The sequence below is a fragment of the Lolium rigidum genome, chromosome 6, assembly GCF_022539505.1.
Source record: "Lolium rigidum isolate FL_2022 chromosome 6, APGP_CSIRO_Lrig_0.1, whole genome shotgun sequence".
NCBI classification, from domain to species: domain Eukaryota; kingdom Viridiplantae; phylum Streptophyta; class Magnoliopsida; order Poales; family Poaceae; genus Lolium; species Lolium rigidum.
This window is the reverse complement of record NC_061513.1, coordinates 342,423,513-342,494,521: the sequence shown is the minus strand read 5'-3', so window position 1 is coordinate 342,494,521 and position 71,009 is coordinate 342,423,513. Positions and strand designations below refer to the sequence as shown.

At 46.2% G+C, this 71,009-nt stretch overlaps 1 protein-coding gene, 1 long non-coding RNA gene and 1 pseudogene across 5 annotated transcripts; 1 reads left to right on the top strand and 2 right to left on the bottom strand.

Annotated features, from left to right (window-relative positions):
* Positions 1-18,521: 18,521 nt before the first annotated feature.
* Positions 18,522-24,712, top strand: LOC124661420. Of its 4 annotated transcripts, none has more exons than XR_006990190.1 (7): positions 18,522-18,613; positions 18,712-18,843; positions 19,218-19,373; positions 20,342-20,607; positions 20,862-22,828; positions 23,060-24,179; positions 24,273-24,712. It is a non-coding gene; the product is annotated as an uncharacterized LOC124661420 (long non-coding RNA). The 4 variants fall into 4 exon arrangements; XR_006990189.1 differs by having other exon boundaries at positions 19,218-20,607; positions 20,862-22,144; positions 22,785-22,828; XR_006990188.1 differs by having other exon boundaries at positions 19,218-20,607; positions 24,134-24,179.
* A 9,184-nt stretch (positions 24,713-33,896) lies between these two features.
* On the bottom strand, positions 33,897-36,272 carry LOC124666929 (annotated as a pseudogene).
* Positions 36,273-49,710: 13,438 nt separating this feature from the next.
* Positions 49,711-56,260, bottom strand: LOC124661113. Its single transcript, XM_047198968.1, has 9 exons — positions 56,110-56,260; positions 54,298-54,354; positions 53,673-53,837; positions 53,459-53,564; positions 52,482-52,664; positions 51,826-51,991; positions 50,885-51,180; positions 50,367-50,456; positions 49,711-50,268 (listed from the first exon to the last, which is right to left on the bottom strand). Exons 2-9 carry the CDS (start codon positions 54,310-54,312, stop codon positions 50,216-50,218), a joined length of 1,074 nt encoding a protein of 357 aa, XP_047054924.1. The 5' UTR covers positions 54,313-54,354; positions 56,110-56,260; the 3' UTR covers positions 49,711-50,215.
* Positions 56,261-71,009: the final 14,749 nt, after the last annotated feature.

Below are 71,009 nucleotides of genomic sequence, written 5' to 3'. Positions count from 1 at the left end.
AAGACAGTGCTTTGGAGGATGAGATGACTGTGGGGATTAATTTAGTAGCAAGGACAGGGGCACAACTCCCACCTTCCATGCTGCCCGGCCCCTTCGATGTCCAAGTTGTCGCAGCTGCTGCCGACGCTTTGGTCGTGGCCTAAACAATGTCTTGGTCCTCTTGTGATGTCGAGCAGTCGTTGACATGGTAGTAATATGCATGCAGTCTTGTGATGCTCCAGGTTGAGGAGATCGTAATAGCAGTAGCACTAGATGTTGTTTCCTTCACTGCAGCGGTTTGGTTTTCCTACATGGCCATGCACACTTTATCTTTTGATGTGCTCTAGAATGTCCGAAAAAGATTGAAACTCTTGGCCAAAATTTCTGTGACCGCTAGTGTCATCATGACTGCTGCTAGCTTTCGCTGTGTGATAAAAACATCTGAAAACCAGTGCCCGAATTTCGAGGACACCCAAATTTAGGTGCAGTAGTACTGTCTATATGGAGCTATCTTGGTTTACTAATTGGATTAATGAATTGACTGAGAGCGCTCTGAAATCTTAACTTTATTCTTCCGTATACAACATAGAAAGGAAGGGCAGCTATTTCCATCCGTCGGTCTGATCGATGCTAGGGTACCTTGCCACAACCCGGTCTGCGATGAAGTCAGATAGTGACTCCATTGAGCCCAAGAGCGAACGACCCTTGTCTCCTATTTTGGTACAAATTCAGCCCAGCGCCTTCATTTCTTATTTTGAAACATCCACAGGCTCCATATAGGCAGTACTACTGCACCTAAAAAAACAAAAGTACCCACAAACTGAGCTGGCCTATTCATTAACTTAATAACGTACCTGGCAACTATGAGAGCTACATGAGATTTCAGATTCGATAACACAAACATTCGTATGTTGATGTGTTTTATTTAACTGGATTTGCATTGCTAGTTTACATCAGCATTCGGTGATGTTTGTTGTTTTTGGTGCCGCGGAAACTTTCGTTCATGTTTGGGTTGTGCTGGCTGCACTAGTATAGCACTAGTAATACTGTGTGAACTGAAACATATATATGTTTGCTGTGCAGGTTGAATGTCCAAAAAAAAGGGGCAAAGGTCATTATCTGCCTGCAGGTTGTATTCTCATTATTTGCTATTTTCTTGGTTGGTATTATCGGTCCTGATTATTAGACGTTGAACAAACTTTGTTGCTCTGGTGATGTGCAGGGGGAGATGACCAACACAGTGTGGATCAACGAGTGGCTGGAGCTGGGTAAGGTAGCACGACACTGGTCCCAAGGCAGGTTTTCTCTATCTCCTCCATGCTTTTGTGTTCCATGTGAATTTTACGAGTGGCTGAACTCTGTTGTAGTTCCAAGCAGTAGATATATACTGGGATGCTAAGTTTAGGGACATGGTTCTTAAGCAATTCGAAGTAATGCCTTGTGGCTGGGCTTGCTGTGCAAATTCAAATTTCCTAGCGTTTTTGGGCATCATCTTGGTTTAGTTGGATTCCAACGTGAAAATTGTATCCAAAATGCTGCATTGCTTTAATCTGGGGCTTAGTTGATGAGCTAGGCTGCTGGTTTGAATGTCTCTAGAGGTTTGCCTGGATGCATTTGAATGTCTCTAGAGGTATTCTCTGGTTTGATCTTCCATGCTACTGTGGTACAGGTAACTTGGATGAAGTCGGTGCTTTGGAGGACAGGGGTGCAACTCCCTCCCCGCACCCCTTCTATGTTGTCGCAACTGCTGCCACCGCTTTGGCCATGGCCTAAAAAATGACTTGGTCCTCTTGTGATGTCGAGAAGTCATTGACATGATAGTAACATGCATGCATTCTTGTGATGCTCCAGGTTGATTAGCTTGTAATAGCAGTAGCACCAAGTGTCGTTTCCTTGGATGCAGCTTTGATTTTCTTACTTGGCCTTGTGCACTACTTGTATATTTTTTACCCTGTGCTCTGGAACATCTGGAAAGATTAAAGGTCATGACCAAATTTTCTGTCATTGCTTGTGTCATCTCTTAATGGACTGCTGCTGTTAGCTTTTAGATCTGTTTGCTGTGTCCCAAATTTCGATGACACATGGAGCTATCTTGGCTGATTTATTTGGTTACACGAATTGACTGTTTTCTTCCTTGATGAGCTAGGCTGCTAGTTTGAATGTCTCTAGAGGTTTGCTTGGATGCATTTTGAGGTTTGATCTGTCATGCTACCATGTTACAGGTACCTTGGATCAAAGACAGTGCTTTGGAGGATGAGATGACTATGGGGATTAATCAAACAGCAAGGACAGGGGTGGAACTCGCACCTTCTATGCTGTCTGGCCTCTTCGGTGTAATCTGGAGCTTATTTGATTAACTAGGATGCTAGTTTGTATTTCTCTAGAGTTTTGCTGGGATGCATTTGAATGTCCCTAGAGATTTTTGAGGTTTGATCTGCCATGCCACTGTGTTACAGGTAGGTTGGTTCAAGTCGGTTCTTTGGAGGAGTTGATGACTGCGAGGATTTATTAAGCAGCGGGGACAGGGGCAACTCCCTGCCTGGGCCGCTTTGGTGCCCAAGCTGTCGCAGCTACTGCTGCTTTGGCGGCGTCCTAGAAAATGTCTTGTAATGCTCCAAGTTGAGGAGCTTGTAATAGCAGTAGCACTAAGTGTCGTTTCCTTGGCTACACTTGTATATTGTTTGCTCTATGCTCTTGAAGGGTCAGAAAAGTTTAAAGGTCATGGCCAATATTCTTTGACTGCTAATGTCATCTCATAGTTGACTACTGCTTGCTGCTTTTAGCTTTCAGATCTGTTTGTTGTGCGATGAAAAGTCTGAAAACTAGTGCCAAAATTTTGAGTACACTTGGAGCTATGTTGGCTTATTTTTTGGGTTTAATGAATTGACTGTTTTCTGCATTGAGACAGCGCCCTGAAATCTGCTACTTATTCTTCCTTATACGGCAGTCGATTGAAACGGATGCCCAGCTATCTTCTATTCTATCCATTGGTCAGGTCGATGATGGGTTTTTCCTTCCGCTCCTCGGTCTGCAACAAAGTCCGGCTGAGTTACACCATCCAGCCCAGGAGCAAACGACAGCATATTTTGGACCAAATTTAGCCCCGAGCCTTCTCCTATTTTGAAACATCGGCTCAGTACCGGTAGTACTAGTACACCTATAAAATGTACCACTACTGACGTACGTACAAACTGAGCTGGCCAATTCATTACATCAAGTTAATAACGTCCCTGGCAACTATGAGAGCTACATGAAATTGAAAGTGATGCATCATATGACCCGACAACATGGCGAGTGGAAAAGCATGACGTAGCACACTCGTCGCCCCTTATCAAGCCTAGAAATCTTGTGAAAAAAAATCTTGCCACTTAGTGCAAATGAAATCCTCGGGACGTTAATCGTGAAAATCCCGTAAATCGCCGCCAATCTTCATGGACACGACTACGCGCCGCGTCACATGAAGGACACATTGAATGGGAGGTAATGTCAGAAATGGTGGGACGAGAGGGTGCACGGAACGGCGTGCTGTAGCATACTTGTGGGGACGTAAAAAGGCTCGAAAATCTCGAGGTACAAATCAGGCCACTTTTTTCGCGTGGCCCACCGGGTACGCAAATTCGGGCGTGAATATCCCCGGATCCTGACGGCGGCGTCGTGGCTTCCCCATGGCACGGGCGCGGAGAGCGTGGGTAATCTCCGGACAGCCCGAGGCCGGCCGCGAGACGAGTGGCGTTAGGTAGTAGCGCATAAATCGAACCGGAAAGGAACGCGGCGTGTAGGCACCTCCGGACGCCGGTAAATGGCGCGCGCCCCGAAGCTAGCGCGTGGAGCGATCTGTAGTCATATTCTCCACGCGGTGAGGATGGTCTCGAAGGAGGCCTCGTGGAGAGGCGGCGCGTGGAATGTCGGGCGTCACGCCGCCAATCTTCATGCACACGACTACACGCCGCGTCACATGAAGGACACGTGGAATGGGAGGTGATGGTAGAAACAATGGGACGAGAGAGCGCGTGGAACGGTGTGCCGTGGCGTACTCGTGGGGACGTAAAAAGGCTCGAAATTCTCGAGGTAAAAATCCAGCCACTTTTTCCGCGTAGCCCAACTTGCGGGGCAGTTTCGGAGGCCGAGAGGCCAGAGACGGCCTCTTTTGGGCCGGGAGATTTTTTCGACGTGCCCTGGGGTCTGGCATCGCCGTAGTGCTTAGAGAATCTCCCGAAGTGTTAACTCGTGGAGTTCCCTAAAATCGCAAGCCCGGTCACCCGAGAAAACCCAACTTCTCGAGGCGGTTCCGACGCCTGGTCACACGCCCGATTCGGAGCTCGTACGCAACGGGCACGGCCTCGCCAAAGGGATGGGCACTTGCCTTCCCCACGAACGGAATAAGGTTCCTGAGGAGATGCGGCGCGCGGAATGACGGGTTTCACGTAAGGCACCGCATATTGTACATGCCCTAAATGCCACGCGCGTGCATGGAGAGCTGGAGCTTGATGGTGTGACGATGGCCAGTCAGTTCATTTGATCATCATGACAAGACAGGATGAGCGCCTTCAGGATCGCGAGAAACAGCGGCGAATGCACTAAATGCGTCACGCCCAAGCATGCATGCAGAGCTGCCGATGGCACGCACCTGAAGCGGCATTCGCCATAGGTTGTGCAGCATCATGTCGGAGAGCTGCTGCACGTCGACGGCCAGGTAGTTGACGATGACGCCGAGGCCGTGCCTGTGCTGCGACGCGCACGACGGCCCTTGCGGACGGTAGAGCGCCGTGATGAGCGCGCCCCGGACCTGCATCCCCAGCTTCTGGCACTGGAAGTTGTACTGGTAGCTGCACACCGCCTCCGCCGCTAGCACCAGCCTCATGAAGCCCACAACACGCGGAGGCGGCGGCGAGTTCCTCGAACATCCGACTATGATCGATGTCGTGACAGCCGCCGCGCGTCTCGGTGCCTTCCTCCTTCACCTCGATGACGGCCTCGTGCATCACGCTCTGCAGCGCGAGCCTCCTCCTTCCTTCAGCGGCGTCGTCCTCCGCCATGTCCGACAACTCGGCCTTGGCTAGGTCGAACGCCTCCTCGCGGTCCTCGGATGTGGCGGACACAAGTATCGTATATCCTAACTCCTAAGGAGGACGTGAAGCAGGTGAAGGAGAAGTCGGCGTAGGAGCGCTTGTGCATAAGACGACACGTGTGTTCTTGCCGAAAAATAAACATGAGTACTGGTTCAGTATTTCTACAGTGTGTCTTGCCTTTGTATACTGTATACATATCTTAGGAAGAAGGTGAAGAAGGTGAAGGAGAAGTTGGCGCGCTTCAAGCTTAGTAAACTAGAATTAGTTTGCTAGTACTTTTGTAGGGAGGAGGTGGCATAGTCACCAGCATCATCCAGACAGAGGAGGGAGACATCTATGCCAGTGTAGCCTCATGTCGTCCAATGTTGATCTCGTGGTCCCCGGATGTGGCAAACAGTGAACGAGAGGTCGGCGGAAGAGTGTGTGTATATAAAGTATATGATCCTCATATGTGATACATGGAGAACCAAAGTATGAGGATGCGTGTTCTTGCCGGAAAATAAAGGGGAGTAGTGTATTTGGTACTGGTTCTGTATTCGTACGGTGTGTTTGTATAAACGAGGTAGTCCTTGTAGATACTTTCATGGTCACGTGAAGTAGCATGTCTTACGAGATCTATATTCTACCTGTCATGCAAACACCAGCCCACCATTCGAAATTGCTGTGGCCCAACTGAACAAGATGCAGTCCAATAGTGAAACGAGGGGACAGCTTTGGTTGTGTGGTTGGTGAAGCATTGCAATATTTAGTCCCACCTTGCTAAGCTAGATAGGATGAGAGCACCTTATAAGGGGGCATTTTGTTGTCTTCTAGGTAGTAGTATAAGATGAGCTATATAGCTATATGGCGCGTGCGCTCGCGTGAATTTTCGCGACTTAAGACTTTGGACGCTTGGCGCGACGGCGCTACTAGCCAATCAGATTTAATTTTTTTAGTAGGCTGACTGAGTTCTTGCGCTGATAGTTTAGCCACGTTTAAGCAAGTGTCAATACTAATCTTGGTTCTCGACGGATATAGGAATGATCTAGGTTCACGACGGGGTAAAGGCTTAGTAAAGGAAATAGAATAGAGGTGTACTTGTTGTCTTGTTCATCGCAAACCACAAATGCACCTCTGTGTAAGCCTGAAGACTGAAGAAGTTTTTCGAGATTGATACAAAGGAAAAAAACCTAGGATTGGGTAGGCAAGTGTTACGAGCGGACGGTATGGGCGGGGCTTGCCCGTACCGATAACCTTTATTACTCTTGGAACCGACCTTTCGATCCTGGTTGACTTCGCTACATTTGTGATGAGATTATCATCGGTATTTGCTAGTTCCATTTTCCTTAAAACGTTATTTTCTGCATATCACACAAAAATAGAAGAGATTGCAAATCTTTACAATAATTAGTCATTAGTGGCACAAACAGTAAAGGTTTTCATAATTGAAGAGAAGATCTCTCCATAATGACTTATAGCAGCAGGCAGAAATAAAATCAGCACAAACAGTAAAGGTTTTCCTTACCAATTCCACTTACCAATAGCGCTTCACTCCCCGACAAAGGCGCCAGAAAATAGTCTTGATGACCCACAAGTATAGGGGGGGTATCGTAGTACTTTCGATAAATAAGAGTGTCGAACCCAACGAGGAGCAGAAGGTGTTGACAAGCAGTTTCGATGAAGGATTCACTGTAAATGCTCACAGACAAGTATTCAGGGGGTTTTGATGTAACAGATGAAGTTTACACCAGTATCCCGAGATCATGTCCGGGGACGTGATCTTGAAGTAGGTTTTTGTGGATTGCCACTAGAGCAGTTAACTAGTACCTGATCCGTCAGATGAACTAGCCCCAATTACCATTATCCCTGTACAATATAGAAATTCATATGAAGAAATATAGAGAAGTTTAAAGCTGTCGAGTAAATATAAAGGTGGAGATTTTCCCTGACTCTGCGATTCAAGCAAAATCTCGGGGGCTACTGACATAGGCATACCCAATGGGCCTGCCAAAGAAGGTACCCGGGGTTTACTGAAGGCCCATTACCCGAAGAATAAGAAGATTCGGAAGCCCAAGATACTACTAAGGAAAGCTAGAGTTGTAATAGGAGTCATCGTTTGTAATCTTGCGGGATGGGTTGGAAACCCTCCCGGACTCTGTAAACTTGTGTATTACGAATCCCTTGGCTCCGCCTCCTATATAAGGGGGAGTCGAGGGACAAAGAGAGGATCGAATTTACTGTCAACACAACCCTAGTTTTATATTCGTCGAGTACTTTTCGGCTGAAACCTTCGAGATCTACTTGCCCTCTACATCTAACTAAACCCTAGTCTACAATCCGTAGGCATTGACAAGTTAATACCTTGTCAACCACATCACCGGCAACCTCGACAAACTGGTGATACGTGATAGTTACCATGGTAATGACAAGATCCACACAGCAAATGTTGGAGGTGTGCATATTAGTCATATTGGTCATTCATCCATTCAAACCCCTAATTGTAATCTTCATCTTAAAAATAATCTGCATGTCCCTAGTGCGACTAAAAATCTTGTTTCCATTCATACACTTGCTATGATAATGATGCCTTCCTTGAGTTTCAACCTTGGTACTTTTTTTTATTAAGCATCAAGTCACGAAAAAAAATTTATCCACAAAATATGTCTAGATACATCCAAACCAGTAACAACTAATATATAAGAGCATCTCCACTCGTCTCCCCTACGAGGCCCCCGAGCGACGTTTTTACCATCCGGACGGCGAAATTCGGCCCAGTCGCGCCCCCGGTTCCTCGTTTTCGTCCGGATTTGGCCCTTCATCCATCCGGCGAGCCCACGCCATCCCCGGTCCCCTGGGGCGCGCTCGGGGACTCTGGACGAAAGAATTTGGCACGAAACGTCGTGTGGACCCTCGTAGTCGGCGACAGGAAAGCCTAATCCTGTCGATTTCCCTCCAATTTGCTTGCATATCCCCAAACTCTCCCGCCGAATTTGGCCATTCTCCTCCTCGTCTTCCAGTTCCAGTTCCCGTCCTCGTCTTCTCGTCCACCATCGTTCTCCTCCTCGTCTTCTCGTCCACCACCATGCCGCCGAAGGAGAGGAAGCCGCGGGCGAAGAAGGTGCGGCCACCGGGTATGTCGAACGCAGAGTGGGCGACGGACGAGATCCGGCGCGAGATCGAAACAAGCGGCAGGGTGGAGAGGGTGAAAAAATCTGCCGCCAAGAGGGCGGCGGCAGCCCAGGACGAACAAGAGAGGAAGATCAGCATGGCCATGAGCATGGGCCATGCTCACGGCGGCGGCGCCATGTTCCCCGGCCAATGGCTGACGCAAGGTACAAGCAGTTCCCCGTCGACTTTCTCCCCTTCGATCTATTCGCCGTCGCCGCCTGCCATGTTCCAAGAGGGCGCCTACGTCCAACCGTCCAGGTTCATGCCGTCGCCGCCCGAGCTCGACGTCGGCAGCGGGAACCAGTACGAGGGCACCTCGCCGGCCCTGCGACGTGGGCCGCCCCCGTTCGGTGCGATGGCGGCGCCGAACGACGAGGAGATCCACGAGATGATCACCTCCGGCTCCATGGCCGCCGCTGCGAGCCCGGGGTTCTTCATGGCCGCCGCCGCTGCGAGCCCGGGGTTCTTCACGCAAGAGGAGGCGAGGGCGACGGCAGCTGTCGTGGCGCGCAACGAGTATGTGGAGGATGTGGCCGACGGAAGCCAAGCCGTCGAAGAAGAAGACGAAGAAGAAGAACAGCCAACTAAAGCCGCCGCCAACCTCGTCGAAGGGAAAGAAGAAGAGGAAGAAGGACTCGCCGCCCGCCGAACCGCGTATCAAATGGACGCCGAAGGAAGAGGAGTGCCTCGCCGAAGCTTGGATGACCGTGTCCATGAACGGCATAACCGGGGCCAATCAGTCGTTCGACACATATTGGCTTCGAGTGAAGCAGGCGTTCGACGAACGCAAACTCGTCGATCCCTACTTCAGGAAAACTATCATGAACCGGGGAGACAAGGCAATGGCCACCCATTGGGGGATCATACAGACGGCGTGGAGCAAATGGCACGGCATACAGGAGGAGGTCGAAGAATGGCCGATAAGCGGCCATGACTTGGAGCAAAAGGTATGCTCCGTCGACCCTGCATCACCGAGGTTAGCTGTGCACCGTGAAGATCGTCGTGAGCTGACCCGTATCGCCGTGCTTTTTTTCCCCAGCTGCGCCGTGCTTTGGACATGTACATGGACGACACCGGCATGCAGTTCAAGTTCCTGAACGTCTACGCCCGCATCGAGAAGTGCGAGAAGTGGGCGGAAACCCGCAAGACCCTCTCGAAGAGCAAGACCGAGCAGTACAACCCCGACGCTCCGGCGGCTGGCTCGGCGGATGGGCGCCCGGAACTCGACCAGAAGAAGCTCAAAGAGCTCAAAAAGACGGGCAATCCCGCCGACAGGCTGTAGGCGTCGTTCGATAAGTGTTGGGCCGACGCGAGGACGCACGCCGCCGGGAGGGACGACAAGTTCGACGGCAGGTGGCGGGAGATGCTCGCCAACCAAGGCGCCCGGATCGCCATGCTGAAGACGACGACGGCGGCGAAGAAGAGGAACACTGACTTGGCGTTTCTGATGGGCGGGAACACGGATCTGATGGACGAGTAGACGAGGATTTGGTACCAGGGCCACCGCAGCGACATTCTCCGACCCACTCCGGCCAGTTCTTCATCGTCTCCGCCGGCTCCTACCTCGTCTTCCTCACCGTCTACGCCGTCGACTGCCGCTGCTTCGATGCCGGCTGCCGCTGCTTCGACGCCGGCTGCCGCTGCTTCGACGTCGACTGCCGCTGCTTCGTCGTCGACTGCCGCCGCTTTGACCACGGCGTGTGAGGAAACTGGTCCGTCGGACACCGCCATGCCAGCCGGGACTGCCGATGAGACTGTTTCCGTGTAATTTCCCTCCTTTCGCCGATCTGTGGCTGATCCTTTTGCTGGTCTTTTTGCCGATCAACTGGCTGTATTTGTAGCGCGGGACGACGGTTTGTTTGAATTTAAACTATGTCCGCCGAACTCCGGGTGGACGACTGGAAATACGGTACTCCCCACAACTTTATTTCGTCCAATCCAGCGATTGTTTCGTTCGGATTTCGTCGTGGGCAGGCGAGTGGAGATGCTCTAATGGATGGAGTACTTGTTACTTCCTGGTAGATTACTGGAAATCTGATGGTGCTTTATTTATTTTGTTACCTTTATTTCAGTTATCACCACTTACTCCCATCGTGGAAAATATAAATGAGAGTAAAATACTTTCTAACAAAGACTGGAACGATCTCCTATATGGTGTCTTGGCGCGTTAGACCAAGTGCTGAGCATAAAACCTCAAAAGACGGATGCTAGCTGATGATATTCGTGGTATAATTCGGACAGAAGGAGGAATTGTGGTGCTGCCGTGATTTGATGATGAACTAAAAATGAGACAAGTACCTTTTGCAAATATATCTCAGACGAGCTAGCTTCCCCTTTTGTAACCTGACAAATCAACTATACTGCAATCCATCTCAGACGAGCTTGTAACCGGTGACCCAGACGTTCGCCGGCGGCGCCGCGTGGACGTACACGAACACCACGCTCCCGCCGGCGGCCACCGACGGAGCGGCGCCTGGGAGCACGTACCCGTACCGCGCCTTGTCGAGCCCCCACACTGGGCCGTAGAGCTTGGCGATGCCGATGTGCAGCTCGTGCGCAGTCTTGTTCGGGGACCTGTTGGTCACCGTCGCCACGTACCGGCGGAACGTCCGGCCCTTCTCCGTCCATGACCTCGTCGCCTTCTGCTCGATCGCCATCGGCGACGCGTGCTTATCTTCTACATCGGCGGCTGCAAGGTGCAACAAGAATCAGTCTCTCGGATTATGTAGTACTGAAATAACAAGAATCTCTGTAACTGAACCGAATCAAGAATGTCAGAATGTTTAGTACCAGCAAGTATGGAGGTCTGGTTGTCACGCTCGACTGCTGCGGTAGCAAGCTATGCACGAAAAGATCGAGACACAAATCAAACGATGCGGCTTGCTAGATAACCTCTGAAAACCTGTGTGCACACGAGGGCGTGAATATGCATGGGCGCAGGCGCATGCATCGAGCCTGCCAGCCTGGCTCTACTTGCGTTACACCCGCCGCGACGCATGCATGCATGTTCCACCACTTGATCGCGCGGTGGTTGTAGTAGAGGAAGGAGGCGGCTTCTGCTGGACCTGGACGGGGCGCGGAAGAAGCGCACTCTCGTACGTCTCGTACCTCCTCATCGCGGAAGGAGGGTCCACATCACGAATCGCCGCCTAGAGCTCGATCGTGTGATGGATACACACGTGACGGCCGGCCGGTTACGTCTCCTCGTCTCTTGAACCAAATAAACGTTACGACCGATTGATCCATAGTAGTAGTAGTACTATAGTACTACTCCTTACTATAGTAAATACACGTGTACGCGAGGGAGTATGTATTTGCTAGTCTACCATTTGATCGTCGTGGATCAAATACCAGTAAACGTAGTAAATAGTACTGTATAGTCTCCCATTTGATCTGATGACACCATGACCGATTGTCCATCGCCTACCAGGTCAAACCTCTTTTTTTCCTCCTTTCCTTTCTCTTCCAAAACAAAATAACGTGGGTTGGGTTGCCTCTGTTTCTCACGCGCGGCGATCCACCCGGGAATGCACACTCGTTGACTGACGGTCAAAAACACGTAGGAATTAATGGGCTCTTCTGCGGATGTGTCGCCGTCAAAAAGGATAGATCGAGACGTGACGGCCGGTTAATTCGCATCTCCTCGTCTTGAAACAAACAAACGCTCTCGTTTGCAGCAATAGAGGGGCGCACCTCGTCATCGCGCGCGCCCCGCAGCAATGGAGGAGTTCGGGAGTCGGTTGTTTTTCCTTTTCCCTTTTCCACGTGGTTTTTTTTTTTCTTTAAAAGAGGATGCATGGATTCACCCGAAAGGCAGAAGACGAGCACGCGGATGGCTGCTGCTCCGTACAAAAGGATGTCCCCTCGTTGACTCGTGTGATGGCTGCTGCTCCGTCAAAAAGGATCGATCTATCGATCGATCGATACAAACGTGACGGCCGATTGCTCCTGTGCATATATACGTCCATCTCTTCCAACACAAAATAATTAATTTCTTCGAACAAAAGTACGTGCGCATGCACTAGGGAATAAATCACCCCTCCCGGCCGGCCTAGCTCCTTTAACCCAAACAAAAAACAAACGTGACGACGGCCGGCATGCAAAGAGTAAATACACGCCACCAAAATAATATACTACTAGTAATACTAATACTACTGAGTATTTGTCAGGTCGTACGTACGGCGCGCGCCGGCCGCGGAAATTAATCTTAACCACACTCTACAAAATCGGGATCAAATACTAGCTACTCCACGTCGCTTTTACTTTTCTTCTTCGCTACTAGCTAGGAGTACGTAGTATGCTACTAGTACTACACTAGAACTATTCCCTCTCTCCGTCCCACCAAGTTGTCGGAGATTTCTAAAATTTTCTTTTATTTAGATATTATCCATATGCTATTCCTAAATAGTACATCTAAATTTTGGCAAATCTTCATGGGGGTGTTCACTGAAACCGGAGGGCGGTCTTCGGCATCAACGTAGGCAACTGATTGGTTGGCGATGTTGACGGTGACAGAACGGCACCGGCGACTTGCGGGGCGATGGCCTGCAATGTCGATTGAGCACTAGGATCCCTACAGGGAAATGGTGTGGTGTCGACGGTGTGGATCTATGTCGATGGCCAAAGGTTGGGGCCGTCAGCGTAGTCCACGGACGCCGAGGGTTGTAAGAACACCATCGGCACAACTACACCATCGGCATAGCTCCCGATATGCCGAGGGTCACTGGAGGTAATATTGAGATATGGTTTAATTGGGCACATCATTTTATGTGACCTAGTACCTACAAAAGGCCATTTGGTCAACTATATATCATTTTATGTGATCTAGTACCTACAAAAAGCCATTTGGTCAACTATATATCATTTTATGTGACCTAGTACCTACAAATGGCCATTTGGTCAACTATATATCAACCGAGGCCGGTCAAAGGGGTTGATCTGTAGGGCTCCCGGATTAGGGAATCGTCTACCAGGGGGAATATTGATGTATGATGGGCTAATTATTGGTACTACATATTCCAATGACCTAACACAAGACAAAAAAAAATGGAAAATTCCATGGGCCAACTAACATTGGAGGTCGATGAAAGGGGTAGATCTGCAGGGCTCCCGGATTAGAGTTTCGTCTACCATACGGAATACTGAGGTAGGATGGGCTAATTATTGGTACTACATGTTCCTATGACCTAACACAATACAAAGGAATAGAAAAGTCCATGAGTCAACTATCACTTGAGGCCGGTCAAAGGGGTAGATCTGCAGAGCTCCCAGATTAGGGTTTCATCTACAGGAGGTAATACTGAGGTATGATGTGCTAATTAGTGGTACTAAATGTCCGTTTGTGTTGTGTTATGTCATAGGGACATGTGGTCGCAAAGATGGATCCATACTATCTCAATATTCCCTGTGGTTCACCCCACCAGGGAGTTGCACCCTATACGTCATGGAACTGCCTAAGTGCCGTCAGCACATGTGCGTGAAACCGGACGCACCCAAGGATACAACATTGGATAAAACAACACCCCACCATGATATTGTACACACCATGTGTTCACACACAATTTTCTTGGGTCATTCCCACCCTCCAAGCTCGATTTTCAGGGAAAAACCCTAATCCGTTGACTGTGCGGTCTACAATATTGACTACACCCTAGCGGCGATGTCGTGGTGGCATTGTGCCTTAGTTTGTGTTGTGTTGTGTTAGGTCATAGGGACATATGGTGGAAATAATGGATCCATACTATCTCAAGATTCCCTCTAGTTCACCACACTCGGGAGTTACACCTTATACGTCCTAGAACATGCCTAAGTGTCATTAGCGCATGTGCGTGTAGCCGGACACACCCGGGGGTACAACATTGGATCAAAAAACACCCAACCATGCTAGTGTACACACCATGTGTTCACACACAATTTTTTTGGGTTATTCCCACCCTCCGAGGGTCGATTTCCAAGGAAACCCTAATCCGTTGACTGCGCGGTGTACAACATTGACTACACACCAGCGGCGATTCTGTGGTGGCATTGTGCCTTCGTTTGTGTTGTGTTAGGTTATAGGTACATGTGGTGGCAAGGATGGATCCATACTATCTCAAGATTCCCTCGGTTCACTTTAATGGGGAGTTCCACCCTATACGTCCTGAAACTGCCTAAGTGCCATAAGAACATGGGCGTGAAGCCGGACGCACCCGGGGGTACAACATGTTCCAATGACGTAGCATGTGCATTGTGGCGATGTCGTGGTGGCATTGTGCCTTAGTTTGTGTTGTCTTATGTCATAGGGAATATTGATGGGCTAATTATTGGTACTACATGTTCCAATGACCTAACACAACACAAAGAAATAGAAAATTTCATGGGTCAACTATCATCGGAGGCTGGTCAAAGGGGTAGATCTGCAAGGCTCCCGGATTAGGGTTTCATCTACCAGAGGGAATGTTGAGGTAGGATGGGCTAATTATTCATATGACCGCGCGGTCAACAGATTAGGGTTTCCATACAAATCGAGCCTCAGAGGGTGGGAATGACCCAAAACATTGTGTGTGAACACATGGTGTATACAGTAGCATGGTGGGGTGTTGTTTGATCCAATGCTGTACCCCCGAGTGCGCCCGACTTCATGCACATGCGCTGACGGCACTTAGGCACTTCCATGACGTATAGGGTGGAACTCCATGGTGGGGTGAACGAGAGGGAATATTGAGATAGTATGGATCCATTCTTGCTACCACATGTCCCTATTACCTAACACAACACAAACTAACATGTAGTACCAATAATTAGCCCATCATACCTCAGTATTCCATCCGGTAGACGAAACCCTAATCCGGGAGCCCTGCAGATCTACCCCTTTGACCGGTCTCCAATGATAGTTGACCCATGGACTTTTCTATTCCTTTGTATTGTGTTAAGTCATAAGAACATGCAGTACCAATAATTAGCCCATCCTACCTCAATATTCCCTCTGGTAGATGAAACCCTAATCCGGGAGCCTTGTAGATCTACCCCTTTGACCGGCCTCCAATGATAGTTGACCCATGGAATTTTCTATTTCTTTGTGTTGTGTTAGGTCATTGGAACATGCATGTAGTACCAATAATTATCCCATCCTACGTCAATATTCCCTATGACCTAACACAACACAACACAAACTAAGGCACAGTGCCACCACGACATCGCAGCTAGGGTGTAGTCAATGTTGTAGACCGCATGTTGTTTGGGTCATTTCCATCCTCTGAGGCTCGATTTTTAGGTAAATCCTAATCTGTTGACCGCGCGGTCTACAACATTCACTACACCCCAGCAGCGGCGCCGCGGTGGCACTGTGCCTTCGTTTGAGCTTGGTTAGGTCATGGATAATGTGGTGGCAAGTATGGATCCATACTATCTCAACATTGCCTCCGGTTAGCCCCTCCCGGAAGTTCCACCGTATACGTCCAGTAACATGCCTAAGTGTCGTTGGTGCATGTGCGTGTAGTCGGACGCACCCGGGGTAAAACATTGGATCAAACAACACCCCCACCATGCTAGTGTACACACCATGTGTTCACACACAATTGTTTGGGTCATTCCCACCCTAGGAGGCTCGATTTCCAGGGAAACACTAATCCATTCACCGCGCGGTCTACATCATTGAATACACCCCAGCGGCGGTGCCGCAGTGGCATTGTGCCTCTGTTTGTGTTGTGTTAGGTCATAGGGACACGTGGTGGAAATAATGGATCCATACCATCTCAAGATTCCCTCTGGTTCACCCCGCCTGGGAGTTCCACCCTATACGTCGTGGAACATGCCTAAATGCCATCAGCGCATGTGCATGTAGTCGGACGCAACCGGGGGTACAATATTATGTCAAACAACACCCTAACATGCTATTGTACACACCATGTGTTCACACACAATTTTTGGGGCCATTTCCACCCTACGAGGCTCGATTTCCAAGGAAACCCTAATCCGTTGGCCGTGGTCTACAACATTGACTACACCCAAGCGGCGGTGCTGTGGTGGCATTGTGCCTTTGTTTGTGTTGTGTTAGGTCATAGGGACATGTAGTGGTAAAGATGGATCAGTACTATCTCAAGATTCCCTACGGTTCACCCCACCGGGGAGTTCGACCCTATACGTCCTAGAACTGCCTAAGTGCCGTCAGCGCATGTGCGTGGAATGACTAGTGTCACGGCAGCAATTCATGTAGTTGATAACGCCCCTTTCAACGTGAGGGGCACATGAAATCTGGGTGATGCATAAAATGATTCGACAAGAGGGCACGTGGAATGGCGTGATGCAACGTAGTCATCAACCCTACTAAGGGAGGAGCGGTTGAGAGAACAGGAGGGATGGAGGCTTTAACGGCAACACGAGAATTAAGTGTGGCATTTACTTTATGCCACCATACTTTTGGGAACCCTTAATTATTACCATATTGTATTGTGCATTGTGATCATATCTTTCCATATGGTCCGAAATTCCATGCATCTTGGGATACCAATTATCTCATGCGCGCCAACTCATAAAATTAAATTCTTGTGCCACACGAGAGCTAGAGGTACATGATGTGTTGGCAACTTGTGTGACGACACCAAATAAGGTCCTCGAGGAAGCACAGAGGAGATGCGACGCGTGGAATGACTAGTGTCACGCCACCAATTCATGTAGTTGATAATGCCCCTTTCAAGGTGAGAGGCACATGAAATCATAGGTGATGCATAAAATGATCCGACAAGAGGGAGCGTGGAACCCTTATTACTGTATTGTAATGTGTATTGTGATCATCTCTACCCATCGGGTCCAAAATTCCATGCATCGATCTTGGGATACCAATTATCTCATGTGCGCCAACTCATAAAATTAAATTCTTGTGCCACACGAGAACTAAGGTACGTTAATCCATTCACGAGAAATAAAGCGTTTAATTTCCTTTTCCTTTTTCTCTTCCAACATAAAAAGCTTTTGACTTTCCTCTCCTTGCGCGCAGGAAATCACGCCACCTTGTTCCCCTTTCTTTCTACTCCTCCATCACATGAAAGTTGTCTCACATTTGTCTAAATTTTAAACATATGTAGATGCCAAATAGTATTTAGACACATCCAAATTTTGACAAACATCTGACATGTTTCTACGGGATGGACAGACTATATATGTCTTGCTCGGAAAAAGGTGCCCCTGGAGGGAATACATTGATCGGTAACATTTTTCTCTGTCTCACCAAACGGCACAACGCAATGGTGTAGATCCAACCCATTTTTTTAGAATCTAAAGTACATTCCCTGGATCCGACCAATGATTTCTTATATTTGCAAAAAAAAAAAAAACAGAACGACTATCTAAATTTAAATAAATCTAAGACAAACCTTGTCGGACCCGGAGAATATTTTGTTTTACCCAATTTTATCCATCAGCGCATAGCTGACGATTTCAACAGCTAGTTGCTCCTTCTTCGGCAAGTCGATTCATTCAACCTTTTGACATCTCTAATTTCTTTCCCAATCAAACAACAAAGAAATCTCCCGGTACTACGTACTAATCTACATACAAAATTCGTTTTCCAAGCTGATGCCAAACGCATGAAGATCTTGAAGCATTCTCCTTTTAGTTTTCAACGAGAGGCCTAAATTTGGCTCAAACCAAACCGGCCAGCCCTTGGAAAAGAGAGATGTGAGGAGCGTGGTGTGTGTCGTTGGATGTTAGGAGAATGGACGGACAAGATAGGAATCCATGGGATGTTGGCATGGATTGATGACATGGCAGGAAGAATCTCACCCACCGCGAAATATTTGGCGCGTCAAACTGAGCGGGACCCCAAATTTTGGGCTCAGCGGCCGCGCGATGAAATCCAAAAAATTCCCCACCCATACTAAATTGAGGTGCAGACCAGAACCAGAGGAGAGCACAAGACCCGTTCGCCTCGCCTCGCTCTCTCCCCAATCCCCATCCCTTTCTCCGGCCGCCACCGCGCCGCCTTTCTCCGGCCGCCCAACCCTCTCCCCCGTCTCCGCTGCTCATGGCGACCTCCACCCACCACGACGGCGCGTCCCCGCGCCTGCATCCACGCATTTGCGTTCCATCTAAATCCCCACCTCCTCCCTCTGCGACCGCGCCGCCGCTCGGTCTTGACGCCGTTCGCCGGCCGCCCACCACTGTCCCACCCGAATCCCGCCACGACGGAGCATCCGCGCATCCGGGAAGGGCCAGAAGCTCGACTCCCGGCTGGCCTCGCCGGATGCTGGCCCCTAACTCGCGCCGCCCCCAGCAAACCCTGTCCTCAAGCAGGAGTCGAACAAGCAACATGTGAAGGGGACGGCGCCGCCGCGTCTGCTGCAGCGCCGCCGTCCGACTGGCCGCCCCGCCAACAGAAGCCCGCCTCCGTCCTCCCTCTACCGACGGCCCTAAAGCTTTTCCTCCGCCTCCTCTTTGACAAGGTAGAACCTATTCATCGATTTACCTCGTTCATGACCTGCTTGCGTCGGATCCGCCCTACCCAAACTGAATCATGTTTTCTTTGATTTCGATTTTGCAGAGGCTACGTTTCTGTTCCGGTGGTGGTGCCCTTCGATGGTCGTGCTATGGTGCTGGTGCCCTCCACGTCGTCAGGATGCTACTGCTGGTGTCCACCACGACTCGCTGCACCCTGGCGTCCACCCCTGGGAAGGTCTATTTCCACCCTTCCCTATTTTCCTAGGACTGCGCTCTTATGTACATATACAGAGATGTGACTGACGAGCGAATCGTGCTACTATACCTAAAGAATGCATTTTCTGTTTGCTTGTTCTAGTTAGGTGCATATCTTGTACGTTGGATCGTCCTATGCTGGTTTCTTCATATAGCAATCAGATGTTTAGATCCTCAATCTGCTATGTGATCAGTTTACTGCTCCTTGTCTGCATTTCCGCATATCCGTCACTATCACGAATACCACAAATATGTTGATGCATTAGTTTGTCAAAATATTGACCCATATAGGTGAAATCGCAGAACCAGATAAACACCTTCTCATGCTTTCTTTGCTTTGATTCGATTTTGCAGAGGCTATGTTGTGGTGTTGTTGCGGTGGTGGTGCCCTCCGACGGTGGTGCTCTGGTGGTGGTGCCCTCCTCCAGAGCTCCAGCCACCGTCCACGTCGCCAGGATGCTGCTGCCGGTGTCCATGACCTGCTGCACCATGGCGTCGCCCCCTTGGAAGGTCTATGTTGACCCTGCCCTGCCCTATTTTCCTAGGACCGCCCTCTTATGTATGTTTGCAGAGATGTGACCGACGAGTGAATCGTGCTCCTGCACCTAAAGAACTTTCCTATGAATGAGTGCAAGTGCTGTAGATTGCTTAATTGGAATCAATGAAAGAAAGAGATCTGGTAGATCTCAATCACCAAGAATATTTTCTTTGTGGCTTTTTATGCTGGGACTGAACTTTGAACATAGTTTGTTTGGAGCATTCAGTGCGAATTTCGCAAATGCGGCTAAGACAGCCTTCACTGTATTATTTGTTGCTGTTTGTCATTTCTCAGGTTTTAGTTCAGCCCCAAATGGATGTACTCTTCTTGGTATCTAGGCCTAAAATATATGTGAAGTTTGAATTGCTTTATTTGATATAGTGGTGTACATGCTTCTCTGGTCCTGCTGGATCACATTTCGTTTGTTTTAACTTCTGTTTTGTGGATTGTTTCAAGTTACTTGTGTTTTAGAGCTTTGCTTCACTCGTCTTATACACCCACCAAAAGAGAAGAGAATGGAAAATACATAGTAGATATAGATGATTCAATCACCGCTAAACATATGTTAGATCTTGAGAGTTCTTTCAACCTTGTATGCAACGATTTTTATTTTGATATCTGAACTTTTAAAATATATTGAAACACAATGATGACAAGTGTGTGATTTCAGAACTTGCAGTGCCTGTGCTTTCAGAACTGCTGCTGCGTGTGTCTCGTTTTGTGTTTGATGTTTCAAAGCGACGTGTGGCTGCTTGAAGGACCCTCCTTTGTTTTGCAATTACACACATAGTTGGTACTAGTTGATGATTTGTACTTCATGCCTGTACACTTGTGTCAACTGAGGATTAACAGTTAATCTGATTTTAATGGGATCTTTCTCTTAGTAGTAGTTTCTCCTTATGAAGCTATCTATTCATGCAGAAATTGTTGTCCATTGCAGAGATGCTAGAGTGCAAAGAAACCTTTGACCTGCTTCTCCCTTGTCTCCTCATGTGTTCTGCATCTAATAGGAATGGCCCTGTTTCTACTAATATTCTCAGTGTCCAAATACATGCTGTTTTCCTTAGTTTGATCTTCTGCAATTTGTTCTTTTATAAAGTTAACTAACCATTGTTTTTGTTCTTGCTGAGGAAAACAAGGAGGACAGCGAGCTGAAGCTTGCAGGCTGATGCATCTATGACTTGGAAGGAGACTACGAGACACCAGGTGCTCGCAATCAATATATCTCTAATATATGTATGGTGACAGTGCATTGAGACTCCAGATCTGATAACACAAACATTTGTCTATTGATGTGTTTTATTTAACTGTCTTGGGATGAATTTGTGTTGCTGGTTTGCATCAGCACTCGTTGTTTTTGTGCGGCGGAAACTTTCGTTGATGTTTTGGGTTGTGCTGGCTGCACTAGTATAATAGTATTACTGTGTGAACTGAAGCATATATATATGTTTGCGGTGCAGGTGTGAATGTACATAAAAGGAGCAAAATCATGCCGACATTTTCCATGACATGCAGGTTGTATTCTCATTATTTGCTATTTCTGTTGTGGTTCCAAGTAGTAGATATATACTGTCATGCTGCGTTTAGGGACATGATTCTTGAGCCGAAAAATGTTTTTCTTGTGCCTTTTTATGTTGGGACTGAACTTTGAGCATAGTTTGTTTGGAGACTGCAGCTAAGGTAGCCTTCACTGTATTAGTTGTTGTTTGTCATTTCTCAGGTTTTTCTTCTTCTTTTGAGCTGTCATTTCTCAGGTTTTAGTTCAGCCCCAAATGGATGTACTCTTCTCGGTATCTAGGCCTCAATATATGTGAAGGCTTCTTTGGTCCTGCTGAATCACAGTTCATATGGTTTAAACTTCTGTTTTGTGGATGGTTTCAAGTTACTTGTATTTTACAGCTTTGCTTCACTCGTCCATCAACAAGAGAAGAGAGTCGAAAATACATAGTAGATATAGATGATTCAACCATCACAAATCACTAGATGAGTTGAAAATGTTAGATCTGAGCAGTTTTTTCAACCTGCAATACAAAAAGATTTTTATTTGATATCTGAACTTTTTAAATATGTGGAAGTACAACGATGACAAGTGCTTGTGATTTCGACTTGCAGCAGCTCTGCTTTCAGACCTGCTGCATGCATGTCTCGATTTTTTGTTTGATGTTTCAAATCTGATGTGTGGCTTCTTGAAGGATCCTCCTTTGTTATGAAATTACACACATAGTTGATACTAGGTGATGATTTGTAGTTCATACCTGTACACTTGTGTCAGTGAGGATTACCAGGTCATCTGATTTGAATGGCACCTTTCTCTTAGTAGTAGTTTCTACCCATGAAGCTATCTTAAAGTGTTTTGCACTTGCATTTGTACTATGCATGAGTGAGGTATGTATTTGCAATTCAACATGATGTTCTGTCCATCTCTGGTTTTCTTGTTACCTAATGATGCTAGCTGTACCTTGTGTTGCGATGCAAGTTGTTTTCTTATTTACTGTCATATTTTAATCAGTTCCAACAAAGAAAATAAAATAAACACACGCTGGGTATTGACACTGCTAGGGCTGGCCCTGTTTCTACTAATATTCTCAGTGTCCAAATACACGCTGTTTTCCTTAAAGTTTGGTCTTTTATGAAGTTAACTAACCATTGTTTTTTGTTCTTGCTGAGGTTAACAAGGAGGATAGCGAGCTGAATCATGCAGGCTGATGCATCAATGACTTGGAAGGATACTAGGAGACACCAGGTGCTCGCTATCAATCTATCTGATATATATATGGTGTGAATGCATCGAGATTTTAGATCCGATAACTCAAGCATTCATCTGTTGATGGTTTTTATTGAACTTTCTTTGAATGGATTTGTGTTGCTGGTTTGCATCAGCATTCGGTGATGTTGGTTGTTTTTGGTGCTGTGGAAACTTTTGTTGATGTTTTGGGTTGTCCTGGATGCACTAGTATAGTAGTATTAGTGTGTGAACCGTAGCATATATATGTTTGCTGCGTAGGTTTGGATGTCCAAAAATTCAGTGGCATCATTTCCTCGGTCGTTCTTGTGTTATTTAGCGGGTTAATTTCCTACTGCGGGTTGTTGGATTCAGCTTGAACCTTATTTAACTTTGCTGCTGCTATCTAGCTTTGTTTGACCTGATGAAATGAATGATGTATGGGATGGGAGTCTCTTAGAAGTGACAATTTGGTCACTGATTTATTCCTGATGTTGCTATGATGAAAAGCGTCTATTTTCTCTTGGATTTGTATCTCACTTCGTGCATTGTTTTCTCTCTCAAGTATCCATGAACATTCTGGCTTTTTTGCCCAGTATTATGTTTCTTAACTCTGTCAAATTGATGACTGTACCTTACTCATTATTTTGTCAAATGGAAGCTACATGGAAGAAGGAACGAGGACAAGTTGAAGCAATCTTGTTGGTATGTTACTTTCTTGCTTTGGTCTACATGGAACTGTGTTGCTGATGGTTTGTTTCTTTGGTCTATATTATTCTGTCATTCTGGGCTTGTGGCTGGGCTTGCTGTGCAAATTCGAATTTTTCTAGTATTTTTGGGCATTATCTTGGTTTAGTTGGATTCCCGTGATGCCTTGATGTAATCTGGAGCTTGGATGCATTTTGAGGTTTGATCTGTCATGCTACCGTGTTATAGGTACTTTGGATCAAGACAGTGCTTTGGAGGATGAGATGACTGTGGGGATTAATTTAGTAGCAAGGACAGGGGCACAACTCCCACCTTCCATGCTGCCCGGCCCCTTCGATGTCCAAGTTGTCGCAGCTGCTGCCGACGCTTTGGTCGTGGCCTAAACAATGTCTTGGTCCTCTTGTGATGTCGAGCAGTCGTTGACATGGTAGTAATATGCATGCAGTCTTGTGATGCTCCAGGTTGAGGAGATCGTAATAGCAGTAGCACTAGATGTTGTTTCCTTCACTGCAGCGGTTTGGTTTTCCTACATGGCCATGCACACTTTATCTTTTGATGTGCTCTAGAATGTCCGAAAAAGATTGAAACTCTTGGCCAAAATTTCTGTGACCGCTAGTGTCATCATGACTGCTGCTAGCTTTCGCTGTGTGATAAAAACATCTGAAAACCAGTGCCCGAATTTCGAGGACACCCAAATTTAGGTGCAGTAGTACTGTCTATATGGAGCTATCTTGGTTTACTAATTGGATTAATGAATTGACTGAGAGCGCTCTGAAATCTTAACTTTATTCTTCCGTATACAACATAGAAAGGAAGGGCAGCTATTTCCATCCGTCGGTCTGATCGATGCTAGGGTACCTTGCCACAACCCGGTCTGCGATGAAGTCAGATAGTGACTCCATTGAGCCCAAGAGCGAACGACCCTTGTCTCCTATTTTGGTACAAATTCAGCCCAGCGCCTTCATTTCTTATTTTGAAACATCCACAGGCTCCATATAGGCAGTACTACTGCACCTAAAAAAACAAAAGTACCCACAAACTGAGCTGGCCTATTCATTAACTTAATAACGTACCTGGCAACTATGAGAGCTACATGAGATTTCAGATTCGATAACACAAACATTCGTATGTTGATGTGTTTTATTTAACTGGATTTGCATTGCTAGTTTACATCAGCATTCGGTGATGTTTGTTGTTTTTGGTGCCGCGGAAACTTTCGTTCATGTTTGGGTTGTGCTGGCTGCACTAGTATAGCACTAGTAATACTGTGTGAACTGAAACATATATATGTTTGCTGTGCAGGTTGAATGTCCAAAAAAAAGGGGCAAAGGTCATTATCTGCCTGCAGGTTGTATTCTCATTATTTGCTATTTTCTTGGTTGGTATTATCGGTCCTGATTATTAGACGTTGAACAAACTTTGTTGCTCTGGTGATGTGCAGGGGGAGATGACCAACACAGTGTGGATCAACGAGTGGCTGGAGCTGGGTAAGGTAGCACGACACTGGTCCCAAGGCAGGTTTTCTCTATCTCCTCCATGCTTTTGTGTTCCATGTGAATTTTACGAGTGGCTGAACTCTGTTGTAGTTCCAAGCAGTAGATATATACTGGGATGCTAAGTTTAGGGACATGGTTCTTAAGCAATTCGAAGTAATGCCTTGTGGCTGGGCTTGCTGTGCAAATTCAAATTTCCTAGCGTTTTTGGGCATCATCTTGGTTTAGTTGGATTCCAACGTGAAAATTGTATCCAAAATGCTGCATTGCTTTAATCTGGGGCTTAGTTGATGAGCTAGGCTGCTGGTTTGAATGTCTCTAGAGGTTTGCCTGGATGCATTTGAATGTCTCTAGAGGTATTCTCTGGTTTGATCTTCCATGCTACTGTGGTACAGGTAACTTGGATGAAGTCGGTGCTTTGGAGGACAGGGGTGCAACTCCCTCCCCGCACCCCTTCTATGTTGTCGCAACTGCTGCCACCGCTTTGGCCATGGCCTAAAAAATGACTTGGTCCTCTTGTGATGTCGAGAAGTCATTGACATGATAGTAACATGCATGCATTCTTGTGATGCTCCAGGTTGATTAGCTTGTAATAGCAGTAGCACCAAGTGTCGTTTCCTTGGATGCAGCTTTGATTTTCTTACTTGGCCTTGTGCACTACTTGTATATTTTTTACCCTGTGCTCTGGAACATCTGGAAAGATTAAAGGTCATGACCAAATTTTCTGTCATTGCTTGTGTCATCTCTTAATGGACTGCTGCTGTTAGCTTTTAGATCTGTTTGCTGTGTCCCAAATTTCGATGACACATGGAGCTATCTTGGCTGATTTATTTGGTTACACGAATTGACTGTTTTCTTCCTTGATGAGCTAGGCTGCTAGTTTGAATGTCTCTAGAGGTTTGCTTGGATGCATTTTGAGGTTTGATCTGTCATGCTACCATGTTACAGGTACCTTGGATCAAAGACAGTGCTTTGGAGGATGAGATGACTATGGGGATTAATCAAACAGCAAGGACAGGGGTGGAACTCGCACCTTCTATGCTGTCTGGCCTCTTCGGTGTAATCTGGAGCTTATTTGATTAACTAGGATGCTAGTTTGTATTTCTCTAGAGTTTTGCTGGGATGCATTTGAATGTCCCTAGAGATTTTTGAGGTTTGATCTGCCATGCCACTGTGTTACAGGTAGGTTGGTTCAAGTCGGTTCTTTGGAGGAGTTGATGACTGCGAGGATTTATTAAGCAGCGGGGACAGGGGCAACTCCCTGCCTGGGCCGCTTTGGTGCCCAAGCTGTCGCAGCTACTGCTGCTTTGGCGGCGTCCTAGAAAATGTCTTGTAATGCTCCAAGTTGAGGAGCTTGTAATAGCAGTAGCACTAAGTGTCGTTTCCTTGGCTACACTTGTATATTGTTTGCTCTATGCTCTTGAAGGGTCAGAAAAGTTTAAAGGTCATGGCCAATATTCTTTGACTGCTAATGTCATCTCATAGTTGACTACTGCTTGCTGCTTTTAGCTTTCAGATCTGTTTGTTGTGCGATGAAAAGTCTGAAAACTAGTGCCAAAATTTTGAGTACACTTGGAGCTATGTTGGCTTATTTTTTGGGTTTAATGAATTGACTGTTTTCTGCATTGAGACAGCGCCCTGAAATCTGCTACTTATTCTTCCTTATACGGCAGTCGATTGAAACGGATGCCCAGCTATCTTCTATTCTATCCATTGGTCAGGTCGATGATGGGTTTTTCCTTCCGCTCCTCGGTCTGCAACAAAGTCCGGCTGAGTTACACCATCCAGCCCAGGAGCAAACGACAGCATATTTTGGACCAAATTTAGCCCCGAGCCTTCTCCTATTTTGAAACATCGGCTCAGTACCGGTAGTACTAGTACACCTATAAAATGTACCACTACTGACGTACGTACAAACTGAGCTGGCCAATTCATTACATCAAGTTAATAACGTCCCTGGCAACTATGAGAGCTACATGAAATTGAAAGTGATGCATCATATGACCCGACAACATGGCGAGTGGAAAAGCATGACGTAGCACACTCGTCGCCCCTTATCAAGCCTAGAAATCTTGTGAAAAAAAAATCTTGCCACTTAGTGCAAATGAAATCCTCGGGACGTTAATCGTGAAAATCCCGTAAATCGCCGCCAATCTTCATGGACACGACTACGCGCCGCGTCACATGAAGGACACATTGAATGGGAGGTAATGTCAGAAATGGTGGGACGAGAGGGTGCACGGAACGGCGTGCTGTAGCATACTTGTGGGGACGTAAAAAGGCTCGAAAATCTCGAGGTACAAATCAGGCCACTTTTTTCGCGTGGCCCACCGGGTACGCAAATTCGGGCGTGAATATCCCCGGATCCTGACGGCGGCGTCGTGGCTTCCCCATGGCACGGGCGCGGGAGAGCGTGGGTAATCTCCGGACAGCCCGAGGCCGGCCGCGAGACGAGTGGCGTTAGGTAGTAGCGCATAAATCGAACCGGAAAGGAACGCGGCGTGTAGGCACCTCCGGACGCCGGTAAATGGCGCGCGCCCCGAAGCTAGCGCGTGGAGCGATCTGTAGTCATATTCTCCACGCGGTGAGGATGGTCTCGAAGGAGGCCTCGTGGAGAGGCGGCGCGTGGAATGTCGGGCGTCACGCCGCCAATCTTCATGCACACGACTACACGCCGCGTCACATGAAGGACACGTGGAATGGGAGGTGATGGTAGAAACAATGGGACGAGAGAGCGCGTGGAACGGTGTGCCGTGGCGTACTCGTGGGGACGTAAAAAGGCTCGAAATTCTCGAGGTAAAAATCCAGCCACTTTTTCCGCGTAGCCCAACTTGCGGGGCAGTTTCGGAGGCCGAGAGGCCAGAGACGGCCTCTTTTGGGCCGGGAGATTTTTTCGACGTGCCCTGGGGTCCGGCATCGCCGTAGTGCTTAGAGAATCTCCCGAAGTGTTAACTCGTGGAGTTCCCTAAAATCGCAAGCCCGGTCACCCGAGAAAACCCAACTTCTCGAGGCGGTTCCGACGCCTGGTCACACGCCCGATTCGGAGCTCGTACGCAACGGGCACGGCCTCGCCAAAGGGATGGGCACTTGCCTTCCCCACGAACGGAATAAGGTTCCTGAGGAGATGCGGCGCGCGGAATGACGGGTTTCACGTAAGGCACCGCATATTGTACATGCCCTAAATGCCACGCGCGTGCATGGAGAGCTGGAGCTTGATGGTGTGACGATGGCCAGTCAGTTCATTTGATCATCATGACAAGACAGGATGAGCGCCTTCAGGATCGCGAGAAACAGCGGCGAATGCACTAAATGCGTCACGCCCAAGCATGCATGCAGAGCTGCCGATGGCACGCACCTGAAGCGGCATTCGCCATAGGTTGTGCAGCATCATGTCGGAGAGCTGCTGCACGTCGACGGCCAGGTAGTTGACGATGACGCCGAGGCCGTGCCTGTGCTGCGACGCGCACGACGGCCCTTGCGGACGGTAGAGCGCCGTGATGAGCGCGCCCCGGACCTGCATCCCCAGCTTCTGGCACTGGAAGTTGTACTGGTAGCTGCACACCGCCTCCGCCGCTAGCACCAGCCTCATGAAGCCCACAACACGCGGAGGCGGCGGCGAGTTCCTCGAACATCCGACTATGATCGATGTCGTGACAGCCGCCGCGCGCCTCGGTGCCTTCCTCCTTCACCTCGATGACGGCCTCGTGCATCACGCTCTGCAGCGCGAGCCTCCTCCTTCCTTCAGCGGCGTCGTCCTCCGCCATGTCCGACAACTCGGCCTTGGCTAGGTCGAACGCCTCCTCGCGGTCCTCGGATGTGGCGGACACAAGTATCGTATATCCTAACTCCTAAGGAGGACGTGAAGCAGGTGAAGGAGAAGTCGGCGTAGGAGCGCTTGTGCATAAGACGACACGTGTGTTCTTGCCGAAAAATAAACATGAGTACTGGTTCAGTATTTCTACAGTGTGTCTTGCCTTTGTATACTGTATACATATCTTAGGAAGAAGGTGAAGAAGGTGAAGGAGAAGTTGGCGCGCTTCAAGCTTAGTAAACTAGAATTAGTTTGCTAGTACTTTTGTAGGGAGGAGGTGGCATAGTCACCAGCATCATCCAGACAGAGGAGGGAGACATCTATGCCAGTGTAGCCTCATGTCGTCCAATGTTGATCTCGTGGTCCCCGGATGTGGCAAACAGTGAACGAGAGGTCGGCGGAAGAGTGTGTGTATATAAAGTATATGATCCTCATATGTGATACATGGAGAACCAAAGTATGAGGATGCGTGTTCTTGCCGGAAAATAAAGGGGAGTAGTGTATTTGGTACTGGTTCTCGTATTCGTACGGTGTGTTTGTATAAACGAGGTAGTCCTTGTAGATACTTTCATGGTCACGTGAAGTAGCATGTCTTACGAGATCTATATTCTACCTGTCATGCAAACACCAGCCCACCATTCGAAATTGCTGTGGCCCAACTGAACAAGATGCAGTCCAATAGTGAAACGAGGGGACAGCTTTGGTTGTGTGGTTGGTGAAGCATTGCAATATTTAGTCCCACCTTGCTAAGCTAGATAGGATGAGAGCACCTTATAAGGGGGGCATTTTGTTGTCTTCTAGGTAGTAGTATAAGATGAGCTATATAGCTATATGGCGCGTGCGCTCGCGTGAATTTTCGCGACTTAAGACTTTGGACGCTTGGCGCGACGGCGCTACTAGCCAATCAGATTTAATTTTTTTAGTAGGCTGACTGAGTTCTTGCGCTGATAGTTTAGCCACGTTTAAGCAAGTGTCAATACTAATCTTGGTTCTCGACGGATATAGGAATGATCTAGGTTCACGACGGGGTAAAGGCTTAGTAAAGGAAATAGAATAGAGGTGTACTTGTTGTCTTGTTCATCGCAAACCACAAATGCACCTCTGTGTAAGCCTGAAGACTGAAGAAGTTTTTCGAGATTGATACAAAGGAAAAAAACCTAGGATTGGGTAGGCAAGTGTTACGAGCGGACGGTATGGGCGGGGCTTGCCCGTACCGATAACCTTTATTACTCTTGGAACCGACCTTTCGATCCTGGTTGACTTCGCTACATTTGTGATGAGATTATCATCGGTATTTGCTAGTTCCATTTTCCTTAAAACGTTATTTTCTGCATATCACACAAAAATAGAAGAGATTGCAAATCTTTACAATAATTAGTCATTAGTGGCACAAACAGTAAAGGTTTTCATAATTGAAGAGAAGATCTCTCCATAATGACTTATAGCAGCAGGCAGAAATAAAATCAGCACAAACAAGTAAAGGTTTTCCTTACCAATTCCACTTACCAATAGCGCTTCACTCCCCGACAAAGGCGCCGGAAAATAGTCTTGATGACCCACAAGTATAGGGGGTATCGTAGTACTTTCGATAAATAAGAGTGTCGAACCCAACGAGGAGCGAAGGTGTTGACAAGCAGTTTCGATGAAGGATTCACCGTAAATGCTCACGGACAAGTATTCAGGGGGTTTTGATGTAACAGATGAATAAAGTACAAGTAAGTAAAATGCGAGAGAAATAATTGCAGCGAGTGGCCCAATCCTTTTTAGCACAAAGGACAAGCCGGTTTGTTTACTTATAATGACCAAACGTCGTGTGGACCCTCGTAGTCGGCGACAGGAAAGCCAAATCCTGTCGATTTCCCTCCAATTTGCTTGCATATCCCCAAACTCTCCCGCCGAATTTGGCCATTCTCCTCCTCGTCTTCCAGTTCCAGTTCCCGTCCTCGTTGATCCATGGCGGCTTCCATGGTGTATTTCGCGGGTTCTTGCCAATTCTTTTTCTGGCCCCAGGGTTTCTTTTCGACCCATTGTTTCTTAGGACCTGCCCACGGCTGCGATCCGGTTCTCTGCCTCTGGCTGCCGCTGGCATCAGAGTTTTCTTGCACAGCAGCAACTTGCTGCGGTCTCGAGTGGCACCCGTTCGATGATGCCGAAATCGTCCACGGTACCTGCACTGGCTGTTGTGGTTGGTGTGGGTTTTTTCCTGCCACAGTCTCGGTTGGTTCCGCCAATTTTCCATGTGGGACTAAACATTGCTTTCACTCATCTTGCCACTCCGTTATGAGTTGCCATCAACTTGGATTCAAACACACATGAGCTGCCACATATATGGGTTTTGAAATTTATAGAAAAATCTGAAATACTACATGAGCCAAAGGGATTAGCCCATTTATTTCAACACTCCACATGGGAGGACGTGAACGTAGACATGGACCTCCGCATCATCGGGACATAGTATGTCCAATATGCAAGAAAGAAGGCCATGGCGCCAACTCATGTTGCTGGTGCTATGTGGACAACGACAACAACAATGACTCCTATGAGAAAGGAGCAAACACTGCCTATAGCTTTGATACAAATTGGTACTCGGACACATGCGCAACCGACCACATCACCGGCAACCTCGACAAACTGGTGATACGTGATAGTTACCATGGTAATGACAAGATCCACACAGCAAATGTTGGAGGTGTGCATATTAGTCATATTGGTCATTCATCCATTCAAACCCCTAATTGTAATCTTCATCTTAAAAATAATCTGCATGTCCCTAGTGCGACTAAAAATCTTGTTTCCATTCATACACTTGCTATGATAATGATGCCTTCCTTGAGTTTCAACCTTGGTACTTTTTTTTATTAAGCATCAAGTCACGAAGAAAATTTTATCCACAAAATATGTCTAGATACATCCAAACCAGTAACAACTAATATATAAGAGCATCTCCACTCGTCTCCCCGACGAGGCCCCCGAGCGACGTTTTTACCATCCGGATGGCGAAATTCGGCCCAGTCGCGCCCCCGGTTCCTCGTTTTCGTCCGGATTTGGCCCTTCATCCATCCGGCGAGCCCACGCCATCCCCGGTCCCCTGGGGCGCGCTCGGGGACTCTGGACGAAAGAATTTGACGCGAAACGTCGTGTGGACCCTCGTAGTCGGCGACACGAAAGCCAAATCCTGTCGATTCCCTCCAATTTGCTTGCATATCCCCAAACTCTCCCGCCGAATTTGGCCATTCTCCTCCTCGTCTTCCAGTTCCAGTTCCCGTCCTCGTCTTCTCGTCCACCATCGTTCTCCTCCTCGTCTTCTCGTCCACCACCATGCCGCCGAAGGAGAGGAAGCCACGGGCGAAGAAGGTGCGGCCGCCGGGTATGTCGAACGCAGAGTGGGCGGCGGACGAGATCCGGCGCGAGATCGAAACAAGCGGCAGGGTGGAGAGGGTGAAAAAAGCCGCCGCCAAGAGGGCGGCGGCGGCCCAGGACGAACAAGAGAGGAAGATCAGCATGGCCATGAGCATGGGCCATGCTCACGGCGGCGGCGCCATGTTCCCCGGCCAATGGCTGACGCAAGGTACAAGCAGTTCCCCGTCGACTTTCTCCCCTTCGATCTATTCGCCGTCGCCGCCTGCCATGTTCCAAGAGGGCGCCTACGTCCAACCGTCCAGGTTCACGCCGTCGCCGCCCGAGCTCGACGTCGGCAGCGGGAACCAGTACGAGGGCACCTCGCCGGCCCTGCGACGTGGGCCGCTCCCGTTCGGTGCGATGGCGGCGCCGAACGACGAGGAGATCCACGAGATGATCACCTCCGGCTCCATGGCCGCCGCTGCGAGCCCGGGGTTCTTCATGGCCGCCGCCGCTGCGAGCCCGGGGTTCTTCACGCAAGAGGAGGCGAGGGCGACGGCAGCTGTCGCGGCGCGCAACGAGTATGTGGAGGATGTGGCCGACGGAAGCCAAGCCGTCGAAGAAGAAGACGAAGAAGAAGAACAGCCAACTAAAGCCGCCGCCAACCTGGTCGAAGGGAAAGAAGAAGAGGAAGAAGGACTCGCCGCCTGCCGAACCGCGTATCAAATGGACGCCGAAGGAAGAGGAGTGCCTCGCCGAAGCTTGGATGACCGTGTCCATGAACGGCATAACCGGGGCCAATCAGTCGTTCGACACATATTGGCTTCGAGTGAAGCAGACGTTCGACGAACGCAAACTCGTCGATCCCTACTTCAGGAAGACGATCATGAACCGGGGAGACAAGGCAATGGCCACCCATTGGGGGATCATACAGACGGCGTGCAGCAAATGGCACGGCATACAGGAGGAGGTCGAAGAATGGCCTATAAGCGGCCATGACTTGGTGCAAAAGGTATGCTCCGTCGACCCTGCATCACCGAGGTTAGCTGTGCACCGTGAAGATCGTCGTGAGCTGACCCGTATCGCCGTGCTCTTTTTCCCCAGCTGCGCCGTGCTTTGGACATGTACGTGGACGACACCGGCATGCAGTTCAAGGTCCTGAATGTCTACGCCCGCATCGAGAAGTGCGAGAAGTGGGCGGAAACCCGCAAGACCCTCTCGAAGAGCAAGACCGAGCAGTACAACCCCGATGCTCCGGCGGCTGGCTCGGCGGATGGGCGCCCGGAACTCGGCCAAAAGAAGCTCAAAGAGCTCAAAAAGACGGGCAATCCCGCCGACAGGCTGTAGGCGTTGTTCGATAAGTGCTGGGCCGACGCGAGGACGCACGCCGCCGGGAGGGACGACAAGTTCGACGACAGGTGGCGGGAGATGCTCGCCAACCAAGGCGCCCGGATCGCCCTGCTGAAGACGACGACGGCGGCGAAGAAGAGGAACACTGACTTGGCGTTTCTGATGGGCGGGAACACGGATCTGATGAACGAGGAGACGAGGATTTGGTACCAGAGCCACCGCAGCGACATCCTCCGACCCACTCCGGCCAGTTCTTCATCGTCTCCGCCGGCTCCTACCTCGTCTTCCTCACCGTCTACGCCGTCGACTGCCGCTGCTTCGACGCCGGCTGCCGCTGCTTCGACGTCGACTGCCGCTGCTTCGTCGTCGACTGCCACCGCTTCGACCACGGCGTGTGAGGAAACTGGTCCGTCGGACACCGCCATGCCAGCCGGGACTGCCGATGAGACTGTTTCCGTGTAATTTCCCTCCTTTCGCCGATCTGTGGCTGATCCTTTTGCTGGTCTTTTTGCCGATCAACTGGTTGTATTTGTAGCGCGGGACGACGGTTTGTTTGAATTTAAACTATGTCCGCCGAACTCCGGGTGGACGACTGGAAATACGATACTCCCCACGACTTTATTTCGTCCAATCCGGCGATTGTTTCGTCCGGATTTCGTCGTGGGCAGGCCCAACGAGTGGAGATGCTCTAATGGATGGAGTACTTGTTACTTCCTGGTAGATTACTGGAAATCTGATGGTGCTTTATTTATTTTGTTACCTTTATTTCAGTTATCACCACTTACTCCCATCGTGGAAAATATAAATGAGAGTAAAATACTTTCTAACAAAGACTGGAACGATCTCCTATATGGTGTCTTGGCGCGTTAGACCAAGTGCTGAGCATAAAACCTCAAAAGACGGATGCTAGCTGATGATATTCGTGGTATAATTCGGACAGAAGGAGGAATTGTGGTGCTGCCGTGATTTGATGATGAACTAAAAATGAGACAAGTACCTTTTGCAAATATATATCTCAGACGAGCTAGCTTCCCCTTTTGTAACCTGACAAATCAACTATACTGAATCCATTTCAGACGAGCTTGTAGCCAGTGACCCAGACGTTCGCCGGCGGCGCCGCGTGGACGTACACAAACACCACGCTCCCGCCGGCGGGCACCGACGGAGCGGCGCCTGGGAGCACGTACCCGTAGCGCGCCTTGTCGAGCCCCCACACTGGGCCGTAGAGCTTGGCGATGCCGATGTGCAGCTCGTGCGCAGTCTTGTTCGGGGACCTGTTGGTCACCGTGGCCTCGTACCGGCGGTACGTCCGGCCCTTCTCCGTCCATGACCTCGTCGCCTTCTGCTCGATCGCCATCGGCGACGCGTGCTTATCTTCTACATCGGCGGCTGCAAGGTGCAACAAGAATCAGTCTCTCGGATTGTGTAGTACTGAAATAACAAGAATCTCTGTAACTGAACCGAATCAAGAATGTCAGAATGTTTAGTACCAGCAAGTATGGAGGTCTGGTTGTTACGATCGACTGCTGCGGTAGCAAGCTCTGCACGAATAGATCGAGACACAAATCAAACGATGCGTCTAGCTAGATAACCTCTGAAAACCTGTGTGCATACGAGGGGCAGAGTAAGCCACACGAACCATCTGAAAGCGACCGCCCAAACCGGCCGCCACCGCCGTGTCCGGCGGCGAGCCGAGCGAGCACCCCCATGAACGGCGCGCTGTTGTATGTAGTCGCCTCGGTCTGCTCGTAGTTGTTCCTCTCGTCCGAGAAGTTGTCGTGCTCGTCGGGCCCGCCGACGATGGCGCCGTCGAGCAGGTTCGGGTTGCTGCCCTTGCGGCCGTACCAGCTCGAGTACCCGTCGTGGCAGCTCACGAAGGCCGGGTTGGACTTGACGGACACGATGGACGCGCCGCGGTGGTGCGCCTCCCGCGGGTAAACGTTGCCGTACCCGACCATGTAGCTCGTCCCCCTGGGGTTGCTGCCCAGGATGTAGTCCACCTGGGACTTGGCGAACGCCAGGAGCTCGGACGGCGCCGCCGCCCCGGACGAGCACTGCACATGCGCGGAGGCGAGACTGTCGGAGTAGGCCGCGAGCAGGAACGAGGCGCTGGTCACGAACTGGAGGTTGTTCCACTTCTGGTGGTACATCAGGCCGCCGGGCGTGCGCTGGACGTCGCCGGAGCCCCCCTGCTTGCCGAGGCAGGAGCACGCGAAGAAGTCGGCCTTCTGCCGGTACCGCCGCAGCACGGCGGCGTGCGCGCCGGCTTTGCCCTGCAGCAGGATCTTGGCGGCCAGGACCTGCACGCCGGGGTACTTGATGTCCCACCCGAACTCGCTGGTGGACCAGCCCGTGCCGCCCAGCGCGTCGGCGTGGTTGGCCAGGTAGTCAAGGTACTGCCCCTCGCCCGTCGCGTGGAACAGCCACGCCGCCGCCCACAGCAGCTCGTCCTAAAAATTTCGCCAGATAAACTCAAATGCGATGCCAAATGTGCATGGAGGAGTGAGTGTCAATCTTGTCGTTGAGAGATCAGCTTACCCCGTATCCGCTGATCGACCCGTAGTAGTTCCTCGCGACGGGGATGCTGGCGTCGTACCTTCCCCGGTACTTGTCGGCGAAATCAAACAGCTGCTTGGAGTGTTGCAGGAGCTGGTTCGCGTAGCCGGGGTTGGAGCGGCGGAACACCAGCGACGCCGCGGCCATTGCGGCCGCGGTCTCTCCGGCGAGGTCGGACCCCGGGTGCTGGGTGTCGAGGCGGTACGCCTGACGGCTCGTCGTCATGTCCTCCGGCCGCTGCCAGCAGTTGTGGTCCGTGTCGCCGTCCCCCACCTTCACAACAATCCGACGTGTCAACATACGAACAAATGTACACTTGGCTAGTCAGCTACCGACTACCTGTAGTACCGAACTCCATCGGGTGCTTCGAATTACGAACCTCTCCGTAGAGCACGTTGGGCTCTGGGTGAGCCTTGACGAAGTAGTCGGTGCCCCATTTGATGGCCTCCATGGCGTGGCCGAGCTCGCCGGCCGCCCCCATCTGCTCGCCGTACTCCAGGACGCTCCACGACATCATGGTCACCGTGAACGCCATCGGCAGCCCGAACTTGACGTTGTCGCCGGCGTCGTAGTAGCCACCCGTAAGATCCACCTGAAAGGAGCGCAGCACAAATTGGCTAGTTAACAAATGGATGCGGCCAGAACATACCCCGTTTATTTTCACCTAGATTTGCAGTGTGCCATTGGCATTGCATACCCCGTTGGCCTTCCCGTCGAGGAGGCCGGAGTTGGCCCTCCAGGAAATTCTCTGGTTGCCGGGGAGGACACCGGACCGCTGCGCCTCAAGGAAGAGGATGCTCTTGCTCAGCGCCTTGCTGTAGTCGATGGCGCTGCCGCCACAGTACGAAACCTGTGCCATGGCAGCAAGCACCAAAATGGCGAGGAGTCCCATGCCCACAAAGCGTGCTAGCTCCTGCTCTGGCTACGGCTGGCTGGTTGAGGCGAAGAAGCTAGCCGAAAAGGGAATGCCACAATGTGTGTTGCTTTGGATGCTGGCTCTGAACTCATGGGCTGATATTTATAGTGCATCCATGTCGGGGGGAAGGGGAAGAGGTCAAGAGAAAGGAGAAGACAAAGCTCAAATGTGGCGATCCAAGGGGGTGATTTTGACAAAAATAATCTTTTTGGCAAAAAAAAACACGGAATAACCCTCTGGCCAAATTATTTTACTGGACTAACAGACTGCTGAGGAGTTATTTGGGATAATAGCCTTAAAGATGAAAATGCTAGCTCACCGATGCGAAATTTCGTTAAGGTATGGTTACCAACTTTAAAGGTAAGCTATTGCATTTGGCGACTTTCTAACCCTGAATTCCATGACACATCGCACTGCACCGAAGTTGCGGCGCTTAGGCAACTTGCTTGGTTGCCGTGACGGCGAAATTGCTACACCATCGCCCTCGCCTTCTGAAGATGAACGTCACGGTTCGGAGGTATGGACTCTTTTGTTGCCGTAAAACATGTGCTTAGTACTTTCAATTTTTCTGACCATTTGTTCATGTTTGGCAAAATTCCTGACGACACCATTTTGAGTCAAGTCAAGGAGCAACCGCATGCCGCACGGTCTGCTTATTTGTTGAAGCCTAAGGGGAAGGGTCTGCATCGTTACGCACCGGAAGATTATGTGAACCAAGAAAAGAAGGTTGTGGTTGAGTCCGATGAGGAGCCGCCGCGGAGGTCAGCTTTGAGGAGGATGAGGAATGATGAGCCGTCATCTTTAGAGGAGGAGGAGGACGAGGAGGAGGAGGAAGAAGAGCTACCGTCGCCGCCACCACGGACGGCCTTCCGGAAGCAGCCCGCGAGGAGGGAACGTTGATCTTAGTGTTGTATGAACTCTATCTTAGATGAAATTGCTATGTGTTGTGTGAACTCTATCTTAGATGAAATCTAGCTATGTCATTTGGGACCATGTCGACATAGAATTTGGATGTGTTGGAAAGTGCTAATATGATGTGTGTTAGAAACTGGTTGCATAAAATCTGCCACTTGCCAACCATGCCAGGACAATCTTATGATTTTTAAACACATGTCACTGTGTGGCGCATTCCCAGGGGCGCCACACTTCACTGTGTGGCGTCCATACTAAGGGCGCCACACAATAGAACTATATAAACGAAAACATACTGTAAGCAAAGTCGCCAGATCCTTAGCCATTTTCGCGAGGCTGTTTTTGTGTGGCGCCATTTCCATGGGCGCTACACTTCACTATGTGGCGCCCATGCCAAGGGCGCCACACAATGGAACAATATAACAGAAAACATCCAGGGGCCAAGGACGCTTAGTCCTTAGCCTTTTTCGCGAGGTTGTTTATGTGGCGCCCTTGCCAAGTGTAGCGCCGTTCCCAAGGGCGTCACAGAAACAGCCTCGCAAAAACAGCTAAGGACTTGGCGACTTTGCTTACAGCATGTTTTGGTTCAAATTAATCTATTGTGTGGCGCCTTTGGGATGGGCTTCACATAGTGAAGTGTGGCGCCCCTGGGAACAGCGCCACACAGTGACATGTGCTAAACCATCGAAAAATCCTAGCATATTAGTACATATTTGAATACAACATTGCAGACAACATCATTTCACTCGTTCCAATTGAAGTCAATCCTCACTTGTGCTACCACCTCGGCAAAGCTAGGGCTACGGTCAAACACCAAGTCAAACTCTTCCAGGTCTGGCTCTAGGTTTCCCTTTAAAAAGGCATCCTTGTCCACATGATGAACATGAACAATTCTTTTCATCCCCCTAACAAAATGTGAACAACACATACATACATGTGTTCATTAGTTAGCCTAGTCAAAACAAATCAACCTAGGGTTTCTACCCATACAACCTACCCCTACCACTTGTGCTACTTCAACAAACCCTAAGATTCCAAATCCATCAACTTCACTTGCCAAATCAACTTAGGGTTTCACATCTAGATCCAACCAAATCCATCAATTTATTGGATGAAAAGAAGGGGAACGGAGGAGATTACCTCAAGGAACGGGTTGGGAACGAACTCCACGGATAGATCCAATGAAATCCACCAAGATGTGAGAGTGATTTGGGTGGGGGGGAGAGGTGGGGTGGATGGTCGGAGGAGGAGGAAGAAGATTTGGGTGGGCGAGTGTGGTGTGGTCGGGCTAGGTGGCTCGGGCCGCCACACATAAGTGGATGTGTGGCGCCCTTCCAAACGGCGCCACACATGTGTGGCGCCCATGGAAACGGCACCACACATCCTGCCACGTCGGCTGGTCAACGGCGCGCAGCGTCGACCGCGCCATGTCGGCCTGGATATGTGGCGCCATTCACATGGGCGCCACACAGACAAGTATGGCGCCGCTGGCAAGGGAGCCACACAAAAGGGTTAGTCCAGTGAAATAGTTTGCCAGAGGGTCATTCCGTGTTTTTCTTGCCGAAAGAGTTATTTTCGTCAAAATCGCCATCCAAGGGTCTGGTTATTTATTTCTGCTCTATTCTAATACTCCCTCTATCTCGATTTATTACTACTCCAGGACCCTTCAAAAATGGGCGCTGCTCCTTTTTCCAAAAAGAACATACAAATAAATGAGAAGGAGGAATTACTAAATAAGAACAGAGGAATTACTCGCTACTCGCTCTTAAGGATTTAAGGGGAGGGAGTACTCAATCTCTCACAATTAGAGGTGTAAATGGATAGAATACTTTTTGCGCCGAAACAAGCCCCGAATCCATTTTAAGGTTCTCATATCTAATTTTAATAAATTTGGTGGATAAGGATATCCGATTCCGACGTGATGCTCCGGGTGGGGTATAGGATATGTATAGCAAATAACATGCAGATATGGATTATCCAAAATTAATTAGGATAATCCAAAACTGGATAATCAGATTTTTTTTAGTCAAAATCCAAGGTCAATCTCACAATGTTAGTAGTTATTGAGTAACCAAATTTATTTGGCGCTTATGTTTAGCTCTAAATTTTTATCGATTCTTAAGTTTTAGCGGAAAGTATGTCTTTTTTTTTAACTACACAAGACTGAAAGTTTAAATCCCTCTCAAAATTTACAAGAACGATAACTATCTACCGATGAGAGTATATATCCGAGTACTTATGTTTCTGGTCCGAGTCTGTCTTGTTTCCGATTCGAATCCGCGGTCTGGTATATCTGCGAATCCGCGATCCGGTATATCCGTATTCGAATCTGAAACCGCTCAATATCCGCTCCGATCATAATTCAGTAAAAATATGTGGTAAAGGATATGGTATGAGCAAAATCTGATCCGATCCTATCTGATTATACCCCTACTCACACTGAAGGTATCAGCATGATGCATTACATGCATGCAAAAAATTAATTTATGATTTTGATTAATGATGAAAGAGATCATAGTGTTACTATTATACATAGATACCGTATCATAGCACATATAAAAAAAAATCAAATAGATCTTGTTCACAATTTTATGTTAAGATTCTACAAACCAATAAATATAATAAGATTATAATACTAGTATATGATACTCCCTCCGTCTCAGATGAACAGGCACGCACGCAGTTTAAGACAAACTTTGATCATATATTTGGTCAATATATTATTAGATTCGTATGTAAAAAAGGTTTCTAATAATATAATTTTTGTGACATATATTTCATATTTTATTGACCAAAATAATGGTCAAAACAATTTCTTAAACTACGTGCGCTTGTTATACTGAGATGGAGGTAGTATCATACATTGTGGATATAGTATCATACACTAGTAGCATATGATAGTGCAATATAATGCTATGCATTGCGACTAGTCTTAGGGCATATTTGATTCAAAACATTGTAAAAGCACAGAAATAGGAAAACGCATGAATAGTATGGCATGCATGTGAAAGCCTATAGGAACAAAAAATTGTTTGAATTATCGTTTGGTTGCACCACATGAAAATGCAGGAAATTTTTATAGAGATTCAGTACATGTAATAGTTGTTATAGATACATAGAAAATTTTACAAGAGGTCTAACCTCTTGCAAGAAATCCTATAGGATTGTAGCATAGAAAAGCAGTCCGTATAAGTTTTGGAGGGTTCAAACATTTGAATCAAATGGCTTTTGTAGGAAAATTTCTATGATCAAGAGACCTACAAAATTCTTTTGAATCAATCATGCTCTTAGAGGTTGAGGCAGCGTGTGGGAATATTCGACGGCTTTGGCTTACCGTGGCTTTTCTGAGGGAACAATTCAAACAGCTATGAAACCAGTGGTGTGGCGCAATTAGGCCCCACCCAACTGCAAATTCAGCCGATAAAGTTCAGAGGCAAAGGTTGCCAAATAGCGGCCTTTGTCAACTTTGGAGAAGGGAACCCAAAACAGCAGCACACATCATGTTCTAGGTGTCGATACACTTTGTGTGTTCTGAATGGGATCTTGGCTTCGCTAAGGCTCGAGCCTTTGCTTGCTACGGCTTAGCAAAATAAAAATCGACCGTCACGGAATGGTGGTTCTCAGTCGCCAATGCTCACGGCGTGTGAAGGAGAGCTTGGGCGTCGCTTGTCATGTTAGTATCTCGAGAAATTTGGAATAAGCGCAACTCCTTTTGTGTGCATAATGGCCAGGCTAATCATAAAATGGTTCATAAGATCAATATCCTTCTTTAGGGTCGCTTTGACAAAAATGTTGTTTAAAATTTCGGAGGAGCTTAGTCCTCAATAATTTTTCTATATGGGTTATTTGGTTTGTAGTTTTGCAAACCATATGATTGTTTTTCGTTGCATATCACTACAGGAATGGCGACGTACGCCGAGGGCCGTGGCATACGCCGACGGCCAAATGTCGGGGCCGTCGGCGTATGGCCCGGCACGGCCAGCCAGCGAGTCTCACCCTCGGCGTATCGTTGCCGTAGGCGTAGCGAAGTCTACGCCGAGGGCAGCCCTCGGCATATGTTTGGCCCTAGGCATAGACAGGGCTACGCCGACGGCCACCCTCGGCGTAGACTATTTGTCAAATTTGTCTAATTTTGTAAAAATCATAACTAATTCATATGATGTCAGAAAAATGCGTATAAGTATAAGGTATCAAAATGTTCAGAAAAAAATCCTCTATCCGTTTATGTCAAAATCATGCATATTTGAATCATGTATATCATGTTAATATAGTAACAATTCAAACACTTTCTTATATGTCATCGGGTTCCCGTTTTGGCCAGATGGAGATTTAAACGAAGTCAGAAAATCCCGCGGAGCCGCATGGCGTCATTTTATGTGTCCTAGTAACCACTCCAAAAGAAGGAATTGGGATACGGCAGTTATTTTGGAACACCCTTCACAAACAGGGCTATCAAGTTCGGAGTTCTATGACTTTTACGGGAAATGAGAAGGAAACGGTTCGTGACACCGCATAGTTTGTCGGAACGAGACCATATTTGGCACGTGCGTGGTCCCTGGGATGGGAAGCAATGCCCCGGAAGCGGATTTCCAATCCGACCCATGGCCGATGGTTTTTTCATTTTCGGGGTGCCAAAACGGGTTTTTTTGTGAACCAGCTACATGAGGCGTATTTTTGTATTGCGCGAGACCTCCGCGTAGTAGTAGGACACCGCCTCCGCACCACATATCACATGTCATATGTGCGTGCTAGCTATCCGGGAATCCCTGCGGCTTCCTGCTGTGTCCCGCCGAATCCGCTGGAAAGTGACCGGATTTGAACTAGGGGTACACTTTCCGTCGCTCAATAAATTCCGGGAAAAATGTTTTTAGGTCTACAACTCATCACTTTCTGTGCTAAAATTTTTCCGTTTAGCACGATGGTGAATGGGTGCAACAGCGCGCGCGGTACGGCCATACCGCATCTCCGTGGGGGCCCGTTTTGGCCGGATGGCAATTTAAACTAAGTTAGAAAATCCCTTGGAGCCGCATGGCGTCATTTTATGTGTCCTAGTAACCACTCCAAAAGATGGAATTAGGATACAACAATTATTTTGGAAAACCCTTCACAAACAGAGCTATCACGTCAGGAGTTCTATGGCTTTTAGGGCAAATGAGTAGGAAATGGTCCGTGACACCGCATAGTTTGTCGGAACAAGGCCATATTTGGCACGTGCGTGGTCCCTGGGATGGGAAGCAATGCCCCGGAAGCGGATTTCCAATCCGACCCATGGCTGATGGTTTTTTCATTTTCGGGGTGCCAAAACGGGTTTTTTTTGTGAACCAGCTACATGGGGCGTATTTTTGTATTGCGCGAGACCTCCGTGTACTAGTAGGACACCGCCTCCGCACCACATATCACATGCCATATGTGCGTGCTAGCTATCTGAAAATCCCTGCGGCTTCCTGCTGTATCCCGCCGAATCCGCTGGAAAGTGACCGGATTTGAACTAGGGGTACACTTTCCGTCGCTCAATAAATTCCGGGAAAATATTTTTAGGTCTACAACACATCAATTTATGTGCTAAATTTTTTCCGTTTAGCGCGATGGTGAACGGGTGCACCAGCAGCGCCGTACTGACCATACCGCATCTCCGTGGGGGCCCATTTTGGCCGGAGGGCAATTTAAACTAAGTTAGAAAATCCCTTGGGGCCGCATGGCGTTATTTTATGTGTCCTAGTAACCACTCCAAAAAATTGGAATTAGGATACGGCAATTATTTTGGAAAACCCTTCACAAACAGAGCTATCACGTCCGGAGTTCTATGGCTTTTAGGGCAAATGAGTAGGAAACGTCCTGTGACACCGCATAGTTTGTTGGAAGGAGGTCATATTTGGCACATGTGTGGTCCCTGGGATGGAAGGCATGGCCCCGGGAGCGGATTTCCAATCCAACCCATGGGCGATGGTTTTTTCATTTTCGGGCATCCAAAACGAGGTTTTTTTGTGAAGCAGCTACATGAGGCGTATTTTAGTATTGCGCGAGACCTCCGCGTAGTGGTAGGACACCGCCTCCGCACCACATATCACATGTCATATGTGTGTGCTAGCTATCTGGAAATCCCTGCGGCTTCCTGCGGTGTCCCGCCGAATCCGCTGGAAACTGACCGGATTTGAACTAGGGGTACACTTTCCGTCGCTCAATAAATTCCGCAAAAAATGTTTTTAGGTCTATAACACATCACTTTATGTGCTAATTTTTTTCCGTTTAGCATGTTGGCGAACGGTGCACCAGCGCGTCCGGTACGGCCATTTCGCATCTCCCGAGGGGGCCGTTTTGGCCAGATGGCAAGCTGGACGTCATATTTGGATTACTCTAATTTTTAGGTTCAAATGATGATATGGATGTTATATTTAGATTCCTCTCATTTTTCTGATCGATTTAGACATATTATTTGTGGAATTTCAGTTTTTCGATTTAAAGATATTAATTATTCCATATTAAATAGAAAAAAACCCAAAAAAAAATTTATTTTATTGTTATTTGAATTCAATATTATTATTCATTGTTACTTATATATTCATTTTTTTTACTTAAGTAATTTTTTGGAATTTAAAAATAAAGAGTTGTGACATCACGGTGCAAGGGTTAATAGGGTTGATAGACTATCATTATCAGTAAGGTGTCAATTCTTTAAGGAAAGCTCATCCGAATGGAACCAAAGTTAAGCGTCTTCGAGGTTGGAGTAGTGTGAGGATGGGTGACCGGCTGGGAAGTTTAACCATGATTGTAATTTGACCTAGGATTAAGTGTACTTAGAGTTAAAAGTGTATGGGTGAAAGATAAACAAGTAAAAAAAAGAAAAAAAATGATGTAAAAAAATTAAAATTTGAAAATTTTTATAAAAAAATTATTTTTTTTCCGAATTTTTTTTTTGAATTTTTTTTGGAAAAATGAAAATTTAAAATTTGTATGCCGACGGTTTTGCCGCCGAGGGCCGGGCTACGCCGACGGCAATATTGTCTATGCCGAGGGACCTAAACGCCGACGCCATACGCCGAGGGCCAGGCGTGGCTACGCCGAGGGCAGCTAGCCGTCAGCGTATGCGTCCATTCCTGTAGTGTATGTTTCCTTGCAATCCATTTGCACTAGATTTCGTAGAAATTTTCCATCAGCTACATTCGACCTAGAACATCCACGTGGAGTTCTTGTATACACGAATCATTATGTAGACCTAAGGATGCTAGCGTTGACCTTTTTTTTATAATGGGCGCTTTATTACTTTGAAAATCAATTACATCCGACCTCTGCATAGCTAAGATGCACACAGCCGTTTAAAAGTCTCAATCATTCGAAAAAGAAAACAAAAAAGACGAATTACATATCAATCATTAAGCAATTGTAAAACGCCTAAGATGATGGTGGTGGACCAATCCTTAGATTATGTTGTCACACATGTAGGAAAAAAAGTATCCTTCACCATATCCTCCAACTGTGTACAGACCTCCGTAAAGAGGTCGCGATTCTCCACTCCTTGCAGCGCAGACCACAAACGGAGAATAGCGGTACATCTGTAGATAACCTGCGAGAGAGAGCAATTCTTATCATTAAAAACTTTGTCATTTCTATATAGCCAAAGCGGCCATATAACGGCAAACGCTCCCCCCTAATAAGGATGCTACCATCGACCTAGAACTAGCAAAAGTGTGTACTATTGAGAGACAGTGTAAACTCTTTTTTATTTTGTGTCATGCATTTAGGTTGTATGCTTGGAGTCTGTACAAAATCCCATTACTGAAGAGAAGAAAAGAGTTAACCTTTACAATGGACCATTCGAAATGGTAACAATCTACTTCATCTGTTCCTATTTAATCGACGCAGAGGTGAGAAGGCTAATGAATAAATAACGTATTGATAGAAGTCAATTAAATCCGGACAGAGGTGCTACTTGATAGGGGCAGGTTGGGGTAACTGCAAGCAAACCATGTACACCTTGCAAGTTGCAACTTCATCTCCGGGGCAGAAAATAGCTGCTCAATTGTCACTGCATTCTGGGGATTTTCGTCGCTCAAGCGGCGAAGTCAATGCTGGTCCCAAGCAGGGTATATATATATGTATGGGATCAGGTCCTTGTTTGCTTGTTTTTGGCGGATGAACTTGTCCACTCTCCTGACGGTTGGAGAATTCAGATGAATCTAATATCTATAGTCCCCTTTTCCGCACGGTCTCCAAGAATCACCAACTATCTGAAGACGAAAGCTATCTGTGGTCAATCCGCAATACACGAGCTGACCACGCTGCTACACACATTGCGACTTGCGAATCATGACGGTAATCTGCAATTAATCAGTTCTGTGCTCGAGGCAGCAAGACCCGATCGATCGATCGTGGATCATGCCAGGATTTCTGACGGTAAGCGCGGCCGTATTTACATGAGCGCGCGTCGCCCCGGCTGACAGGGCCCCGGTAGCTCGCGTGAGACGCAGCACGCCAAGGTTAAAAAGTCTCGCGGAAATTTGTTTATTTCTTACGGATCGATGTATCCATCTGCAGTTGCGTGTTTGCAGCATATGCCGTTCTTAGCACACGGCTCCTGCTTTTGGAACAGGGGCATGTGGCTCGAGCAGGTGATAACGCATGCCAAGCAGTTCAGGCAATTGCTAACAGTAGGAACATCCAAAGTTTGGGTTCAGAGAGAGGCAAGTGCAGTGCAGGTCCATTGCTGGAAATTCAAGCTGTAGCTTTGCTAAGGCCCAGTTCGTGATCGCAGTATGAACACTCATCCCAGGAACATCTTCTTCTGATCGCCCTGTTTCTTGATTCCGTTTTATGCAGGAAAAATGCAGAAATAGATGGCCTTTTTCCAGGATCGGTTATCTGTTATCGGCTTCTGATGCGGAAATAGATGAATCATCCAAGCTTCCCATCATTTGGGTAATGAAGCTGCCTGCCTCGTTGTGAAACCGGATCCACGTGATGTAACGTCTGGAGTTGTTTAAGCTCGTTCCGGGTGCGGCGCCCGGAAGCACGCAGGCTTGGTTTCCGGCGCAACCTTAAAACCTGTCTGCTTTGGATCATCCTGCGCACAAGTTCAGTACAAGTGTACAACCGTAGGTCTGCAGGACGACTCGAACAATTTTTCATCTTGCATCAGATGTGAGCACGAGAACCATACGATTTCTCCCTCCGATCCAATGAATATCGGCTTATTTTTTTAAAAAAAAATGAAGCCAAATAAAGTTTGACAAAACTTTATGAAAAGTCTGTCAGCAACTACGATATTCTATAGATATCATATGAAAGTACAACAAGAGGAGGGAGTACCTGATATCAGTGCACCCTCTAGCTATGCTTGCAGCCGACATGCTCTGATGAAGTTTAAATAGTCCCATAGATTTTTCATCAGTAAAATAGTGCAAGAGGCCTCATAGCTCATACAGTAATCAAGGAAACGCCGTCATGCATCCCGGCCCCTAATTTATGTGCAAGACGAACCACGCAATGTTCCAAAGGAAAACGACGGTCGTCCCGATTCGCAGCCGAACGTTTCCGGCGCCGCCGCCTGGAGTACGGCGGCCAAAGATTAAAGCTAAGGACTAGTTAGAACTTAGAACCCTGATCGATCGAGCACTTAGACTCTAGATCTGACCCGGGGTGCGTGCAGTGATCTGCCAGTCAACACAGCCTGATTCACGTGTATTCTAGCGCCTGCACATCAAACACAGGGAAGAAGAGCTTTTGCACATCAATGGTGTCTGGAAATGAGCACGCGGACATGGCATTCTCCTAGACAAACTGGCAGAAACGAGTTGGCTGACGTGGTCATGTCATGTCAGCCAGTTGACTGTTGACTAGTCCTCAGACTGAAGCAACAAGTGTTGCCCAGTGTGCAACATGGCGTGCCGTGGCGACTGTGGACTTCCTTCGGTCCAAGCTCTTCTGATGACGATCGAATGAACATGGCAGGCACGCACCGGTTCCGGCGTTTCTCTCAAGACGCAGCCACGAATTACCGGGGTAGAGAGAAACCTAATCCCCAGTTTCACGTCGCTCTGTCTATACGGCTATGCCCCCATCTTCCTCAACTGCACCTTGCGTTCCCAGACTAGTTCATGTCCTTCCAATACTTCAGTCAAAACAGCGTTGAGGGTAGGCACGAATCTTACCTCACAACAAGCTCTCGTTTCGTTTTGCTTCTTTTTTTTGCATACCCTCAATATGAAACTGAACTGCTACACATCTTCCATCTTTCTTTCTTTAAGATACCTGTTATAGGTAGCGTTTTTTTTCTGGAAAAGTGACCAAATAAAGAACAAGTGTCGTTTATCAAAGTGAAATATTATTTGCTTTCCAAAAGCATTGGGTATCCATCTCATGTGGACTATGAGGAGATGGCCTAAATGAAGCCTTTCAAACGGCCCAAACGGGTGCAAGAGCTCACTACCTATTAGGATTATAACTGAGAGTTATTTTGAACTTTCCACATAAAGGAAGGGAAGGACAAGCCTTCCATCCAGCCACACCACTCAGTGGAGACACAAAAAATCTAGGATAGCCTCTATTTGGAGAAGAAAATCAAGAGACAAAGAAAAGTGAGAAAGTTGAAGGAAGAAACTAAATCAAGCGTCAGGCCTTGCCCACAAAGTTGTAAAAACCAGATCTGCATTATTGTCTCCTTTAAACTGTTGTTCCGCCATCTTTGCTGAGATTGCTCCAATCCCTAGCTTCTGTGCCGCAAATCTTGTTGTTGGCATCAAAGATTTGCTTGTATCTTGATGTCTAAGATCCTCTACTGCTCTTTGAAGAAGACCTTGTTGTATCCCCGTTTGATAATAGTGAAAAAAAGAAAGAGATTTGGTTGGCTTTGGCCCGTGGTTTTTCCTCTCAAGTTGAGAAGTTTTCCATGCAAAACAGATTGGTATCCATGTGTCTTGATTTGCTACTGCACTTCCCACATCATGTAGACTATTTCATCCATATATGTTGCTGCATATGTTTCCTTTGACACGAGCAGCGATTCGCGAGTTAGTGCACATTGGTGATTCCGCTGCGTATTTTCCTATCACTATTAAGTGTGCGCTAATCTCCAATTAAGAATTAACTAGTCTCGCCACAGTTTTCCAACTAAAAGATCAATGTGGGTTGGGGATTGAGGGTCTAGATATAAAAGAACATCTGCTTATTGAGCAAATGGATTTTGGAGTTACCTAATGAAGACGGAGTGCACAACGAATATCTTAGGACAAAATCCCTCCCGCGGGTTCAAATGTAGCCTACGAATTCTCCTTTTGGAACGGGATAATGCGTGGTTCTTTCGTCATGGGTGACGGAAAGAATACTCGGAAAACTCTTGGCTTGGGCGCAAGTCACTATCTATAGAGTATACATCATTATAGAAATGTGAGTGTGGCTGAGGTGATTAATCAAACACCGCTGAACATCCTTTTTAGACGTGTGCTAAGAGATGAAAAATGACATCCCTTGTTGAATTTGGTGGAGAGATTGATCGAGGTGCACCTATCCGATGAACCGAATGATTTCTCGTGGCACTTAACAGCTTCTTTTCTCAGTGAAATCCTTATATGCTGATTATATGAATGGCCACGCTGGTTTCCTAAAGAAATACTCGTGAAAACTAAAGGCGCAATGGAAGATTAGAATTTTTATGTGGTTATTACTCAACAAAAACATTGCTTAGAAAAACTAAAATCAACATATGTAAAGAAATGTGCCTTATGTGATTCGCAGGAGTTCGTGGAACATTTATTTATTACACGCCCATTAGCGAAATTAATTTGGAGGTTAGTCTATTTTACTTTTAACATACCACCTCTAACCAATATCAAAAATAGTTTTGGCATGGAATCAATAAAAATAAGAAGAGCAAACTCGAATTTCTGTAGGTGTTTGTGCTTTACTTCGGGAAATTTAGAATTGTCAAAATGATATAAGTTTGAACAAAACAGAAGGTGCTCAAGTTTTGCAGAGTTACTTACTTACTGAATCAACATGTGGTCTTATCTTCTTCTAGAGGATCAACGGGGCCTATGAATTCTGGATGCCCTCGATTGATGGTAGTCGTACAAGGTATCTTTAGCCAAGGTGGTTGACGGCTTTCTAATAGTAGGATACATGATGCATGCGTTGTTTGTATTGTTTCTTTCAATGGCTAATCCATGTCGCCACATTATGTGATCTTTGAGATTGTAAGCTATAAATAAATTCTAACAATATATAATAAAAGCATGTTGTGTATATCACTTTAATGGAGAGGCTGAGGCGTTCCCCTTTAAAAAAAATAGATTGATGTGGCTGTTTTTTCGTTTGCGTTTTTGCAGGGCCCTAAGGCTGCTTTGAAGCACAAACTTTCTGGCAGTATTCAGCATAGGTGCTAAAAACACAATAAGCTAAATATCAAAACTTCCGAGAGAAAAAGCCCCAATCGAAACGGGTCCATACATGGCGACCAAAGAGACAATAAAGGCGTTAGGAGAAATGTATTTCTAGCATGAACGCTAGCTAATTAGGAGAAATGTTTCATCAAATTTCACCGGGATTTAATTAGTCCACTTTTTCTGTTGTTCACGAAAACGTGACAAAACCTGATGAAACTTGGCAGCATGAATCTTGATGCACTAAATCAGTAGGAGAAATATGCTAGTGTGCATGCTAGAAACGTTCACTAGACCAGACCAACTGTATTCGCAAAAAAAAAAAGACCAGACCAACTGTCCACTTCTTCAGATATTACAAAGGGTTGTTCCTGAGGTTTGACACATTTTTTCTACACATTTCATCCTTGCAGCCAGCAGCTTTATCCGCTCAAGGCTATCCGACTGATTATTCCAAAGCATTAGGATTGACCACTACAAAATTCTTCAGTGGCACACACCAGTTACCGCACCTATGGGGAGTGTGCTCGACCAGATTTTCTACGGTATACATGCATGGTTGAGAGAGTACACTACATGAGATGACGCCCCGGCCAGGTCTGAATTTGAATGGGACTATTTAAACCCTGTCCTCTATCACTTCTCTTCGTCTGACTGAGATCCGTTGATGGCGTCCGCAAAGTACTCAACTGGAGATAATAAGACATACCACAAATCGTTAGGTCAGGGATGATGATTAGTTTGGCAATTCCTTGATTGATAGAATTAGAAACACGAGGAAAATTACCTATGTCATCATGGTCTGGGGAATCAAGTAAGAGGTCTGAGTCCGAGGGCAGGAATGGGGTACCGGCGTAGTTCTCAAGGGCCTCCAAATCTAGACATGAATATGGAATGCCAACAGTGTTATTAGGAAGATAGTCAATTGGGACGTGGAAAATAAATGCTGACTGAGTTGTACTTTTGTTAAAGAACTCAAGTATTTTATAAAATCCACGAGTTTCCACCAATAATGAGTTGTAGAGATGCAACTATCTCTGTTTTTGGGTTTCCACCAATAATGAGTTGTGGAATAAATGAAGTGGCTCAAACAGTAGTGTGTGTCTTCCAAAAACAGAGATAGTTGCATCTCTACAGAACAGCCTATTGTTGTTCCTCTAGCAATTTTTCACACATGAACTCTTATATTACTTCACTGCTAGCCGCGCAGAATTTATAGCAGATACTATTTTCATGTTTCGTATGAACTGGTTGTCAAAAGAAAGACTATTCAATAGAGTAAAACTACCAGAGACAGAAAATCACCTCCCAAACTTGTCAAATCAGCTGTAAGATCAGACAGACTGAAATTCCACAGCTGCCCTAAGGATCGGATGGAGTCCCTTGACGAACCATCTGGCCCTAATTGCAGAGGTCCTGTGTCCCCTATGTCAGTTCCAAATGCTGAATCCAGTACTGATGTATCCATGGCCATCCCTGGTATCTCAGATGGAGTGAAAGGAGCATGGTTGCTTGATGCTGCTGATGAGGGACTCATAACCATCTCTGATGGCATAGCACCAGCATGTGCAGCTTCAGGTGCACCATTGTCCACAGCCATGCTACAAGCAACATCAGAGTAACATCATATGAGACATGAATGTGAATAGAAAGAGGGGGGAAATGAAACACGCAATATGGACATGACTTTTTGCAAGACATTAGGTCAGAGGGGCTGCAGCCTGCACTCCTGGTTGCATCATTCGGCAACACAGCTTAACAATCATTGGTTGAAAAAAGATGTTTCAGCAACATAACATCAAGTGAAGCAGAAATATGGATCACAAGAGAAAAGATAGGGATATTTCCGACCGTTAAGTACTTCTCATGAAACTTTTTGTAGCAAGAGATGTCAAAAAAAAAGCATTGTAGTTAAGTCAACAAAGTGGTGAATAATAACAGCCAGTGACATTACTTCAAAGTACCAAACCCTTCAGTAATCATTTATTCCTTAGCAGTTTGACTGCTGCAGCACTAAAAATAGTACACATGCATCTTACAGTATGTGTATATTCAAGATTTGTTTCAACTATATAGACAGAAGCACCAACGGAAGATAAAATGTTCGAATATTTCAATATGTATGCATGGATAAAACACAATTTGCCAGGCAAAAATATTCACGGAACATGATTAAACTGATGCATCTCACAACACAAACAGCTCACATGAAGGGAAAACAAACATGAGATAAATGTAATGCTTACTCATTTCCAGAGTTCATGCGAATTGGGTGATAGCCACCTGGTGCAGGTATACCATTCACCATATGACCACTGGATAGACCACAAACCATTGGATCAATGTGAGGCTGGCCAGGAGCAGGCATCAGAGGTTGCTGAAGTACTGGATACCCCATCGGTAAATTGTTAACTGCACCAGATTCACAATTGCATTGAATAAGAGTGATAATAATATTTAGAAATGTCTAAACCAGTCAATGATGAAAGCTAAACCTGAAAGATTGTTCAATCATGCTAAAGATTCACTATAAAAATTGGTGCTAGTGAAAAAGAATCATTACAAGATCTTCACTATTATTACCATTATGGAGTCTTGCCATACAACCCAACAATTATGCAGTAAATGAGGATAATATGGACTCGAGAAAGCGGAGAGGAGATGTTTACTTATATGAGACGATATTTTGATAGAAGGTATGGAACTGTAAAATTTGTTCTGTAAAATCACAAGACAGGGAGGGATATTGATAAAAAAAAAATGTGCATACTTGCGCACTTCCCGTGGAAGGCAAATTGTACTCAAAAAGCAGCTAAGGTGAAAAGAAAGCATATTAGAAATTCTAAACTGCGATGTACTTATTGAGCATCTTTTGAGGGCTAGACGTCAGCATGGACATTACCTGGCATATGATGCATTCCATTTTGCATTGGAGCCATTGGAACATTCTGAGGTGCTGGATATTTCATCAAATTGAACTGGTGTTGCAATAAATGGTTGAACAAGATAATTTGCCTTTTCAATTTCAATCTTATGTAGTAAGCCCGAAAGAATTCAGAGTTCTCTTCTTCAAGTTTCTGCCATACTGAAAATACAAAAAATATCAAAGTAAGCAACAAAACTTTAGAGCTCGAATGGATGTATATTTAGATGCTCGAAATTCAAGAAACATATTATGAAATCCCTTGATCTCATAGAGCATTCCAAATTATCCTTTTGCCCTGAGAAATTCCAATCGATGTAAGTATCAATGAATGTTAGGTTAAACTGGTAGGCAAGCATCTGATACTCAATTCATGGCATAGTCACACTGAGAAAATCTGCAACGATGCACAGATCTTTTGTGTGTTTCAAGGAAAAGGAGAAAGTGATACATTATATTATGCTAATTTGTTCGTCAATGTCATGGGCAGGAGTTGTGCGTGCCTCTTGAAAAGATGATTTTTATACTATAATAAAATATCATACTCCCTCCGGTCCGGAAAAACTGTCGAACTGACCATTTTGCTAAAAGAACCATTCAATTTTATTTTCCTCAGCCCGCAATCCATCTTGCTGACGCATTAAACCATCGGAGCAGTGCAGAGGCAGAGAGACCCGGCCGTTACGGGAGGCATGCATTCATGGTCTGACTAAACAGCCAGCCAAAAAGCTCGGCCACCACATGCATGCATGGTCCGTTCAAAGACGAGCTATAAAAGCTGATTTACGAAGGTTATAACTGTAAAATGTAATTGTACTAACGGTCCGACATTTATTCCGGATCGGAGGGAGTATATTACTGGTTGCACTTTGAAGTATGTGGAAAAGTAAATTAGCAAGCACAAAAAAAGGAAATTCAAACATGAATATCATCATTGGCTGAATTTGCAACATCACCTAAAGTAGTGAAGCCAGGTTCTATTCTCGCGCGGGTAGAAAGGGTCCTAACAACCTCTCCTTTGGTCATGTACAGTTGCAGACAGCGCTCTATCAAATTCTGGACCTGCAAACAGATTTCAAGTTTCACTAATTAATTGTCAAGAGTGTGAGACCCCCAATGTAGAGGGATATAATCTGGTAAAACCATAGCTTCAACAGGTAGACATCTTACAAGTTCAATGTCTTCGCGGGATACTTTTCTATTATCATTACTAGCGACTGATAAAGAACCAGAATCTCCTGCAGGAGCATCAGTGGACATAGTGTTTAGTTGGTTACTCTGCACTTCATTAGTACCTTGTGGTGACATCTGCAACTCTGTTGTGCTCTGAATATCCTGTATGTAATGTCCATAAGTAACACAAATCAGTTATCTGCTAAAGGCAACACACAATGGATGCTAATACTGAAAGTAGTAACAGTTAATTATGAGTGTTATTAGTAAGAAAAAACAGATGCATTGGCATCAAGAAAAAAATATCTTCAATAACAGGTAAAGTAGCGTCTTGACTGTTCCCACTATTACTGAATAGGAGAGTTACAGGACTAAAGAAAGCGTCGCAACAGTATCTCAATTTTTTGATAATAAGTACACATACACAAATTACTATAGATTTCTTTTTGCCAGTTACCAACACATAATGCATAATCATCTCAATCACTCTCTGTCAGCTAAATATAAATTTTACGCACTTTCACCATCTGGTTAGACCAACCAAACATAATTTTACAGTGAAAGATAAAGATAATTAGAAGGAAGATCTTTAGTGACAACTGATAATAGCAAGCAAATTCACCTGTGAATCCTTCATTGCAGCTTATGGAAATTGCGGAGTGCAGGATCAATGCTTATCCTGATAGGGAAATAATATCAATGATTACGCTGGATTGCATGCCGAAAATAAACAAAAAACCATTGCAGTTCACGCTAAATAAATCTTGCTGCAACATTAGACACGAAACTGACATATCAGCTTTCTCAAATTTCCCGCTTCGAACTAGAAGCAAGTGAACTTCATATTTTTCATCAAATAATGGAAAAAAAGGTGAAAAGAAAAGGAAAGTGCAGTGACATGGTAGAGAGAATGTAGTAGGGTCTGTCATGGTTTAAGGAAACAATTATTATTGCTATTCTACAGCGATTTTGGCATTCTAAAATTAAAAGAAACAATACCAAAAATCAGAAAATTGATGATAACATCATTCGGTCAGCTAGATTTGACTTGGTGCCAGCCACAATATGAGAGTGAAAGCTAGAAATATAACCAACACGGCATAAGCTATGTATATGACAATGATGCTTGAGAACCCTTTCTGGGCTTCAAAAAAAACAAAAACAAAAAAACTTACATATATATCTACTGAACATGAAACACATATAATGAGCTCTTTTCTGAAATAATAGAAATGTGTAATGTAGGTTTAAGGGTTGTTTTCCCCTGATGTTAGTGCTTGTTGATCAAGTAATTGTGTCCCCAATAAACACCAATAAAAAAATACATTACTGAGAAATGTGTAATGTAGGTTTAAGGGCTGTTTTTCCCTTATGTGTTTTCTCGAATAAAAAAAGACATTACTGAGAATCTCCATAGTCGGTAAAAAAGAGGCTTGAGATTATCTTTTTTTTTGAGAACTCGCAGGAGATCTGTGTGTCATTTCATTAAGATAGAAGTTTGGATTACAGCTGAGAACACGGACAAAACCCGGCCCACCAACGACCACCTAAGATGGTCGAGCCCTTACACAACAACACCTCTAGCCGACCCACCCCTACCAGCACACCATAATCGCCAATCTTGGAGTGCCGCGTCAAGAACCTGACCCACGGTGGAAGCGGAACCCTCAAAAACCCTAGCGTTCCGCTCAACCCAGAGGCATCTCCAGAGAAGCATGACGGCTGAGTTGAGGACCCTAGCATCCTTGCGGGGCAGGCGATCGGCCGCGTCAGGCTTGAGATTATCACTTAATAGCATACAAAAGGAAGTAATTGTGTCCCCAATAAACACCATTCATACGCTAAATACATCACTGAATTTGACTTCATAACTCTGAGATACTAGAGATGAAAGTGAAATTTGATTCATAGAAACTTTACTGGATTTGTACTATCATTTACTGTAGCACCATCTTAGAATCTTGGAAGAATTCAAATGTAAAATAACACTGCTGAGTGCTGACAGTGGGCGCCCATGTTTAAAACCAAGATTAACCTTGTTTTGAAACAAAACATATTATGAACCGCAAAGAACTTGGAAAGGTAGGGAACAAACAGATAAATTATACTAAAACAACGGACTCGAACCAGTTGACTTGACAAATTAACATGATTGCTTTAGTACGGCTCAGAGCAAAAGAATAGTTCTGCAATTTTAACGCCAAGAAGTCAGGGGCACTAACGTGGGGCGTGGAAATTCAGTTAAAGACCCAATTTTTGGGAAAACAAGCTGCTCGGCATCTGGGCAAAATGGGGCCGCTCAGATCGATCTTGCGCGGTAAAAAGAAGAAGAACCAATCGAGCCGTGGAAGGATGGATTAGATTAACGAGGGCACCGCGCAACAAACAAATCGGCAACTAACTGAATGAAAAGAAGGAATGGTTGATTGCTCACTGCGACGGCAAATACGAAGCGAGACGAACTCTTGAAGCTCAGGACGCAAGTGGGATCTTCTGCGTCGTGCCCGGTGAGCGCGTCACCGGACAGAAAAGACGACGGCCACGGACCGACGCAGCCGGCGACGAGCGGAGGAGCTGCCGGGCGGCACCAACAGCGGAGGGCAGGAGCGAAAGAGCGGCGGCGCCACCAAGAAGGAGGAGCGGCGGCGGAGTGAAGGAGGGAGGCGAGCTGGCTGCCTTAATCGAGGGCCGAGGGCCGGGACAGAGGCGGGGCGCAGCCGGCGCCGCAGGCGGTGGCCACGAGCGGCGTGACGTGCTCCGGTGTGTGGCGAGCACGAGTGGGGTGTGTGCAAGCCAATAGCAGGCTAACGCAGGCTGTTCCGAAGCCCACTTAAACTTTTACTGCTTGCCCGCGATACTAGATGTTGGTCTGCGGTAGGATTGTCATAATTTCGTTTATTTTCATTATATTTTACCTATTCTTAGTGTTTGTTTGATCCAACTTATGCATTTTTATGGCGGATGTTCTGCACAGATCATAAATGAACACAATGGATTGGAATGCACCGCAATGCCAACGACAAGCATAATTTAAGACAATTTACGAGGTGCGGAGCAAGCGAGCCCGCGAACATGGAGCCGGCACCCTAACTTGGAGCAATAATCTAGTAAAGCAGAGTTCCATATCAAAGAGAGAATCAATCAATCAAAGCCGGCCCAGCACCACTAACTAACATGGTTTCATTGTGCTCCCTGCTTCATAATTATGTTGTGGTTTTAGTTTAATTATAAACAAAAACCACGACAATAATTATGGAACAGGGGGAGTAGTGCTTTGTACTTGTTGTTGTTGTAGGGAGAACTAATCGTGAGGAGGGAAGGAACATGAATCGGAAAATATAGCCCAGAACATGGGAAATCTGGTGAGATTATTTGAGAAGAAGAGTCACCCGCGGGTGGATAAAATTTGGAAACACGGAAATTCATGATTTTAGTCATGTAGACACCGGTACCTTTTGTTATGCTAGCCGGTACTAAATGTGCATGAACCTACACCCAAGTACCACACAGAGTGTCACTAAGATGTGGGCTAGCTTCAACTCGGTTGATTTCATGGTGAATCCACAAATATATGGGAATGAATCTCAAGCTTTCTGCTTAAATTAAAGGGATCGAACGTATTTTCTCAGAATAAACCAACATTTGACTCCATAATTTGTAACTTTTACTCACAAAACAATTACAATTATCAAAACATTCACTTTTTTCACCCACTCGCCCTCTCAAATAGAACACGGCTCTCGATCCAAAGAAATCAAAGTGTGGATATTGAATATAGCTTCTACTTTATCAATCATAAATTTTAGCTCGAAAAAACGAATATCAAAAAACAAAATACTATAGTACCTGGTAATAACCCTAGATCTTGAGATCCCCTACCTCGACCTACTCAATACAGGCCGAGAAGGTTAGATAGGGAAGGAGGGACATGAGGATTTTGAGAGAGACATGGAAGATAAGAGTACCTCCCCTTGAAGAATGTGGAAGAAGGAGAGAAGACTCCTTCAAACCTTCAAGGGTGATTTGTTTTAGGTGAGCACACGCCCGTTATCTTTGTGTACTAAAATACCCTTGATATGTAGTGGGGCAAGTGCACGCCTACACTCACACGTGTATTGCCCCTCGTCACCTCCTTCTTTTCCTTTTTGGTCGCTAGTGAACCAATTTCTAAAAGTAAGAGATATAAAGTAGCTTTGAGTTATGTCGAAGCGGCTACCTAAAAAATAATGTTTGGTGGAAATAAAATCATGGTTGTGGTTGCGAAGGATCATTTATTGTCAGTGTGCAGCCTACTTGTTATGGCAAGTAAAAGTATAGTTTTCAAGACCTACACACGTGTAAGGTTTATGGAGTTACTTATGTGCAGTTCTCCTTTGACCTCCAAATTAAATTTTCGATGACACTGGGTAGACCTAGAGTAAATAGATGTTTGTGTTTTCAACGGTAGATAGCAACTTGATTTTGTCCCTAAAACATGAACCAAACAAAAGAATTTCTCAAATATTTGATCTCACTCATTTGCATCCGAGTAAAATATATCTGATTTGATACGAACAATAGATTCCTAGTGGGTTGTTGGAAGAGGCGACACCGATCATTGCGTGGAAACACCTTCGTGCGCATCCGGAAATGGGGGGAATCTGAGGTTGGTTGTGGATGATTGACAATAGAATTGGTCTTTGTTGTGACTCTAAGTGTTGTTTTACAAAATGGGTAGAGGTGGGACTGAGGTCTCTAATTTGATCGTTGGTACAATATCCAACGGCTCTTATAGATATTTTCAGGAACTGTGTCGTTTTCACTTGATATGCTCCCCCTTCTCTATGTGCCAGTTGAAAGGACACGGATGCCACCTAGAGATGATGAATAGGTGGTTTCAATTTTTTTACGAGATGGGCATAACAAATGCGAAATAAAACTAGCATTTTAATTTATGAAGCACAAAACCTATATAACTAGGGTTCACATATGTGCATGAATAACTTATGCTAAGCAAGACAAGCAACTATGTGATAGCAAGATATATAACTTCAAGCACGAATGCTATCATAAAGTAAAGTGCATAAGTAAAGAGCTAAGGCATTGAAATAACCAAGGCACGCGGAGACGGTGATGTATCCCGAAGTTCACACTCTTGCGAGTGCTACTCTCCATTGGAGCGGTGTGGAGGCACAAGGCTCCCCAAACAAGATTGGGGCAATCTCGACAACTTAATTGGACGCTCCCAAGAAATCGTCATGAAGGCCTCGCGCTCGAGGAAGCTCCACCACTTAATTGGATGCCCCAAGAACACCACTAAGTCACAAAGTCGTCTAGTGTCCAAAGACCCAAGAGGAACAAGCTCCCGGAACAAGCTCCCGAAGAGATATACTCACGAACTCTGTCAACAAGTGTGCGGTTACATTTGTAAGATTATGCCACAACTCCATCATTATCTTCTTGCTTCCGATTATATGACATCAACAAGGGAGACGTCAGGTGCGACAACCACCTTGCCTAGACCCATTACCTTAAATTTTGACTTACCACCATAGGTGACGGTTACATTTGTAAGATTAGGCCTCAACTCCATCATGATGTTCTTGCTTCCGGTCATATGACTTATGTATCGACTATCAAGCATCCATTTTGGCCCATCAGAAGGATAGTCCTACAAGAAATCAAGGCTTGGTTTTAGGTCCCCATTTTTCAATGGGTCCTCGTTGTAATTAAAAAGGGTCTTAGGGACCCGAATAGACCAAGCAACCTAACCATCATATGGTCCAACATATTTTGCATAAACATCGTCATAGTAATCATGAAATATCCCATAATGAGGGTTAGCAATTCCCGCAAAGTCATCATCAGTGGCTTTGCCCCTTGTGGCATAACCCCCCAAAAAATCTCCTTTGCTTGTGTAGGCTTGGACTTCTTCTTGTTGGTATTCTTCTTCTTCGACTTGGAGACAAATCCAATGCCCTCTTTCCCATTATTTGATCTTTGATTTCTCAAAAGATCATTCAAGCTTTTCCCACCTTGGGGAATAGGGGACTTAGCAAGATCGGCCTTCATTCTAGCATTCTTCTCAATGACATTTGCATGATCACAAGAAGGAGTATAAGAACTAGGTATATTATATTTAGTTAGTTGAATCTGAAGTTGCTCATGATACATGGTAAGGGTATAGAATTCACTCTCCAAAGCCTTCTACGCCTTATCAAGTTTCGCTATATCCTTAATTAGTCTAGCATGACCAACACCAAATTCAATCTTTTTTATTTTTAAGCACATTAGACAAAGTAATAGCATGGTCATGTTAATTAGTGAGGTTAGAAGCATTTTCATTATGTGTCTCCTCAAGGGAAGGCAAACTCTCCTCAAGAGTTTCTCCGAGTTCTTGCTCTTCTTCAAGAGCTTGAGTCTCATCAGCATTTTCTCTCTCAAACGTTTCCTTGAGATAAAGAAGGTCATTAGTTTGACCAAGTTCATCCATAAGGGTCTCAACGTGTTTTTAGCTTCACCTTGCAAGTTAGAGATAAAAAAATCCATGGAAATAATGTCTTATTTAATCTTGAGACTATCAAGATCACCCACCAAATCATTATTATTGTTGGAGATGAGTTTAGAAGAAGGTGATACCTTGTAGGTCTTATCCATGAGGAACTTGGAGTTGTTGTTGGAGAGATTCTCATTGGGGGATGCAAACAGAGACAACATAGTAGATGTGATGGCAATGGAGGCCACCTCACTTGTTGTATCTTATTGATCATCTTCTTCCCCGGAAGAATATTCCTCACGAGTCACCAACATATACTTTGAAGTCTTCTTGTTGTTGGGGTTATTCTTGAAAATGGTCTTCTAGCGAGGGACCTTTGACTTATCCTAGGGAATAAGCTTGCCACCATGATTCTCATATGGAAACTTGGAAAGTACTGAACCTTGGGCCACCACTCCTTGGAGTATTTGAGTCGCTTCTTTGGTTGCCTCTTGATTTGTAATTAGTTGGGTCCCTCCAAAAGCTTCTTGTAGCAAGTGTTAAATGTTCATGGATACCATATTTTATGTCCTCAGGACACCACTCAAGATTTGCATCTCCAGTTTTTCAATCCACTTCCTCCATTGCCTTGGTGTTTGATGGTGCTCCGGTAATGGCGCCAGACAATCTTGGTGGCGGTTGTTGTGGAAGCGGTTGGGAAACTCCAAGAGGAAGGTGTGATGAGCACAGAAGCAAGTTTTCCCTCAGTAAGAAACCAAGGTTTAATCGACCAGTAGGAGAAAGGCGTGCCTTCTGAAGGTGTTGCTAGCTGACTAGTGGCAGGGCACACTACCGGCATCAGCAACAACGTGGAACCTGCACACAACACAACCACAATACTTTGCCCCAACTTACAGTGAGGTTGTCAATCTCACCGGTTTGCTGAACACAAAGGATTAGAGGTATCGAGTGGAAAGAGATGTTTGCAGTAATTAAAGAGAACAGAGCTTACAGTCAGTAAAAAAGAACATGGTTGCAGTGGATGAATTTATCAGTGTAAAGGAAAGGACCGGGGTCCACAGTTCACTAGAGGTGTCTCTCCATAAAGATAAATAGCATCCTGGGTGAACAAATTACAGGTGGGCAATTGACAGAATATCGACCATATATGACAAGATGATTACTATGAGATTCGTTTGGGCATTACAACATAATACATAGACCGTAATCCAACTGCGTCTATGACTAATAATCCACCTTCCGGTTATCGTCCGAACCCCTTCCAGTATTAAGTTGCAAGCAACAGATTATCGTATTAAGCAATGTGTGTAAAGTAAGCAATAGAATTACCCTTGGATAAAACATTGTTGTTTTCTCCCTAGTAGCAACAGCACATCTACAATCTTATAAGTTATTGTCACTGTAATGTCCCAGGTTTAGAGATGATCGAGGGGTAGATTTTAGAAAGGGATGTGCATTGCATAGTAAATTCTGGGGAAATTTCGCGCTTTTAAACAAAAACTGCATCGAAGGGGAACAAGTTTCTCTCTTGACACCTTACAGGGTTAGGGTTTCGAGAGTGCGACAAACTTGCAACTCACTTCACTAGTTTAGGGTTTTGAGAAGAGAGGGTAGAGTTTGCATCATAACTTAAGTTGCATGATTGAATTAAAACTTAAGTTGAATTTGAATTTCAAATTCAAACATCAAATGAACATCTCATAAATTCAATTGTGAGGAAATTCATCAAGTAAATTATAAACAATAAAGAATATAAACATTCCAATTATTTAGTAAAGCTCATTAGGGAAACTTTGAGCTTTATTAATAATCACACAAGATACATTGTCATTACAATATTCATAAGAGAAAAGAAATGAATAATACAACATATTACAAGAATTGCTCAAATAAGAAAAAGAAGATTACAAATAATGACCTATCCTAAATTACAAGTCTAGTTTCATAAAGATGATTGAATCCGATGATCTTCATCTTCACTTGATTACACTCTTGATTCCCCGCACAACTCAAAACAAAAACAGAAATTAAGCCAAGTGGCAAAGCCACTTGGCAGAGTTAAAAGAAATGGAAATTGTGGATATGGATCAGCTTCCGCCGAGCCGATCATCTCCAAACCAAGTACGAGCATCGAGTGCACACACACACAGCCCACACTGCTCGCCGTGCAGTGTGCATGCTCAACAAGACACACAGTACTGGGGAGAGTCACCAAGATGACCGTGCCAAGCCGTCGACCGCAGGAGCCAACAAGGGATCATATAAAACCTTTTCACAGCCGTAAACCCTAGCAGCTCATCGACAGGATCTCCAAAGGGTAAGAACACCAAGAACAGCCTAGAACAAGAAGAACAACCAAGTCTGTTCAACCTCGTCCAAACTCACCACCGAACCAGCATCAAGAATCACAAGCCACAAGGAGGAGCAGGGCAAGCCAAGCAAATCACCGAAGCAAAACCTCTACAACAACACTTTAATCTAGGAGCTGGAGTGAGGTATACAATTCATCATGAGCAAACCGGATGGTTTTGCTCATAAATTGCACAGCATGATCTCAATCACACCACAAGGGTAGAAACCCTATATGTGAGTCATCATATGGCTACTCGGCCAAATTGGTGCAAGTGAACAAGAGAGAAACAAATAGGAAAGCACCCCGGGAACATTGGCTATGCCAAACTAGTGACATAATCAAAGAAATCCAACAAGGGATGATCCTATCTAGCTAATCGCTTCACTCAAAGACCTATAGCCACTACACCATCGTACGTATAGACAATATGTGTCTATTCTTGTTTGTCAACACCAAAGATCACTCGGAAATCCAACAAAGAAATAACCAAGTGATGCATTCACTAAGCCATAGCAAGCCCACTGGGTGGGAGCTACCTAAACAGCAATGAATTGCCGTCAAGGTTACCTCAACCACCGAAACGACCCAAACCACCAAGCTAAGCACAAATATCATAACCCGCATTTGGGTTCAAAAATGAGCTAGGGTCCCCAACCACCGTTGGCATCCCTCTAGCTCCATTAAGTTAATCACAAGAATCATCACCGCAAGCAGCTCATCTCATTTATCCATCAAACAAAGTAAGGTAATACAGATAAATGAATTATATAAGTAACCAAGCCACTGTAATCATGCACATGATCCGGAGGATCCATGCAAGCATCAGCTCGATGCTTGAGTAAGCACCAGACAATGATCCGTGCCACACTTATACACAGAGAAAAGTAACGAGCAACACACAGTAACAGTGTATCCAATATAATGATCAGCTATTGATGCTCACAAGATCATTAAAGCTTGTTAGAGCATGCTACCGCATGCTAGAACTCATTCTAAGCATTAACACATGGACAGATAATTAAATCAATCATATAACCGAACAATTGCATCACGAGATAATGACATCAGCAAAGACAATTGTATCCGAAGCACTCCATCAAGGGATGGAGCTGCCAAGTCGATAAAATGCTCAATTGAGCATGATCATGAATTATAGCACAGTAGATAGCACACCGTAAGCACCGCACTTGCCAAAGGCAAGGATCATGCACCATGATCAAGCCAGGGAGTAGTAATTGCTCACACAGGAGAGTCGGGAGCAAGATAGCAAGCAGCAGCTAGCAATCCATGGCAAGCAGCAGAAAGCACATCAAGCACAGTAACACAGCAGTAGCACACGCAGAGCGCAAGCAACATAGCACAGCGAGAGCAGGCAAGCATCTCCACAGGGAGAAGTCGGCCGCTGGCCGAGCTAGACGAAGAAGGGAGAAGAGAAGAAGATAGAACAGGTAATAGAGGAGAATAGAGGAGGAGAAACTTACAGGCGAAGCAGATGAACACGACCGTGGCGGCACGGCGGCACACGCCGGGCGAAGGCGGCGCCAGGCCAAGCCAAGCCTGGTCGCCACATCACCGCAACGCCGGTATCTCCACGGCATCACCACGACGCCAGGGACGCCGACGAACGGCGGATCTTTTTCGCGGATCCGTGCGGCCGAGGCGCAGATGCGTTGGGGAAGAGTCGAGGTGGACGCGAGCGTCAAATCGACGCGGACCACCAGGTCCGCCGTCGAGAGGCGGTCCAGATCCACATCTGATCGTCGCCGATGATGGCCGGAGGCGGCCGGAGCAGGGCGACGACGGCGGAGGCGATTTCGGTGTCGCGGGAGCCCGAAAGGGGAATTAGGGTTACGGGGTAGAGGACGACGAAGCGATTGGGTCGGTTGGACCGAGCCCACTGGGCTGGTCCAACCTAACCAGCTCGGCCGCCTGACAAGTGGGGCCGAGGGGTATTTTGGACATTTCCAAAATACCCATTTAAACAAGAATTTCCAAGAATTTTATAAAATAAAATATAACTCCAAAAAAATAAATAAAAATATAAAAATGTATCAGCATAAAATTCTCTACCTAAATAAAATATCAAAGAGAATTTTTAAAGACAAAGAAGAATAAGTCTTAATTTGATGATTTAAATAATGATTTAAATCACACATATAATTTTCAATAATAAAAATAAGTCCATTAATGCCTTTGGACTTCAAAACACCTTGACAACATTTCAAGGTTGGATTTACCCTAAATCAAGTATCCCTAAGATGTTCTTAGTATCTAACCTCTCATAAAATAACAACGACATCGGAAGGGGGGGAAACAAACCCTAAAATTGGAATCATGCATTATTGCTTCTTTAACCATTGCCCTTATCGGACAATGATGCTATTTTTCAGAACCAGAGGACAAGGGTCAGTCCACACCTTCCAACTGCAGTAACTTTGCAGATGTTCGAGCAAGTTCATCACTTGCTCATGTCATTTGAGTATTTCTATCAAATTACTTGCAAAGTATTATGGTTATCACTATTGCACAAAAATCAAAACCACTACTTTCATAACTATGAATATGACTAAGTGGTGGGCAATGGAACCATGGAATGTGTTGATATGGTGGAGGTTCCATTGCACGGGTTTATATCCATCTAGGATTAAACAACAAATGTCGCCAAGTGATTCTTGTGCCGTAATACCCGTGTTAACCATAAGATCCGGAGTGGGACGGAGTAGTCAAAAGTGTTTCCACCTCTCGTTCATCAACGGATGCGCTTACCGTAGCAGTTGTGTCCGGCGGAACAACCGGAGGGTGGGGATCCCATTCTAATTCCCCACGGTAAAGCATTGCTTGCCGTAGCAGGTGTGTCTTGCGGAACAACCGGAGGGTGGGGATCCCATTCTAATTCCCCACGGTAATGCGCTCTATGATGGGTTGCAGCCACCGGCGTAGGAGTGTATGGTAAGAGCCCAACGATTGTTGTCGTGGTCGGGGTCCACCCCGAAATTACGGGAATAATGGGACCGACGTGGACCCAGGGTCGGCGCATGCAACAAAGGGTGGGTGTTCGAGGTAGCGGAGGAACATGATTGGCTAGACCTTATACCGGGCCTCACACCGAAGGAGGTGTGGACGGGAAAGCTGCCCGGTTGGCACCAAGGTTAAGATCTCTTATGGGTAAAACAACACACCTCTCGCAGAGTGTAAAGAACCGTGACTCGTCACTCCCTGTTCCGGATTGAGGAACTGCGAACGCGGCCGGAAAGGAGCTCCATGAAGTTCTAGTAAACCGGTGAAGGCTGACGGACATAGCTCTTTGAAATAAAAGCAATCTCTTGAAGAAATGTTTATCAAAACTTGCATTGGTATTAGACTTTCCGGTCTAATATCGTAGCTAGTGCATTAAACACCTCTTATCTATAATGAACTTGTTGAGTACGCTCGTACTCATACCACTCTTAAATCCCATGCTTAGATTGTCCGAACCGTCCGGAGGAGGACTACGACAACAATGAAGGAGCCGAGGTTATCGGCTATGATGCACCCGACCTCTCGAGAGGAGTTGAAGGCGTAGACTACATCATCGTCTACGGATCCGGGGAGGCTTCCGGAGGAGAACAAGCCTAGAGATATCTGAGGAGTAGTAGTAGCCGAGCAGCACAAACTCTTACCATGTAGCTGCTCGATTAAATAAATGTTTGTTTAATGAGACAATGGTAATGTAAGTTAAGTTGGGTTCACCTCGAACCCAGGAGATATCCTCTTAGGACCCAAGAGGAGCTCCGAGACGACTTGTGTATGTGTATTGTAATAATATGTGAATGAGTTATGGACCTTGCTATGTTCCGTTGTACTACTCGAGGGATGTGATATTTGCGGAATGGTACTTCGCGAATGTTATATCAACGACCGGCATACTACAACATGCGGTGGTATGCGTGGTCACCACAGCTTGGTATCGTAGCAAAAGCTTTGACCTTAGGTTGGAACCTAGTAAATGGGACTAAAACGTTAGGAGTCAAATAGGATTAGTAAAGAGTTCTCTAAAAATATGGTGTATATTCAATTGAGAATACAACAACCATATCTTTTAGTGTGATAATTCTTTATTATCTCTATTATGATGCATTATTACTAATCTCATAATCTTTCTATTTCTACAGCCAACATGGCAAGTTCACGACCAGGAAGAAACATGAAAGTTATGGATTCCACACCGAACGAGTACCAAGGAGGACTGCGGATATCCTACGAGCCATGTTACTAGAATTTGGGTGCGATCCCGCGATTCCAAGTAAAGAAGTACATGTTTTATGATGGTCCGGTGTTGGCCAAGTGCGAGTAGGACTGCGACTTCCCGAATCTTTGGGAATAAGCGTAGTCATGCCAGTCTGGGAAGCAAGGACAACCAATACAGACCTACCATATAGCTGTTATGAGAGCCATAACCGACATTCGGGAGCATAAGACGAAAGCGCTTATGGGTTCCGAATTCACCCACATTCCTCATATGGAGGAAGATAATGATCCCATGCTGAACCATTTCAAATATGCCAAAAGTAAACCAGCCGAAGCAGCCAAATACATGGATAACAGCCGTAACTTCATATCATTACTCTTTCGGTTGAATCATCATCTGATAGGAGCTATTGATACGATGCTTGAGGAGTTCACTGAACCCAAGGAGGAGAGTAGGGGCAAAGAACCTATGGAGAATGTGGTACACACACCCGTTTATTCAGCTGGTGACTACATCAGCTTTGATCCACTTGCACGTGAACCTACACTGTTACACCTGGGAACTATCTGGGTAGTTCCTATGGGGGATACGAAGGCGGCGAGGAATCCGGAAACAATCAGCGTTCCGAGACTCCAATCGAGAATTCCAGGGGTTGGCGTTGGGGAGATGATACGGGAACTCATAGTACTACTGAGTATTATGATGGAGAGATGAATGATGACGCAACAACCCAGAACCAGAGCTATCCTAGTAATGAAGGAGTGGATGGAGGATATCCGACACAGGTTGAGTCGGGTATGGGTTTTGGTAATCCTTATGGTGGGGCTACGGAGAGTACACCCGATGGGTGGATTATGATGCACTCAACGATCGGCTTGTGAACACTGATTTCTCCTTAGGATCATCATCCGACTCGGATTACAAGCCAACGGGGAGACCTTATGTTCCGGGGTCTATCAGGAGGACGACACGTTCGACCGGATGGAAGCCTGGAATGTACCGGGAGTGAAGACCGATTAGAAGACCACCAAGGGAGGCGTGGCTATAATACACAAGTACCACGTGTATTATAGTTTGTAATATTTGTATAAATTTGTACATATACTTTAATAAGTGAGTTTGCATACTCACATCGACTTGAGTTATGTAATAAGACCACTTATGTATGTAAATATATGGTATATGTTTTGTATGATTTGGATTTGCTTCTTGATTTCCATTGCGTGACTAGTTCTTGTGCACAATGTTGAGCTCAGAAAACTTGCGCATGGAGTAATTATGAGTATCATCTTGTGTTGCAGAACTAGGGGGATTATGTCGGGAACGTTAGGAAACGAGACTGAAGCACAGCGCATGGAGCGCGAAGCAAAGGAAAAGGAAGAGGCTGAGGGTGCAGCTAGAGATCAGTTTCCACCACCACCACCACCCATGACGCAGCAAAACTTTATCCAGTACATGCAACTGGCGGAAGAGAGGCAGCGTGTAACACTGGAGCTGCAAAACAAATTCCTTCAGGATCTGATGCGACGAGAATAGGGTGGAGAGACCGGAGAACCAGGGAGTCTCATTAGCGGACTTCCAAAACACCAAGCCGATATCTTTCGCATACGCGCCAGAGCCTATGGACGCGGAAGATTGGCTGATGGATACTGAGCGCAAGCTCAACACTGTTGGATGTAATGACCAAGAGAAGGTTAGATATGCTACCCATCTCGTTATGTGGACCTGCCGCATCATGGTGGGACAACATTGTAGCCGTGTATCCGGCAGGAAAGGTATTTACCCGGGAGGAGTTCGCAAGGAAGTTCGGGGAATCCAATGTCCCCGAAAGTATTGTGGAACTGAAGCGTCGAGAGTTCGAGAGTCTCGAGCAGAAGGACAAGGCAATCCTGACCTATGTCAGGGAGTTTTCAAAGCTGTCCCGGTATGCGGTTGAGGAAGTTAATACCGAGGACAAGAAGAAAAAGAGATTTCTGAGAGGGTTAAGTCCCCAGTTTAAGGTACAGCTCCGAATGATGAGAGCAACTGAGTTTCAAGAGTTGGTGGATGCAGCCATCACTCTAGAAGATGATTTCAAGCAATTACAAGAGGAGAAGAGGAAGAAGGCCAAGTTTGAGCCTAAGAGGTTTGTTAGTAACAAGCCTAATACCAGCTTGAGTTTCAAGCCACGGTACAACAACAACAACAACAACAACAACAACAGCAACTACTACGGCAGTAGGAAGAATCAGGCATTCCAGACTGCAAATCAAATAGTTTGCAGAAGCTGTGGATTCACGGGGCATGTTGCCAAGGACTGTAAGAAGCCAAAGATTATTTGCTTTGGTTGTCGCCAGGAGGGGCACATGCTGAAGGACTGCCCAAAGAGAAACACGGGAGGAGGTCAATCTGGAGGAGGAAATCGAGGAAACACCGGAGGGAATTGGAAGAATAAGAAGCCCTTCGGCAAGCTGAACTGTACCAGTCTGGAGGAGGTGGTCAACTCTGACCAGGCGGTGATAGGTACGCTCCAGATACTCACTCATCCTGGCAAAGTACTTTTTGATACCGGTGCAACTACATCATTCATTTCTCAACAATTCATCATCAAACATGGGATTAGTTGCACTAAGTTAGATACACCCATAACCATACTTTCACGGGGGAACGATAGTAGTAACCCATGCCAAACAAAAACAAGTCATTATGATCAATAAGTGCGCGTTCGACGCGGACCTGTTCATTTTACCAATGAAGGACATTGATGTCATTCTTGGTATGAACTGGTTAGAAGCTAATGGAGCATTGATCGACTGTGTAAACTAAACGGTGTCTTTGAAAAGTCCCGATGGAAGTAGAATGATCTATCAAGGCGACAAACACACACAGATTGAAGTTGAGCTACAGCTGAATAGCATGAAGGAGGTGAAGTTAGAAGATATACCTGTAGTAAATGAATTCCAGGATGTGTTTCCTGCGGAATTACCTGGTATGCCACCAGATAGGGAGATCGAATTCACTATCGACCTAATTCCAGGAACAGCTCCGATTGCTAAAGCACCATATAAAATGGGGCCTAAGGAGTTGAAAGAACTGAAGGAGCAATTGGATGACTTGGAACAAAAGGGATTCATTCAAGAAAGTGTTTCACCATGGGGATCACTCCGTGATCTTCGTGGATAAAAGAGATGGAGGAAGAAGGATGTGCGGAGACTACGGGAATCTCAACAACGTCACAATCAAGAACAAGTATCCACTTCCAAGAATACAAGATCTATTTGATCAAGTTAGAGGCGCGGGAGTCTTTTCCAAGATTGATCTAAGATCCGGTTATCACCGATTAATATCAAGAAGGAAGACGTTCCGAAAACAGCCTTTGTTTCGAGGTACGGACATCATGAATACCTTGTAGTACCTTTTGGATTAACCAATGCCCCAGCAATATTCATGAACCTCATGAATAAGATATTCATGCCATATCTAGACAAGTTTGTCATCGTATTCATCGATGATATCCTGATATATTCCAAAAACAAGGCAGTAACATGCCGAACATTTGAGGTTAGTGTTGCAAACACTAAGGGAACATCAACTCTATGCCAAACTTAGTAAGTGTGAATTTTGGCTAGATCAAGTGGAATTTCTTGGTCACGTCATTAGTAAAGATGGAATAGTCTGTTAACCCGAGTAAGGTAGCAGCAGTTCTAGAATGGGAAGCACCCAAGACTCGTCAAGGAAATCCGAGGGTTCCTAGGAATGGCGAGGATACTATCGGAGATTCATTGAAGGATTCTCTAAGATAGCAGGGACCTATGACGAAGTTGCTAAGGAAAAACACACCATTCGTGTGGTCAGAGGAGTGTGAGAAGAGTTTTCAAACTCTAAAAGAGAAACTCACCACGGCACCGGTGTTAGCAGTTCCGGAAGTTGGCAAGGATTACACCGTGTATTGTGACGCATCCAAACATGGATTGGGTTGCGTACTCATGCAGGATCGGAAAGTGATATCTTATGGATCGAGGCAACTCAGACCTCATGAAGTAAACTATCCAACGCATGACTTGGAATTAGCAGCTGTCGTTTTTGCACTCAAAACTTGGAGACATTTTCTCTATGGAGCTAAGTGTGAGCTCTATACAGATCATAAAAGCCTCAAATATTTCTTCACTCGAAGGAACTCAACATGAGACAGAAAAGATGGCTAGAATTGATTAAGGATTATGATCCGACAATCAATTACACACCGAGGAAGGCTAATGTTGTAGCGGACGCCCCGAGTAGAAAGAGTACCGGAGGAGT

Excerpts from the sequence above, each read along its gene's own strand:
- LOC124661113 (XM_047198968.1), bottom strand. Across the intron at positions 51,181-51,825 it reads CGCATGAACTCTGGAAATGA|CATGGCTGTGGACAATGGTG; the intron begins GTAAGCATTACA and ends TGTTGCTTGTAG. Across the intron at positions 50,457-50,884 it reads TGATTTGACAAGTTTGGGAG|ATTTGGAGGCCCTTGAGAAC; the intron begins GTGATTTTCTGT and ends ATTCATGTCTAG.